This window comes from Lucilia sericata, unplaced genomic scaffold, assembly GCF_015586225.1.
Source record: "Lucilia sericata isolate MDLA Ls3-8-SP2 unplaced genomic scaffold, ASM1558622v1 Contig001171F_arrow, whole genome shotgun sequence".
Classification (NCBI taxonomy): domain Eukaryota; kingdom Metazoa; phylum Arthropoda; class Insecta; order Diptera; family Calliphoridae; genus Lucilia; species Lucilia sericata.
In genome coordinates this window covers 23,494-95,582 of record NW_023995140.1, presented here as the reverse complement: position 1 = coordinate 95,582, position 72,089 = coordinate 23,494, and the positions used below count along the sequence as shown (strand labels likewise).

The 72,089-nt window shown below is 30.9% G+C and overlaps 6 protein-coding genes across 6 annotated transcripts; 3 read left to right on the top strand and 3 right to left on the bottom strand.

Moving 5' to 3' along the window:
• Positions 1 to 19,145: 19,145 nt before the first annotated feature.
• LOC119610375 lies at positions 19,146 to 20,494 on the bottom strand. Its single transcript, XM_037965546.1, has one exon. It carries the CDS (start codon positions 20,423 to 20,425, stop codon positions 19,340 to 19,342), a length of 1,086 nt encoding a protein of 361 aa, XP_037821474.1. The 5' UTR covers positions 20,426 to 20,494; the 3' UTR covers positions 19,146 to 19,339.
• A 3,743-nt stretch (positions 20,495 to 24,237) lies between these two features.
• On the bottom strand, positions 24,238 to 66,621 carry LOC119610369. The gene is made up of 4 exons (XM_037965540.1): positions 66,312 to 66,621; positions 62,802 to 62,939; positions 25,793 to 25,974; positions 24,238 to 25,727 (listed from the first exon to the last, which is right to left on the bottom strand). The coding sequence occupies exons 1-4, from the start codon at positions 66,428 to 66,430 to the stop codon at positions 24,436 to 24,438; spliced, it is 1,731 nt and encodes a 576-aa protein (XP_037821468.1). The 5' UTR covers positions 66,431 to 66,621; the 3' UTR covers positions 24,238 to 24,435.
• LOC119610367 (extensin-3-like) lies at positions 40,498 to 54,760 on the top strand. The gene is made up of 6 exons (XM_037965538.1): positions 40,498 to 40,546; positions 40,643 to 41,149; positions 44,858 to 45,277; positions 49,692 to 50,135; positions 53,789 to 53,848; positions 53,946 to 54,760. The coding sequence occupies exons 1-6, from the start codon at positions 40,544 to 40,546 to the stop codon at positions 54,651 to 54,653; spliced, it is 2,142 nt and encodes a 713-aa protein (XP_037821466.1). The 5' UTR covers positions 40,498 to 40,543; the 3' UTR covers positions 54,654 to 54,760.
• Positions 44,473 to 45,406, top strand: LOC119610371 (extensin-like). The gene is made up of 2 exons (XM_037965542.1): positions 44,473 to 44,737; positions 44,858 to 45,406. Exons 1-2 carry the CDS (start codon positions 44,735 to 44,737, stop codon positions 45,308 to 45,310), a joined length of 456 nt encoding a protein of 151 aa, XP_037821470.1. The 5' UTR covers positions 44,473 to 44,734; the 3' UTR covers positions 45,311 to 45,406.
• Positions 47,906 to 48,616, bottom strand: LOC119610372 (extensin-like). The gene is made up of 2 exons (XM_037965543.1): positions 48,558 to 48,616; positions 47,906 to 48,446 (listed from the first exon to the last, which is right to left on the bottom strand). The coding sequence occupies exons 1-2, from the start codon at positions 48,558 to 48,560 to the stop codon at positions 48,003 to 48,005; spliced, it is 447 nt and encodes a 148-aa protein (XP_037821471.1). The 5' UTR covers positions 48,561 to 48,616; the 3' UTR covers positions 47,906 to 48,002.
• LOC119610370 (vegetative cell wall protein gp1-like) lies at positions 49,542 to 50,181 on the top strand. The gene is made up of 2 exons (XM_037965541.1): positions 49,542 to 49,592; positions 49,692 to 50,181. Exons 1-2 carry the CDS (start codon positions 49,590 to 49,592, stop codon positions 50,166 to 50,168), a joined length of 480 nt encoding a protein of 159 aa, XP_037821469.1. The 5' UTR covers positions 49,542 to 49,589; the 3' UTR covers positions 50,169 to 50,181.
• Positions 66,622 to 72,089: the final 5,468 nt, after the last annotated feature.

The following is a 72,089-nucleotide window of genomic DNA, read 5'->3' as shown; positions in this document are numbered from 1 at the left end:
ATAACATTTACATCATTCATTCCTTAAACTATTACATTCCTAACAGTTTCTATTACGCATTTTTATATTAAAGAATAAAAAACGATTATTTCAAAAATTGTTTTACTGAATAGAGAAATGATTTTGTACAGCAATATAAAATATAAAAAAAAAATAAATAGAAATAATTTCTACTTATTTAGACTTAAGCAACTAAAAAGTTTTCTTCATCGAACAGAAGTGATCTGAAAGTGAAAAAATCTTTAGATATCTTGTGTGTTTACTTCATTCTTTTTCTATATTATTGTTCAATAAGTTATTGACCTTTTCTTTATAATACAATTCTTTAATTTTATTTTCTTTTTTAATGTTTATTAGAATTGATTACAATTACATTTCCGGTTGCATGTTTGAATTATATATTTCTAACTTCTTTTCTTTATTGATTAGTTTTGAAAGAAAAAAATATAAAATGAAAAATATTCTCAAGAAGTTTCTTTCGTTTTTTGTTCTAATTCGATTTTAATAACGAGCAAAGGTGTTAAAATATCATGGGATTTGTTAGGAAATACATACATATTTGTGGTAAAATTACTTTTTTATATAAAGCAAAAGAAAGTTTTATTAAATAACAATGAAAGAAAAATATAATATTCTTGATTTGAAAAGGAAACGTTAGATGTTTATTGTAACAGTAAATGAATATATTGGTCAAAGGAAATATCAGAAATATTAACATTATGGGTTAAAAGTTGAGGGAAAATTTCACTTAAATTTATAAAGTGTATTTATTAATTTAATAATTTTTTAACAAATTTATTTTATTTTTATTTTCAGAATTCTTAATCATTAAAAATCTTGTGGACTTAAAGGTAAGTGATTTAAAGATTCCTCTTATTTATCTATTTAAATTATTTATAAAGTACATGACTAAGGATTTCTTAAAAGTGCAAGTTGCCAGCTTAGATGTTAAAGTGATTAATTTGATTTTTTCACAAAATTCTATATTCGTCGTTAAACATTTTTTAAAAGAAATAAATTTGCTAAATTATTAAATATATCTTTGTACATAAATTTTTCGTAAAAACATAGTTAACCTATTTTGCACATAAATCACTACTTATTAACCACTCACTTCAAGCATTAAAGTTTATTTATTTCGTCAGTAGAAGAATACTTATTTTTAGTAACTGCTAATTTAAACAACTCAATAAACTTTAAAACTAAAAAAAACTATATAGATCATTCAAGCTTGAATCAATCAGACATGACTTTACACTCCACACTTTACAGCAACTGTATAGTCAGTACTGTTTAGGGATGCCAAACGGGACTGGCTTTTACAAATCCCGGGATTCGGGATTTTGAAAATTGCAATCCCGGGATCCCGGGATATTTCGGGATCCCGGGATTTTTCGGGATCCCGGGATTTTTCGGGATTTCGGGATTTTACGGGATTTCGGGATTACATAAATTTAATTATTTTATACATGAAAATCTGAAATCTTCATGTTTGTGAAGAAAATTGTTTAATCTTGTGAAAATTAATCGACAGAAGATAAATTATTTATTTTTCATAAAAAATTTGTTGAATTTTACCTTAATTCCGATGTATTTAAGCAATTTATTGATGAAAAACTAAATTTCTAAAAGAGGCTTTATATGGGAGCTAGGGTCAAATATGGGCCGATCCTCAAACATTTGGGAAGAGGCATGTAATTTTATATAAATGTTAGTTATGCTGAATGTCATCGCGATACTAATGGTTATAAGTAAATTTTTGGACGTTTAAGATATTTTTTAATGGGGGCTAATGTCAAACGACGACTCAGAAAGCGATTCTGATTCGATCGGTATACTTTAAGGTGGGTGTAGGACCAATAGGTTATAATAAATATAACGTTCAATCCTTCGAATATCAGGTTAGATCATAAATGAACCTTTTCTTTGAAACATGTTATCTACATTCAGAACAATTTAATTTACCTTTACTGTTATCACTCAGATTTATAGAAAGCATTCCAGCAAAATTAAAACGAAGTACTTCCAAAAGAATACCATTTATCACCACTTTAAAAGTAGCACTAAGTGAATTTTTTAACCTTCTGAGGAAGTGATGTTTAAAGACTTCCGAAGATTGGAAAATAATTATATTTTTTCAAAGCTGAAGATATTTTTTTGTTCTTACATTCTTGGGAGATAAAACATTTTACTTTTCGGCTTCTGTTTTATTACATGTATCTATTACCCTTTATAGTTTTAAAATTATTTAAGGCAAATTAGTTGTATTCTATAATAATACAATTTCACTTTCGAATAACTTGCAAAAAAGGATCATAAAAATTACTTCTTGAGAATGACTTCAGAAGTAGTAAATTTGGAATCAAATAAAAAGGACATCCCTCCTATGACAAGCCTGTGTTAAAATCATCACTTCTTCAGTTATTTTTCAGTACTTCCATGGAGTAAATTCTACTTCTTTTTCGCTTCTTTGGAAGTTCTTTTTTTGCTGGGTTGTAAAGCAAAACATTCTAGATATCATTTAAAAATTTATTTTATATTTGACTGTGCCGAAATAAAATAAATAAATATTCCGGTATGTGATGGAATTCGAACAATTTGAAATCAATAGATTTGAAAAGGTATGATTAATTTCAATCGAGGAATGGTTTATTATTTAAAAATACTACGCAGACAACAAAATACTTTCCATTTAAGAAAATCAATTTAAAAAATATGATAATTTGTATGAAAAGCCGCAGAAATTGAATATTACACAATTTTTGTATTATTTTTGTAGATTCAAATCGATTCTATTTTAAAAATGAATCTCATTAAATTGCTGATTGGTCAATACATTAATATTAGCATCAAATTGGTTTTCAGAGGAGGTGCTTTTAGGATTTTTTGTGTTAATTTTGGTCCAAATTTATATCTACTATAGACAAAGAATGTGTATACTTTTTGGGTCTACGACGAAATGAAAAAATAAATTTGTATGTACTATATTTGGTATCATACCACTTTAAAAAATAAAAGGTTCAAAATGTACAAGAATAGCTGTGCTGAATAAGTCAAAAATAAACAAAGATCGTAATTTTGAAGCGAATTGAATGAAATTATGGCTCAAAAAAGAATTAAAAAAAAATGTTTAGTAATAAATCCCGGGATTCATTTTGAAAAATCCCGGGATTCGGGATATCCTAATCCCGAAAAAATCCCGGGATTTATTTTGCAAATCCCGGGATTCGGGATTTTCTAATCCCGAAAAATCCCGGGATTTTCGGGATCGGGATTTCGGGATTGGCATCCCTAGTACTGTTTGATAATGTTGATTCCTTTGTTCAAAAAACACATTTAATTTTAGTCACAGCACAATGAAACCTGAGCAAGTAAAAGTTTAAACTCTTAATCAAACTATTTTTAGCTTAAACAGAAAATTAAACACAATTTTACATACCTACGAGGGTTGCTTAATAAATTAATATATCTCTATAAGATTAAGGACAAAATTGAAATAATTCATTCCCAACATATTGTTAGAGTTTTTTCAGGATTTCAATATCAATTGGTAGTAAAAGTCTTAAAAATTGCAAAGTTCTACGATCAAAGAAAAAACTAACCTCGTATTTCTTTGTTTTCTGCTTAAATACAAATCTGTTCTTAACATTCCTTTTTGACTTGTGTGTTCATTGGAGTATAACTTTGGATAAATCTGAATGGCGGTACTGCCATAAATGTAGGTCAATTAGTTCCATAATTAGTTTAAGCCACTTGCTAAAAACAATTTGTTCATAGAATCCAGTGTAGATTAGACTATAGACTAGACTATAGAATAGGCTATGGACTAGAATATAGACTAGAATATAGACTAGACTATAGATTAGACTATAGATTAGACTATAGACTAGACTATAGACTGGACTAAGACTATAGACTAGACTATAGACTAGACTATAGACTAGACTATAGACTAGACTATAGACTAGACTATAGACTAGACTATAGACTAGACTATAGACTAGACTATAGACTAGACTATAGACTAGACTATAGACTAGACTATAGACTAGACTATAGACTAGACTATAGACTAGACTATAGACTAGACTATAGACTAGACTATAGACTAGACTATAGACTAGACTATAGACTAGACTATAGACTAGACTATAGACTAGACTATAGACTAGACTATAGACTAGACTATAGACTAGACTATAGACTAGACTATAGACTAGACTATAGACTAGACTATAGACCAGACTATAGACTAGACTATAGACTAGACTATAGACTAGACTATAGACTAGACTATAGACTAGACTATAGACTAGACTATAGACTAGACTATAGACTAGACTATAGACTAGACTATAGACTAGACTATAGACTAGACTATGGACTAGACTATAGACTAGGCTATAGACTAGACTATGGACTAGACTATAGACTAGACTATAGACTAGACTATAGACTAGACTATAGACTAGACTATAGACTAGACTATAGACTAGACTATAGACTAGACTATAGACTAGACTATAGACTAGACTATAGACTAGACTATAGACTAGACTATAGACTAGACTATAAGCTAGACTATAGACTAGACTATAGACTAGACTATAGACTAGACTATAGACTAGACTATAGACTAGACTATAGACTAGACTATAGACTAGACTATAGACTAGACTATAGACTAGACTATAGACTAGACTATAGACTAGACTATAGACTAGACTATAGACTAGACTATAGACTAGACTATAGACTAGACTATAGACTAGACTATAGACTAGACTATAGACTAGACTATAGACTAGACTATAGACTAGACTATAGACTAGACTATAGACTAGACTATAGACTAGACTATAGACTAGACTATAGACTAGACTATAGACTAGACTATAGACTAGACTATAGACTAGACTATAGACTAGACTATAGACTAGACTATAGACTAGACTATAGACTAGACTATAGACTAGACTATAGACTAGACTATAGACTAGACTATAGACTAGACTATAGACTAGACTATAGACTAGACTATAGACTAGACTATAGACTAGACTATAGACTAGACTATAGACTAGACTATAGACTAGACTATAGACTAGACTATAGACTAGACTATAGACTAGACTATAGACTAGACTATAGACTAGACTATAGACTAGACTATAGACTAGAGTATAGACCAGACTATAGACTAGAGTATAGACTAGACTATAGACTAGACTATAGACTAGACTATAGACTAGACTATAGACTAGACTATAGACTAGACTATAGACTAGACTATAGACTAGACTATAGACTAGACTATAGACTAGACTATAGACTAGACTATAGACTAGACTATAGACTAGACTATAGACTAGACTATAGACTAGACTATAGACTAGACTATAGACTGGACTATAGACTAGACTATAGACTGTATATTCTCCTTTCAAACTAAATTACTAGGGATTGTTTGTGAATTTATTAAGAAGTAAAGTGTTAGTGATTCATTGTAATGTCCCGTTTAAAGAAGTCTTACAGTTTTAAAATAAACTGAAACATTCTTGTAAAGAATTTAATTGTTCTGTTCGATTCACTAACATAAAACACCTTTGAGCTCTGTTGTCGTAGTATCTTGTACATTGTTTCAGTACAATATAAATTTACTTACCGATTAATAATAAAGAAGATTCTCTCTCTGGTTTAGTTGTTGTTTTTTCGATACGTTTTTAATTCATTATCAAGAGACATGCATCGTTTATAAAAATGTTTGGATTTTTCAATACTCATACTCATGAAGGTCATGTTTATGGCCTGTGTTGTGTTGTTTTTAGACTTTGGGTGATTTTTTTTTAGTTAAATGTGTCCAGTGATATCCATACAAACAAACACCTCGTATGGACAGTCGAGTAGAGGTGCAGTAAGTTGTTTCAGTTATTTAACTGCTATTTTTATTTATTGGTAACACATACAACAATAAACACTTTAGTTCACCTATAAAACTAAAATATATTTATGCTAAAGTCAACCAATAGGCTTTGTGCAGGCAAGGTTTTAGTTGTACAAAACTGTTGAATACCCCCTGAATTTTGTGGAATGATTAAGTATTTTCAATTTGTCTAAATGTGTGTTTTAGGAATATATGTATCAGTGAATAACCGTTTTGTGTGTTTCCGTCTTTTTTACTATTTTTAGTTTTTCAATATTTGTTGATTTTGTTGGCGAGTTTGTTCTGTGTGTGTTCTTTTTTTTAGTGATTTTTGTATGCCTCGGGAATACATAACTAAAACCCTTGTACAACAATTTTATGGTGGATTACATTTAAATATAAAGTTTTTAAAGATTTTTTTCAATTGAATTTATATTTTTTTGTATGTTGTTTGCTTTATTTTTGAAATATTTAGGTTTTGGTGTTAAATTTGTTATCAATTGCAGGTTTGTTTCTTAACTCTTTTGTTTTATTGCTGGCTTTAAACTTGTTAACATCCAGGGTTTATTGTTTACTTTGTTAGAATATTGCTTTGGGGGCTAATGACCTACTTAGACCATTTTATAGATTGAGATTTTTATTATATTTCAAACTAAATATAAATGTCTGATTTTTTAACACAGAGATGTCAAAAGTTGTTTGTATCAATGATTTTTTTTCAAACTTAAATTTATGTGTTAGTTGTTTATTTGGAATATTTATATAAATGTTTAAGAATTCAAAGATTTTTTTGAAATATGAAAACTGAGTAGAATAAACTATTTATCACAAAATTTAAAACTTTTCCATTAAATCAGGAACTAAATCATGGAATTTAATTAAAATTTTAATTGATTTAATTAAACTATAGTTACAATAGTCATATAAATACATTAGTTGGTCTGACAATTAGGGTTTATATCTAGAGGTTTTCCATAAAAATATTTCTTAAACTTGTTTAATTTTAGCAAATTTTAGACTATAGACTAGACAATAAACTAGACTATAGATTAGACTATAGGCTATACAATAGACTAGGCTATAGAGAAGACCATGCACTAGACTATAGTCTAGACTATACACTAGAATATAGACTAGACTATACACTAGACTATAGACTAGACTACAGTCTAGACTTTAGACTAGACTATAGACTAGACTATAGACTATAGACTAGACTATAGACTGGACTATAGACTAGACTATAGACTAGACTATAGACTAGACTATAGACTAGACTATAGACTATACTATAGACTAGACTATAGACTAGACTATAGACTGGACTATAGACTAGACTATAGACTAGACTATAGACTAGACTATAGACTAGACTATAGACTAGACTATAGACTAGACTATAGACTAGACTATAGACTAGACTATAGACTAGACTATAGACTAGACTATAGACTAGACTATAGACTAGACTATAGACTAGACTATAGACTAGACTAGACTATAGACTAGACTATAGACTAGACTATAGACTAGACTATAGACTAGACTATAGACTAGACTATAGACTAGACTATAGACTAGACTATAGACTAGACTATAGACTAGACTATAGACTAGACTAGACTAGACTATAGACTAGACTATAGACTAGACTAGACTAGACTATAGACTAGACTATAGACTAGACTATAGACTAGACTATAGACTAGACTATAGACTAGACTATAGACTAGACTATAGACTAGACTATAGACTAGACTATAGACTAGACTATAGACTAGACTATAGACTAGACTATAGACTAGACTATAGACTAGACTATAGACTAGACTATAGACTAGACTAGACTAGACTATAGACTAGACTATAGATTATAGACTAGACTATAGATTATAGACTAGACTATAGACTAGACTAGACTAGACTATAGACTAGACTATAGACTAGACTATAGACTAGACTATAGACTAGACTAGACTAGACTATAGACTAGACTATAGACTATAGACTAGACTATAGACTAGACTATAGACTAGACTATAGACTAGACTATAGACTAGACTATAGACTAGACTATAGACTAGACTATAGACTAGACTATAGACTAGACTATAGACTAGACTATAGACTAGACTATAGACTAGACTATAGACTAGACTATAGACTAGACTATAGACTAGACTATAGACTAGACTATAGACTACTAGACTACTAGACCATAGACTAGACTATAGACTAGACTATAGACTAGACTATAGACTAGACTATAGACTAGACTATAGACTAGACTATAGACTAGACTATAGACTAGACTATAGACTAGACTATAGACTAGACTATAGACTAGACTATAGACTAGACTATAGACTAGACTATAGACTAGACTATAGACTAGACTATAGACTAGACTATAGACTAGACTATAGACTAGACTATAGACTAGACTATAGACTAGACTATAGACTAGACTATAGACTAGACTATAGACTAGACTATAGACTAGACTATAGACTAGACTATAGACTAGACTATATAGGACTAGACTATAGACTAGACTATAGACTAGACTATAGACTAGACTATAGACTAGACTATAGACTAGACTATAGACTAGACTATAGACTTAGACTATAGACGTAGACTATAGACTGACTATAGACTAGACATAAGACTAGACTATATGACTAGACTATAGGACTAGGACTATAGACTAGACTATAGACTAGACTTATAGACTAGACTATAGACTAGGAACTATAGACCTAGACTATAGACTAGGAAGACTAGGACTATAGACTAGACTATAGACTAGACTATGACTACTAGACTAGGACTATAGACTAGACTATAGACTAGACTATAGACTAGACTATAGACTAGACATAGGACTAGACTAGACTATAGACTAGACTATAGACTAGACTATAGACTAGACTATAGACTAGACTATAAGGACTAGACTATAGACTAGACTATAGACTAGACTATAGACAGACTATAGACTAGACTATAGACTAAACTATAGACTAAACTATAGACTAGACTATAGACTAGGACTATAGACTAGACTATAGACTAGACTATGACTAGACTATAGACTAGACTATAGACTAGACTATAGACAGACTATAGACTAGACTATAGACTAGACTATAGACTAGACTATAGACTAGACTATAGACTAGACTATAGACTAGACTATAGACTAGACTATAGACTAGACTATAGACTAGACTATAGACTAGACTATAGACTAGACTATAGACTAGACTATAGACTAGACTATAGACTAGACTATAGACTAGACTATAGACTAGATTAGACTATAGACTAGATTAGACTATAGACTAGATTAGACTATAGACTAGATTAGACTATAGACTAGATTAGACTATAGACTAGATTAGACTATAGACTAGATTAGACTATAGACTAGATTAGACTATAGACTAGACTAGGCTATAGAGTTGTCGATATATTATATTTTTACAAAATTGTGGATAAATTCCCAAAGGCACGAAAAATTGCGCTGAATTCAAAACCCCTACTGGCAATGAACTTGCTCTATGTTAAATTGATAGGCTGACCATAAGCACATTTCACTTGTTTTACATAAATAAAACAGGCACAAACATGCTCCACAACCCAAAAAAAAATTTAATTAATTTAGTCTCACTTTTAACCGAAGACTGGCACAAGTGTTGATCTTCATATGGCCATCGAAATGTAAACCAAAAAACCTTTACGTGTCCGAAATTTTAAAAAACACAAAACATTCACTACAAACAAAACTAGAAAAAATTAAAAAAAAAAACGTTAAAAAACAATTTTCTATCTTGAAACTAGATGCATACAAAAAGTTAATTTTATTTTTTTTTTTTTTTTTTTTGGCAAATTGTAAGAATTTTAAATTATTGTCTTGAGATAAAAAGAAAGTCAGAAGAGACTTGTTTAAAATGAAAAGAAAATTAAAAAGTCTTGTAATGAATGATGTTTTCTTTTGTACTTAACAATTATTATTATTGTAAATTACAAGGATGACCTTTAAATGTGAACTAAATTATAATTAAAAGTGAAAATACTTAAATTTGTTTTTGTTAAATTTATTAAAAATTCTCATGAGTTTAAAGTATGCACAACTTTTTCCTAATGTTTTGCAATTCATTATAAAGTATTGTCGACAATTTCTCTATTAATGGAGAATTTTTGATCATTTATCAATTACTAGAGATTTATATATTTATGATTATTACTCGCTTTCTGAAGAACTAGAATAACCTGGGTGCTTCGCTACCCTAACCAAAATTAAATAAATACAAAACTTTTGTAGAAAACTATTAATCAATTAATTAGTTTTAATGTTTCATTCGTTTAGCTTCCACATTATAGAAAATTTTGAAAGTACTATTTGAAGAAGGAAAAAGTACTATAAAATATATACCTCTTAGAGATTCTCATTCAATCAAATGTTTCTCTTTTCAATATTATAGAAAATTCAAAATTATAATTTGATAAAGGTAAAAGTACCAAAATCCCTTTCATTTGATTCTCATTCACTCAGGTCCCTACATATTAAATTTTATATATCTATGTTCAATATCGTAAAACAATCAAAAAGTACCATCAGAAAAACGAAAAATTACAAAAATTTCTCTCAACAAATCCTCATTTAATAAGGACCGTGTGTCATGTGTTCCGGTTTCCCATTATAGAGAATCCAAAAAGTACCATTTGATAAATGGAAAAGTACCAAAAAGTCCCCACTTACAGATTATTATTCAGTTAGGACCATGCATGTTAATATTTATGTTTCTTGGTAGAATACTTTAGAAAATTCAAAAAGTATCATTTGAGAGATAAAAAAAGTACTAAAAAGTTTTATCCTAAAGAATCTTAATCAATTAGGATGTGTTTTGGTTTCATATCATAAATACAAAGAGTATCATTTGAAGAAAGAAAAAGTACTAAAAGTAGAATAAATTATACCTTTGTGGAAAGTACTAATAAAAAGAGTACCATTTTCCCCTTTTCATCTAGTAATAGACTTTAGTTTACAAAATATTTCGTGTTTAAATCTATATACAGTGGACGTCCAATAGTACGTATACTCTTTATTACGAATATCCAATAATACGAATGGCAAAATTGTTGCATTGTCTACTCTATAGTACGAATAAAGTCACAATTTTTCTGTTCGATAGTACGAATAACACATTTTTTATGGGAATTTTGGTTTTATTTACGTATGAATGAAGTTTTTATTATGTTTTTATTTTATTATTTCGGTATCATTCACCTTAAGCTCAGTAATTTTGAAGTTTTTTTGTATTTATTACAAGTATTTTGTATTTTTAAAAATCCTATACACACAATTTACTGCATGTATATTTACAAATCAACAATTATTTAGTGTTATTAATTTATTTTATTGGAATTTTGATGACCCAAGAGAAGAAATTAAATTGGATGATAACGCCAATGAGGAAAGTATTTTATTAGTTCCCGACAATAACTCTGCTGAGAACAATATTGAAGCCTCAAAAGCGCTGTTATGGAAAAAGCCGTAAGAATCATTTTACAATGTAATAAACATCGATGTTAAATGATGGATTTTTTAATAAGTAAAATGATATTTATATACATATGTATGTATGAACTGTTAATTTTGAAAGTAGTGTGACTCCACATTCCAAACAATGGGTTTAAGGATAACTATTCTAATTTTTAAGAGAAAATTATAAATTAGAGAATTGTGGTATATTCCATTCAAGTTTCTAATAAAAGTTTTATGTAATCTGAACATTTTAATACATTTTAGAACACATATGTAAATTGCAAATTGTCTTTGGCACACATCTTTTTAAAAACATTAAAATTTAAAACCTTCTACATATATCTCATTTCAACCATTGGACTCACGATACTTTCAAAATTAACAATTCATATACGTAAATATGTCCCTTTTATGCCTGTTTATGTACAAGAAATTTATTTAAAATAATAAACATTTCTTATATTTTGTTCCGTTATGTAATTTTTCATGAAAAATAAAACAAAAATAAATAAAATCCAATATTTTATGTGTATTATTTGAATTTAAACATACAAAATGTGTTGTTCAATAATACGAATTTTTCGGTAATACGAAAGGGCCTGACACTATATAATTCGTACTAGTGGACGTCCACTGTATTACAGATAAAACTCAAACGAAACAAATCTACATTCATTTGTGTCAGACAAATTGTGCTTTCAAAAAGTATCAAACAAATATAGGCCTTAGTACCCAATTTCCAAAATAATGAACTAATAGCTTGTTTTGTGTGAGTAAATTAACAACTTTTTTTCAAATTTTATAAAAATTAGCTCAATTAGTTTGAGTAAATAAAAATTTCCCGTTTTTCCCCTTTTTGGTACTTTTTTTCCGCAGTGAAATAGCAAGTATTTTGTTTCAATAAATATTACAAATTTAGTACGTAATTCAATAGGTAAACGTCAATAAGTCGAAAAAGTTTTCTTAATGTGCTAAAAAAAGTACCAAAATTACAGTTTTCTGCCTATTACACCCCAAAATGGAATGAATTTTATAAAAGTACGAAAGAGGTGTCTCATGATGTTGGAAAATATATTCAAAATATTTATAAAATTTTTATTATTTTTATTAGTTAAAAAGTTATAAAGGGCCAAAAAAGGTACCAAAATCACCTTTGTTACACATTTTTACCACTTAAAAGTACGAATTTCAAAAAAGTACCAGACACCCATCTGCTCGTTTTAGGAGTAGATACAGGTGCATTTAAAATTTTTCTTGTATCACTAATATTATGTAAGATAATTAAGAAAACCTGTTTTACCCGTTTTTTTTCCCCTTTTTACCCGTAAATGTACAAATTTTCAAAAATCCCCCCTTAGTGGATCTACATAACCAAAAACACATCTACTGTCAAAATTTCATGATTCTAGGTTCAGCCGTTTGGGCTGTGCGATGATGAATCAGTCAGTCAGTAACGCTACTCTTTTATATATATAGATATAGATTGTCGATCATTTCTCTATTTATGGAGAACTGCCGATCATTTATTTATAAAGAATTGTTGATAATTTTTCTATTAATATAAAACTTTCGATAATTTTTTCTTTTTAAAAAGAGTTTTTGATCATTTCTGAATTTGTTTTGATAGTTTCTTTATTTATAGAGAATTGTCGATCATTACGGAGAATTGTCGATCATTTCTCTATTAATATCAAATAGATCCATATTTTTTTTCTGCTTATGGAAAATTTTGTATCATTTCCCTATTTGTAGCGAATTTTTAGTTTTCTCTCTTTTTTTGAAGAATTGTCGATCATTTCTCTATTTAAAAAAGATTGTCGATTATTTCATTATTTAAAGAGAACTTATGGTGATTTCTCTTTTTATTCTCCATAATTGATAATTTCTCTATTTATGGAAAACTGTCGATCATTTCCTTATTTATAAGGAATTGTCGATCATTTCTCTATTAATATAGAATTTTCGTTCATTTATCAATTATTAGGTATTTATTTATGGTCATTTCTCGTTTTATGGAAAATTGTCGATCATTTCTCTATTCATGGATAACTGTCGATCATTTCGAAAAATTTAATAGAAAATGTTCGATAATTTTTTGTATTTATATAGAGTTTTTGATCATTTCTGAATTTGTATCGATCGTTTCTTTATTTAAAGGGAATTGTCCAATATTTTTCTATTTATAGAAAATTGTCGATCATTTCTCTATTAATATAAAATAGATCCATAATTTTTTTTTTCTGTTTATGGAAAATTTTCTATCATTTCCCTATTTATGGCGAATTTTAGCACTTTCTCTATTTTTAAAGAATTGTCGACCATTTCCCTATTCATCAAGAATTCTCGATAATTTTGCTATTTATGTCGAACTTTTGATCAGTTCTCTATTTTAAAAGGATTGTAGATCATTTCTCTATTTAAAAAAAGATTGTCGATCATTTCATTATTTAAAGAGAATTTATGGTAATTTATCTTTTTATTCTCCATAATTGTCGATCATTTCTCTATTTATGGAAAACTGTCGATCATTTCCTTATTTATAAGGAATTGTTGATCATTTCTCTATTAAGAATTTTCGAAATATTTTCCTTTTATTTAGAATTTTTAATAATTTCCGAATTTGTAGCGATCGTTTCTTTATTAAATCGATCATTTCCCTATTTAAAAGTCAAAAATTTCTCTATTTAAAAAGGACTTTGAATTATTTCTCTATAAATAGAGAATTTTCGATCACTTCTTAGGTTAGGTTAGGTTACGTGGGTTACTCGCTAGTAGGCGAGTTCACTTGGAGGCCTTGTGGCTCACTGTGATACCCTTAGAATTGTCATTCCCTAATATTGAGAGAATGGATTCCCTCCCTAATTTCGTTGACTACTTGGTTCGTTCGGTCTCCGTGAAAACCAGCCGTTGCTTCTAATAAAACCGATCATGTTTACTAGTAACGCATCTCTGAGACAGTCCAGATCATGGAAAAGAGCTCTACTAAGATAGAGTAGTCTGTGCTCTTGTAAGGCTGGGCAGTCTCATAGAAGGTGTTGTACCGATTCCACTTCTTCTTCGTCCAAGCAGCTTCTATAGTAGCTATAACGTGGGTAGCCCATACGTTCCGACATATGTCTAATCATACAGTGCCCAGTAATTATACCAGTTAGAAGCCTAATCGAGTTCTTACTAAGAGACAAGAGAGTCCTAGTCCTATCTGTTGTCAGAGTGGACCAGAGCAGTTTCGATCACTTCTTCATTTAAGGAAAATTTTTTGGTACTTATAGAGAGTTTTTGATGATTTCTCTATTTCTAGAGAATTGTCGATCGTTTCTCTATTCGTAGAGAATTGTAAAGCATTACTTTATTTAAAGAGAAATGCAGATCATTTTCCTATTTATAGACAATTTTTGATAATTTCTCTATTTCTAGAGAATTGTCGATCTCTTAATGAAAATTTTTTTATAAAATTTTTATAATCATGCCCTAAGTACAAATTGTGTTTGAATTAGAATTCTATGACATTTATTTAGTAAACATTTTTTGTATGTTTTCAATAAATTAAACTGGACACTAGTAGTTCATTGACTTCAATTTGTCTAAAATCTATAAAAAGGGCCATTAATCAAATAATTTAATGACTTTAAAGATAAATTGTGAAACATTTAAGTCCATTTAAAAAACGTGTAAAAATTTCAAATATCTTTACAATTTTAACGAAAATAACTAAAGGGTGGTGGTGATCTAGCTTGGTTACCTTCCTAGTTAAATAAATAGTTTAAATAATTCGCAAAATACTGCCAGCCAAGGCTTCTATTATATTAAAATTCATATAAAAGCAACAAAAAAAAAAAAATGATGATTTTGCAAACTATTGCATTATATTACTTTGGTTAACATTGATCGTACTTTTAGTGATATTTCTTTAAAATCAAAAAATGACCAAACCTCAGTCGATATAACCAAACATGTTTAAACGATCTCAATATTACATTAAACCTTAAGTAAATATAAAATATATTTACAGTGTATAAAAAAAATAAGTCCCCCAAAATAATAAATTAACTTAAATGTTTAACAGCAGAGCATAATGTATTGAATATTAAACATTTAAAAATAACTTAACTTAAATCCAGTTGTTTTTACTTCAGTAACCCTTTAGTAATATTGTTAATTATTTTTCTTAAACTCTTATCAATTGTTGTTAATCGCGGGTTACTTTTTAAATAATTTTATTAAACGTAAACATTGTGTTTTTTTTTGTAAATTTTATGTTTCGGAAATCACGTTACAACAATAAAATCAAAACAACAAAATTGAAATTTATAGTTGTTTTTTTTTTTTTTAACAACTTTAATATGACAGTTTTTATTTGTTTTTTAAGTTAGCACTTCTTTTGCTACAATTAGATTTTTGGGGACATTAATTTAAGCTAAAATAGAGCAAATATCAGGGTAATAAATTTTGTGAAACATACTTATTCTGCATTATGATGTATTTTAGGTACAGTGTAGAGCAAAAGTAAACTTTTATAAGTTTATACTTCAAAATTTGAAGTGGGCGACGTGCCACTTCCAAATATAAAATAAGTTTTAAAAGTTGCATATTTCAGAAACTGCAAGAGTCCTCAAATATTGTATGTACAACTTTAACATCTAAAAATAAAATGGGCAGCCTAACTATAGTGGGCGGGGCACCTTCCATAAAAAGAAAATCTTAAATTATTAAACCTGAGAAAATATAACAGCTAGAGTCCTCATTTTATCGGGGACACTTTAGTATCAACATGTATGTTTAGGACAAAAAATGGGCGGACTAGATATGGGGGGAGGCGTGGCACCTTACATATGAATTAAATACTAAAATTCATTTATCTGGGAAAACTATTGTAGATAAAATCTTGAAATTTTGCACAAAGGCCTTTAGAATCCATGAGAATATTTAGGAGGAAAATGGATAAACTCTCAGAAGAGGGTCTTGGAACCTCCCATACGGATTGAATACAAACATTCGTATATCTGAGAAACTACTAGAGCTAAAATGTTAAAATTTTGTACGAACTACTGTGACATTCATGTTAACATTTGGGTAATAAATTGGCGGACTAGAATTAAGGGGCGTGGTACCTCCCATATAAGATAAATTCAAAAATTCGTTTATCTAGGAAACTATTAGAGCAAGAATCTTTAAGTTTTTTACGAAGAATTTTAACATCCATTTGAACATTTAGGAGAAAAATGGGCGGGCTTTTATCTGGAAAACTATTAGAGCTAGAATCTTAAATTCTGCACGAAGAACTCTGACACTCATATTAACATTTGAGTAATAATTTGGCGGACTTTCAATAGGGCTTTGACACTTTCCATATGTAAGTATTATAAATATAGAAATTCCTATATCTGGGAAACTGTTAGGGCTAGAATCATCAAAATTAATTTTCTATTTATATTGACTTGAGGGTAGCAAAGCACACGGGGTATAGCAAGTTATTTATATGCATATGTGAAAATTAGTTTCAGTTCTCTATAAGAAACAAAACTGTCTACAATTCTCTATAAATAGAGAAATAATCTATAATTCTCTTTAAATAAAGAAATGATCGAAACTTTTCTGAATAGAGAAATTTTCGACAGTTCTTTATAAGTAGATCGACAATTGTCTATAAAAAGAGAAGTAATCTCCAATTTTTTAGATATAGAAAAATTATCTTTTATTGTCTTTAAATAAATAATAATGTAATAAGTGAATTCTTTATAAAAAGAGAAAAGATCGTTAATTCTCTGGAAATAGAGAAGTGATCTGCAGTTTTTTATTAATAGAGAATTGACGAATATTCTTAATAAATATCAAAATCTGTTAATAAGGAAATGATCGACAATTCTCTATAACTGATCGATAATTATATGCAAATAGAAAAGTGATCGACAATTCTAAAATGATCGAAAATTCTGTATAAATAGAAAAATGTTCTACATTAACTAAAAAACAAGTAAGAGTTCTATATATTATATACCCTTCACCATGATGTGTTAAAAAACAGTCAGTACGAATTTTATTACAAAAAATCAAAAAATACCAATTGTAAAACGGTAAGGTACCAAAAAGACCCCTTTTATGGATTTTTACTTGATCCGGGCTCTACATTCATAATTTAATATTTCTAGGTTCAATATTATAGAAAATTCAAAAAGTGCCTTTTGAAGAACGACAAAGTACCAAAAAGTGCCCTTTTATAGGTTTTCACATAATCCGGGCTCTTCATACTTAATTACATGTTTCTAGATTCATTATTAGAGAAATTTCAAAAAGTACCTTTGTAAGAACGAAAAAGTACCAAAGAGTACTATTTTATGGGTTCCCACTTAACCCAGGCTCTACATAATTAATTTCATGTTTTTATGTTCAATATTATAGAAAATTCAAAAAGTACGTTTTGTAGAACGGAAAAGTACCAAAAAGTCTCCTTTTATAAGTTCAAGGCCCTACATGCTAAATTTCATGTTTCTAGGTTCAATATTATAGAAAATTCAAAAAGTACCTTTGTAGAGCGAAAAAGTACCAAAAAGTCCCCTTTTATAAGTTCTTACCTAGTCAAGGCCCTACATGCAAAATTTCATGTTCCTAGGTTCAATATTATAGAAAATTCAAAAAGTACCTTTTGTAGGACGAAAAAGTACAAAAAAAGTCCCCTGTTATAGGTTCTCAGCTAATCCGGGCTCTACATGCTAAATTTCGTGTTTCTAGATTCAATATTGTAGAAAATTCAAAAAGTACCTTTTGTAGAGCGAAAAAGTACCAAAAAGTCTCCTTTTATAAGTTCTTACCTAGTCAAGGCCCTACATGCTAAATTTCATGTTTCTAGGTTCAATATTATAGAAAATTCAAAAAGTACCTTTTGTAGAGCGAAAAAGTCCCCTTTTATAAGTTCTTACCTAGTCAAGGCGCTACATGCTAAATTTCATGTTTCTAGGTTCAATATTATAGAAAATTCAAAAAGTACCTTTTGTAGAACGAAAAAGTGGTCTCGGATTTTAACTCATATCTTCGTTATTTATGGGCAGATTTGGCTGATTTTAAATAGCGTTCTATTTGATCGTATTTCCCATAGAATTATTGAAAATTCGGATTTCGCAGATATCAGGGGTCTTCTGAAAACTGATTTCAACATACACACAGCCAGACAGACGGATATGGCTAAATCTACTGCGCTATCTATAAGGATCCAGAATATATATACTTTATAGGGTCGGAAAATTATATTATAGAAATTACAAACGGAATAACAAACTTATATATACCCTTCTCACGAAGGTGAACGGTATAAAAAGAGTAATGATCGATAATTGTCTACAAATAGAGATGTGATCGACTATTCTCTTAAAATAGAGAAATAATTGAAAATAATCTTCAAATAGCGAAAAAATTCTTCTTCCATAAATAAAGAAATTATCGAAAATTCTCTAAAAATAGAGAAATGATCGATAATTCTCTACAAATAGAGAAGTGGTCGACAATTCTCTATAATCATTGTATAAATGATTTAAAGTATTTTGCGTTTTTATTGAATTACCTTCTTTTGTCAACACTACTTAGTACTGTATAATTTAATTTAACCATAAACTGAATGAAAAACTGTTGCCTACCTTAAGGCTTTGTTAAAAAAAACACGATCATTATTCATTTTTTGAATCACGGCATCTTTTCATAATGATTCTTTTGCTTTACTTAAAAAAAAGTTAAATAATACTTAGTTAAATAAAAATTCTATTTAATTCATAACATTTTCACATTAAAATAAAAAACATAGTTTTTTCTTTTCATAACAGTCCATAGAGCGAGAAAGAGAGGGGATAAACCAAAAATTAAAACAAATTCCAAATTTACCACTTAGCATAACGTCTAAATTTACGCAAAGAACGTTTACCCGTATCACGATCATCTACAGCATTGCGCAGCGAACGTTTACCCAAATTACGTTCATCTAAGGCATTAGAACTTAAGCGTGGATCTGCAGTGATTCTATAGTTATTGAAATTAAAATTACTATTACGAAACAGTTGTCTACGTTGAGGCTGATGATGTGATGGGGCGGGCAATTGATTATGAGCCAAATTACCACCCAAGACTACAAAACCGGTATCATCATTGGCTTTATAGGAGATATCATGATAGCCAGCCTCATCGTAATAGGAATAACTGCCCACAACATTGCCAGCAGGATCAGAGGTTTCGGAACGTGCCGACTGATCGGCATTATAGTTAAAACTATAGGGATGTTTTGCCTCCGATATAGAGGAAGAGGGTAGCAAAGCCAAATTGTTGATATCCTGAACATCATTGCGTGTAACTGGCTGTAGAATGGTGGAGGTTGTTACTGGTCTAGAGGAGGTAGTGGTGTGTACAGCAGGATGTTGTATTTGTCCCAATTCAGAGGTAAAAGACATATGCATCGGTTGAGTTTGCATGGTTTTCAAAGCACTTTGTACAAAATTCAAAGTTGAGTCCGAACCAATATTAAACGAAGACACTTTGGGAGTTTGTAGAGAGTTTGTTGATGTCAACCTATATCCATTGGCATTGGCTTCCTGATGTGAAGGTGTTCTCAAATCACGAGTTATTAAAGAATTATCAGGAGCACTATAACTTTTAAAATTGCCATTCATTAATTTTTCAGCTGGTATTATTTCCGGTTGATAACCATTACGGCCAGCTCTATATTTAACCATAAATGGTACTCCTTTCTCATAGTACATATAGTGTCCTGTCACTTCGTTGGCTTGATCTGCTGTCTGAGCACTTTGTAAACCGGTATCCGTATTGAAGGCATATTCATAGCCACCATTTTGTTTAAGATAAAAATATGAATTGGCCTGTGATTTGCCCAATTCCTGGCCATATCCTTGTTGTTGTCGTTGTTGCAAAACAACAATTAAGCACCAAAATATTTTCATGTAAGAAATTTTCATTTTTTCTCCAACTAAATAAAACTTGTCTACAGCAAAACTGAACACCTGTAACACTTGTTAGCTTCTCTAGACTATTCTTATAAATCTTGGAAGGCATTGTTTTTATATGATTTGTTTTAATATTCATATCGGTTCGATGTCAACCGCAATATTGGTTTAATTGTTTCTGCCACATTGTTTTACTACTAGACTCCATCTCCCTTTGTATGGAGTTGCCTCTATCAATTTAGTAATGATCATGATCACTTTTGTGTGTTTGTGTATGTATAGGTACATACATACATATTTGAATACAATCTGCGTGTGAGATTTTTTTTTCAATATATCGTTTTTTTGTTTTTCATATGGATTCATATGACACCTTTGGTAAAGTGTTGCTCCAGTTTTTTCCAGAAAATAAGGTTACCAACAAGTGTTTGCAATACTGGTTTTGTTAGCTAAGTATATTGTTCTATTTTGCAATACGAAGTTGGTTAAATTTACAACATTAAAACCCTAAACATTGAGAAATTCTTGGCGGAGTATTTTGTAATTTTTTGGAAAAGATTTTTATAATTGAAAACAAATCTATAAAAGCAAGAGGTTCTATAATGTTATATAGATTTTTATTCAAAATTTAAAATAGGAATTGTTATTTTACCAGTAAATAAACATAAAATTCAATTATACTCGTTTTGTAAGGAAGGCATTTTCAAAAAACTGCGCTCATTCTTAGTGAAAGTGTTTTCATAGAAAGTATTAATGGGAAATTTCTTTTCTTTTAGAATTCCTTTGACAGATCGTCTTATATCAATCTTTCGATCATAACTATAAAACTGATCTTTTAATACTTTCGCTTAGAAAATTAATCATTAAAAAATTTTCTCTATAAAATGATCTTTTAACAAATTTGCCTAGAAGTTGACTCTAAACTGTTAGCTATAGGCATTTGATATTATATAAAGAAATCTTTACAACGTCGATAATTTCAGATTAAAAATAACAACATTTTATCCTTTTTTAAAAACACACATCTACAAACATTACGTTTTGAAATTGCTTTTTGGAAAATTTAGTAAAAGTTCTTAAAATAAAAAATTAGAATCCGATTTTGGACAAACTATAGCTAGGACTATAAATTAGACTTTAGACTAGACTGTAGACTAGACTATAGACTAGACTATAGACTAGACTATAGACTAGACTATAGACTAGACTATAGACTAGACTATAGACTAGACTAGACTATAGACTAGACTATAGACTAGACTATAGACTAGACTATAGACTAGACTATAGACTAGACTATAGACTAGACTATAGACTAGACTATAGACTAGACTATAGACTAGACTATAGACTAGACTATAGACTAGACTATTAGACTAGACTATAGACTAGACTATAGACTAGACTATAGGACTAGACTATAGACTAGACATATAGACTAGACTATAGACAGACTATAGACTAGACTATAGACTAGACTATAGACTAGACTATAGACTAGACTATAGACTAGACTATAGACTAGACTATAGACTAGACCGCTAGACTAGACTAGACACTATAGACTAGACTATAGACTAGACTATAGACTAGACTATAGACTAGACTATAGACTAGACTATAGACTAGACTATAGACTAGACTATAGACTAGACTATAGACTAGACTATAGACTAGACTATAGACTAGACTATAGACTAGACTATAGACTAGACTATAGACTAGACTATAGACTAGACTATAGACTAGACTATAGACTAGACTATAGACTAGACTATAGACTAGACTATAGACTAGACTATAGACTAGACTATAGACTAGACTATAGACTAGACTATAGACTAGACTATAGACTAGACTATAGACTATAGAATAGACTAGACTATAGACTAGACTATAGACTATAGAATAGACTATAGACTAGACTATAGACTAGACTATAGACTAGACTATAGACTAGACTATAGACTAGACTATAGACTAGACTATAGACTAGACTATAGACTAGACTATAGACTAGACTATAGACTAGACTATAGACTAGACTATAGACTAGACTATAGACTAGACTATAGACTAGACTATAGACTAGACTATAGACTAGACTATAGACTAGACTATAGACTAGACTATAGACTAGACTATAGACTAGACTATAGACTAGACTATAGACTAGACTATAGACTAGACTATAGACTAGACTATAGACTAGACTATAGACTAGACTATAGACTAGACTATAGACTAGACTATAGACTAGACTATAGACTAGACTATAGCCTAGACTATAGACTAGACTATAGACTAGACTATAGACTAGACTATAGACTAGACTATAGACTAGACTATAGACTAGACTATAGACTAGACTATAGACTATACTATAGAATAGACTATAGGCTAGACTATAGACTAGACTATAGACTAGACTATAGACTAGACTATAGACTAGACTATAGAATAGACTATAGACTAGACTATAGACTAGACTATAGACTAGACTATAGACTAGACTATAGACTAGACTATAGACTAGACTATAGACTAGACTATAGACTAGACTATAGACTAGACTATAGACTAGACTATAGACTAGACTATAGACTAGACTATAGACTAGACTATAGACTAGACTATAGACTAGACTATAGACTAGACTATAGACTAGACTATAGACTAGACTATAGACTAGACTATTGACTAGACTATAGACGAGACTATAGACGAGACTATAGACTAGACTATAGACTAGACTGTAGACTAGACTATAGACTAGACTATAGACTAGACTATAGACTACACTATAGACTAGACTATAGACTAGACTATAGACTAGACTATAGACTAGACTCTAGACTAGACTATAGACTAGACTATAGACTAGGTTATAGACTAGGCTATAGACTATACTTTAGACTAGACTATAGACTAGGCTATAGACTAGACTATAGGCCACACTTTAGACTAGACTATAGACTGGACTCTACACTAGACTATAGACTAGACTATAGACTATACTATAGACTAGACTATAGACTAGACTATAGACTATACTATAGACTAGACTATAGACTAGACTATAGACTAGACTATAGACTAGACTATAGACTAGACTATAGACTAGACTATAGACTAGGCTATAGACTAGACTATAGACTAGACTATAGACTAGGCTATAGACTAGACTTTAGACTAGACTAGACTAGGCCACACTTTAGACTAGACTATAGACTGGACTCTACACTAGACTACACTATAGAGTTAGGCTATAGACTGGACCATAGTCGTTACTACAGACTTGTCTAAACTTCAGTCACTGGTTGACTTTCTCTAAGTGATTCATTTTTGTTCGTGGTTCATTAAAAATAATTTTTGAATTTTTATCTAGAAGTTTATTTCAGGGCGTGTTTAACTTTTGAAGAGCTTTAGCAAATATCTAATAAAATTCGTCATAACCAAATAAAGCAATCATATTTGCTTATTTATGTCTTTATAATTAAGATTTGTATTAATTGATTTTAAATTTGCATCAATAAGAAATTAAAATAGTTTTTATTTGATATTAATACTTTAGCATAAAAGTAAAAACACTATGTGGTAAAAATTTTAATGCTATAAATTGCTAGTTTTATAACCAACAAGTTTCTGTGTTTTTTGCACACATGTTTCAAAAATTGTTAGCAAAAGAAGATCTAATCATATTGAAATTAAAATTCCTTAACAATTTTTAAAAGCATTTCTTATGTTATTTAAAATGTTGGTGGTTAAATAAAATAAGAAAACAATAAGGAATTTTTAAAATCGCATTTTAATATAAATTTATTATAATTATTGAACTATTTAGCCAGTATAAATTATATCAAATCTTAGGAAACTAAGGATATATTTTGGGAATTATAACGTTTTACAAAATGCACTTATTATTTTTTTAACTTTAAAAACGACCCATTTTTAAAACTTTCAAAAATTTTTTTTTAATCCAACTTAAACTAATGTTATAGATCTTATAAAGATAAAATAAACTAACTTCTATACGGATCACTTTCACTCTCTAGCGAAGCCGTCATATCCGCCAGTTCATCGCGGCGCAAAGCTTCCGATGGTGATGGCACCCTACGACCACCCAATGGTAAAATATCAATATTTTGCACATGCGCTCGTACACTTTGACCCGGTGGCAGACCCAAATACCATTTGCCTACATTTTTAATGATTGTCGAATCACGATGACGTTCTACCCAATCACGTTCACGATCGATTTCGAGTATCTTGTGATTGGCTGTTACGAGAGGTGGCAAAGCACTAGCATAATCATCATCATTAACATCGTAATTATTACTATTGGAACCGGGTGGATCATAGTTATAGTTACCACCGTCTGAACTAACCGGACTGCCGGGTCTGTTGCGACTGGAGGTGGTTGGTTGGCCGCGACTGGGCTTACGTTTGTTGTTGTTTAATGGTTTGCCACTATTGGCAGGATTTCGTCCTTTGCCGTCATTTCTTGTGTAACCTCTTTCATGCATAAAGTCCCGATCTTTAGTAGAGCCTCCTCTATTGGTAGAACCACCATTACCTCCTCCCCGTCCCCCATTTTTTGGTATACCTATGCGATTTTCTTTAGCTTTAGTTTTTCCACCAGAACCTGAGTTTCTGCCTGAAGTTCCACTATCACTTTCAGCATCATCTTCGTTTCCTATTTGATTGGCGTCTGCATCCACCCTTCCCGCAGAGGATTGAGCATAATCTCTAGTGCCACTTGCTCCTCCTCCAATGCGGCCTTTGTTACCTCTTCTACCACCAGCTCCTCCACTACCAGCACCACCAACACTCCCTCCGCCACTGCCTCCTAATTCAGCCCCTGGTCCAGCTCCTGTGCCAAAATCATTGGCCAGTTTAAATGTAGCATCATTTAGGCGAAAATCTAAAACCTGATTATTAACATGGGTGCCTGGACCAACTTTATTTTTTACCACCCTATAACCTATGCCCGCCCCAGCTATATACTCCACAGTGCGCTGTACTCCCTTATCATCTAAGAAGGAATAAGTACCACGTACTAAACCATCAGGTGAACGACTCTCAGCTCTTCTATGATCTGGACCGGCCGCCAAAAGTTTATAAGTACCATCAGGGCCCCGCTGCACTGTCATTTTACCACGAGTCTCAGGAGGAGCTTTATATAAAGGCCCTGTATAGCCCACATCTATGGGATTATCGGGCACCGAATTGGTAACCTCAAAACCAGTACCAGCTCCTGCTGCATAACGCACACTATGGCGAACACCTTCATCATCCAAAAATGAGTAAAGACCTGGAAAAAATGGAAAATTTTTGATATTGAAATGTCTTCTCTTTTCTCTTATCTATAACAATTACCTCTCACTCTCCCTGTAGCATCATTTTCCTCCGAACGCGATTGATCCGCTGTTCTATAGCTAAAACTATACGAAGGATCATCATAGGGATCGGCTAATGGGTCATCAGGGCTACCTATGGCTCTCGGTGGATATTGATCTAAATTCGTTTTGCGATGTACTTTGGGACCCGTTACGCGAAAACTGTAAACAAAAAAAGAAGTTAAATTTAAATCAAATAAATTTTAATTAAACAATTTATTTATTTTTTGTTTGTTTTAATACCGCAACAAGTTTTCGCCAAAAAATGCAAAACGTGCATTTTAGCTGCGAAAACTTATATATTGTTTATGTAGTTGACAAAACATATGATTAATTTCATTAATAAGTTGTTGAATTTATTAAGTTTTTTTCTTTCTTTCTTTAATTATAATTAATTCAATATAAATTTGTATTGAAATGATTATAATCATAATCAGGTGTATGAATACAATTAAAACTCATAGCGGAAAAAATAATACAATTAAAGTATTTCTTTATAACTTTAAGCTTTTAAATTTCTTATTTGTGATTTTTTGATGAGACCTCAACAAGGTGTTGCTGACAAATTGAACTAAATATTTTCATAACTCGTGCATAGACCAAATTCTTTTAATATCTCTTATCGCAATCAAAAAAATATTCTACAGAAAATCATTTGAAACTTTTCCTTAGAAAACTTATCGAATGTTGACGTAAAAACTCGTCGAATTTCAAAAAAACATTACTATAATCTGAAACATTTTCAAAATGAAAACTATTTATACATTTTTATAGAAAACTCGTCGAAATAGTTTACTAGCAAAACTCGTCGAAAACCGTTGGCATGTTCATTAATTTTTTAATTGAATTATTCGGATCTATTTTCGCTGAAAACGTTATAGAAAGCATTTCGACAAGTTATCTACAATCGTCTTAATGCAGAGAAAAGTATTTTAGCTAAAACGTTTTAGGGAAAATTTATCGAAATCTAATTTTAATAAAATATTTCCATTGGAAATTGGCGAAAAAAAAAATTTTATGAAAAACTTGTCGAAAACTTTTTTTAAGGAAAACTGTTTATACAGAACTCGTCGAAATGTTCTCTGTAGTAACTGGTTAAAGATTTTTCGCAGAATGTATTTGGAAGTGGAACACTTTCGACCAGATCGTCAAGAAAGAAAAATTTAATTTTTCGATTTTTTTTTTTTTTGACTTTTTGAAAATTAGTTTTTGGCGATTTTTGTGAAATTAGCTTTCTATATAAAAACATTTTTTGACAAAATGTAAAATTTTAAACCATTTTTTTCCATTAAACTCATAAATAATGGAAACTTGTCGAAAATTCTCCTATAGAGAACTCTTTGAAATGCATTTTATAAAAACTATTTCTATTGAAAATGTTTTGAAAATATATCAAAATGTTTTCTAGAAAACTACTCTATAGTAATCTGTTTAACAGAAAACTGGTCGAAAAATAGTTTTCCAACAGAAATCTGTTTAAAAGAAAAATAGTTTAATACAGAAATGTTCAAAAACGTCATAGGGAAAGTTTAACAAAATTTTATAAAAATCTTATGCAAAAGTATATTATGGAAACTGTTTAATAGAAAATTTGTCAAATAGAAAATTGTTTAAAAGAAAAACTTTTCGACGAGTTGTAATGGGGAACGTTAAATTAGATTTTATGAAGATCTTATACAAAAGTCTATAATAGAAACTGTCGAAAATCAGTTTACAAAGAAAATTTCTATTGGAAAAGGATCGTTAATTTTATATAGAAATATAGAAAACTTTTTAATAGAGAACTGGCATAAAGATAATATTCCAACAGAATCTTATTTAAAGGAAATCTTAATCACACAAAACTGGTTCAAAACTTTTCAACGGGTTATCATTAAAACCATGAAACTAGATTTTATAAAAATCTTATGCAAAAGTCTATTAGGGAAACTCGTCGAAAATCAATTTACAGAAGATATTTCTATTGAGAAGGGTTTATAATCTGTTATAGAACTGTTATAAAGCAAGTTTTTCAACAGAACTGATTTGAAACTTTTCGACGAGATATCTCCATGATGACGTTAAACTAGATTTTATATAAAAAGCTTATCTATGGAACGCTGTTAACATAGAACTGGTCGAAAATAGTTAGAAAACTAATTATACCTAATGCTCGACGAAAAATATTCTACAGAAATATCTTATTCATTTCCATTGTAAATGTGTTTGGTTTGTTTTAAAATATCTTTTTTCACAGAAACATTTTCGACGAGTTTTCGGTATAACGATTTTTAAAACCATGTAGACAAGACTTCTTTACATAACATCATGAAAAATATCAATATGATTACTGTAAGAACTTTACTGTTAACAATTAAACGAAAATATTTCTATAGAAAATTTTTCGAAAAATTATTTTACAGAAAAGAGTATTGTAAAAAGATCTTTTAAAACTAACCAAAGACATTTACAATGGAAATGAATAAGATATTTTTCGACAAGTATTCTGTATAATTACTTTTATTATTTTCGACCAGTTGTATGTTAACAGCATTCCATAGATAAGCTTTTTATATAAAAATTAACGAATCTTTCTCAATAAAAATATCTTCAGAAAACCTTTTTATAAAATCTAGTTTAACGTTCTCCATGATATCTCGTTTCAAATCAGTTTTGTTTTAAGAAGTTTTCCTTTTAAACAATATTCTGTTGAAAAACTGGCTTTATAACAGTTCTCTAACAGATTATGAACCCTTCTCAATAGAAATATCTTCTGTAAATTGATTTTCGACGAGTTTCCCTAATAGACTTTCGCATAAGATTTTATAAAATGGTTTTAATGATAACTCGTTGAACAGTTTTGAATCAATTTTGTGTTATTAAGATTTCTTTTAAACAAGATTCTGTTGGAAAACTATCTTTATACCAGTTCTCTATTAAAAAGTTTTCTATATGAAAATTAACGATCCTTTTCCAATAGAAATATATTTTGTAAACTGATTTTCGACGAGTTTCCATTATAGACTTTTGTATAAGCTTTCTATAGAATAATTAACGAATATTTCTCATTAAAAATATCTTCTGAAAACCTCTTTATAAAGTCTAGTTCTCCATAATAACTCGTCGAAAAGTTTTAAACCAGTTTTGGTTTAAAAAGTTTTTCTTTTAAACAATATTCTTTTTTAATAAAAACTCGTCGAAAACTCTTCTGTATTAAAATTTTGGTCAAAGAATAGCAAATTGTTCAGGTTAATCTTAATATCTGTTTATATGTTAAAATTTCGATAGAATCCGAATTAGTGTAACGATTTTTATAAAATCTTGTATAAAATTGGGAAAAACTCATCAAAAACTTTTCTGTTGGTGACTCGTCAAAAACTTTTCTGCTGAAAATTCGTCTAAAATGTTTCTGTTAGACATTTGTTGAGAAATTTTATGCTAGAAAACATAATCAAATACTCGTCGAACATTTTTCTGCTTTAAAATATTGATCGATTTCAATGTAGACTAAATCTGGAGGTGATAAAGATATTTCCTCTTAAAAAAAATCGTCGAAAATTTTTCTATATCGAAATATTGAATAAGAAATGCATATTGCTGCAGTTATTCTAGATATCCATTGAAAGTTCGGTAGAACCTAGAGACGAGTAACGATTTATATAAAAACATCTATAATATGGGAAAGAACTCATCATAAACGTTTCTCTTGATGACTCGTCAAGAACTTTTCTGCTGAAAATTCATCTAAAATATTTCTGTTAGACATTCGTTGAAAAATTTTATACTTTTTTTTTTTTGAAAACTCAACGAACATTTTTCTACTGAAGAACCTTACTATATGTTTTCTTGTTAAAATCGGTAAAATCTAGAGGAGATGTTCATATTTTATGTGAAACTTCAATAACTTTTATATAAAAAACTCGTCGAATTATTCAAAATATCGATAGATACAGAAATATTCAAATTTTCCCAAATATTCGTTATTTGGAGAAATTAAACAAAAATCGAAAAAAATCACCTTCAAAACTCTGCCAAACGCCGATCGCTTCCATTGTGTCTACCATATAACAATTTATTAACAATTAAAACGCAACTATTTAAAGGTAACGCGATAACGTTGTTAAGGAGAATCGTATAAACCACAAAAATAAAATAATAAACGTGTTTCTTTCAAACATTATATGTTGTATTTTTATTTAAATATTAATACCATTAACTTATTTTATTACTAAGTATTTTATTTAAATTTTAATAGTTTGACATGATCGATAACATTGGTACAGAGGTTAAATGAAATATTATTGAGAAAATCTATGCAAACTGAAAAATACACTGTTTCCCGTTTAAAGGAATATTCAAAACTAAACTCCCACACGCGAAATTAAATGAAAAATTAAAAAACTACTATCGTTTTATAAAACCATTTTAAGAACCTTATTAATGGACTGGATTTATCCAGTTAAGCGAATCAATTGCTAATTGTGAGCCACAGCTTCCGACAGTTTATAGTTGGCTTAAACATTTTTGAGAACACGGTGATAATACTGTTTATTCTTTGAAGATTTAAATGCATTTAAATTTATTTAATTTAAATTTATTGTCTTTTGGTTTATTAGTTTGCAAATTAATATTCAAATTTATACGCATGTGTTTTTGGTTTTTAGAAAAAAAAAAAAAAAGATTTTAGTGTTTTTAAAGCGCGTTAAATGAAGAATTTTTTTATTTATGTTTTGAAATATTTAATTTTGTGAAAAACAGCTGCTAAAAGTGAATGCTAGACTTTTAAACCAGATTTGTTTTTTGGGATGAAACTGGATTTTAGTTTTTTTATTCTTTTGCAAAACGTGGTGTTTCTGACTAAATGAAACTAAGTGTAAAAATATCCATTCATGAGGTTTGATGAAAATAGCTTAAAATCAAATTCAATTTAGTGTGATTTTAATTGAATGCAATTTCTACTGTTTTAGCTTTATGTACCTTATATAAGGTAGTAAATATGTATTTTTTAAAGACCCCCATAAAATTTATTAACATAGCGCTACTTTTTATGGAACTCAAGTTTTTTTTAGCACAAAATGTATTTGATGTTAACTACTAATTAACACATTTTTGATTTTATGTGGTGACAATGAACAAATTCTGGGTTGAATTTTTGCAATAAATTAAACATTGCTAATAAATAATCTTACAATTCCAAATCTAGTGTATAGTCTAGTCTATAGTTTAGTATATAGTCTAGCCTATAGTCTAGTCTATAGTCTAGTCTATAGTCTAGTCTATAGTCTAGTCTATAGTCTAGTCTATAGTCTAGTCTATAGTCTAGTCTATAGTCTAGTCTATAGTCTAGTCTATAGTCTAGTCTATAGTCTAGTCTATAGTCTAGTCTATAGTCTAGTCTATAGGCTAGTCTATAGGCTAGTCTATAGTCTAGTCTATAGTCTAGTCTATAGTCTAGTCTATAGTCTAGTCTATAGTCTAGTCTATAGTCTAGTCTATAGTCTAGTCTATAGTCTAGTCTATAGTCTAGTCTATAGTCTAGTCTATAGTCTAGTCTATAGTCTAGTCTATAGTCTAGTCTATAGTCTAGTCTATAGTCTAGTCTATAGGCTAGTCTATAGTCTAGTCTATAGGCTAGTCTATAGTGCTAGTCTATAGTGTAGTCTATAGTCTAGTCTATAGTCTAGTCTAGTCTAGTCTAGTCTAGTCTAGTCTATAGTCTAGTCTAGTCTATAGTCTAGTCTAGTCTAGTCTATAGTCTAGTCTATAGTCTAGTCTATAGTCTAGTCTATAGTCTATTCTATAGTCTAGTCTATAGTCTAGTCTATAGTCTAGTCTATAGTCTAGTCTATAGTCTAGTCTATAGCCTAGTCTATAGCCTAGTTTATAGTCTAGTATATAGTCTAGTCTATAGCCTAGTCTATATTCTAGTTTATAGTCTAGTATATAGTCTATTCTATAGTCTAGTCTAGTCTATAGTCTAGTTTATAGTCTAGTCTTTTTTAAACACACTATGGTGAAGGATGTATAAGACTCGGCAAAGGCTTGTTTTTATTTGTTTTAATTTAATAGATAAAACCTTTTTTTATTTGTTACTAAAAACAATTTATTGTGTTAAAAAGAATATTGAAATGTATGAAAAATGCTTTTTATTTAAAAAATTTAAGACAATTTGAATTATCATTGCAAGCCTTAAAGCTGCATCTATTCTATTTTTTTTTGTTTTAACAAAAACTTTTATAGTTTAGTTTATATTTTTGTCAAAAGGTTAAAATTAATAAAAATGAGAAACACACTTTTTATACTAAAATTTGTTTTAATAATGACTTGTAAAACAAACAAGAAGAGCCAAATTTGATATAAAAGTGCTAAAAATACAATTTAAGTATATTTTATTTATATAAATAATATTAGTTTTTTTTTGTGATTTAAATTTAAATGTTTTTAAAACTTCAACAAACTTCGTTAATGTTCCAATTCTTTTCAAAAGCCTCTCAGCTCGTTTTTACTTTGTTTTTATATTTATGTTATGCGTTCATGGATTCTTTCAATTGTTATGGTAATTTGTATTTGAGTTTTTTTTTAATAAAAATATACTTGTTTTTTTTAATCTATGTTATTTATACTAGTTTGACATTAATTCACATATTTAACGTCGATCTATCAATCAATTAATAAAAACTAATTGATTTTGTCTCTCACGTTAAATAAAATCAACGGAAGTTGCAAATTTCTGTCGATTTTTGCTAATGAATTGTTTGTTAATTGTGGGTTTTATTTAATAATCTAGAATTGTCGAAAATTTGTAGATTAATTTAATTATAAGTAAATTTTATTTTAATTAAAATTGTTCTAATTTATATCAAATATAGTACGTTTCTAAACTATAGATTAGATTAAGAACTAAACTAGACTATAGACTAGACTGTAAACTAAAATATAGACTAGACTATAGACTAGACGATAGACTAGACTATAGAATAGACTATAGACTAGACTATAGACTAGACTAGACTATAGACTAGACTATAGACTAGACTATAGACTAGACTATAGACTAGACTATAGACTAGACTATAGACTAGACTAGACTATAGACTAGACTATAGACTAGACTATAGACTAGACTAGACTAGACTATAGACTAGACTATAGACTAGACTATAGACTAGACTATAGACTAGACTATAGACTAGACTATAGACTAGACTATAGACTAGACTATAGACTCTATAGACTAGACTATAGACTAGACTATAGACTAGACTATAGACTAGACTATAGACTAGACTATAGACTAGACTATAGACTAGACTATAGACTAGACTATAGACTAGACTATAGACTAGACTATAGACTAGACTATAGACTAGACTATAGACTAGACTATAGACTAGACTATAGACTAGACTATAGACTAGACTATAGACTAGACTATAGACTAGACTATAGACTAGACTATAGACTAGACTATAGACTAGACTATAGACTAGACTATAGACTAGACTATAGACTAGATTATAGACTAGACTATAGACTAGACTATAGACTAGACTATAGACTAGACTATAGACTAGACTATAGACTAGACTATAGACTAGACTATAGACTATAGACTAGACTATAGACTAGACTATAGACTATAGACTAGACTATAGACTAGACTATAGACTAGACTAGACTAGACTATAGACTAGACTATAGACTAGACTATAGACTAGACTATAGACTAGACTATAGACTATAGACTAGACTATAGACTAGACTATAGACTAGACTATAGACTAGACTATAGACTAGACTATAGACTAGACTATAGACTATAGACTAGACTATAGACTAGACTATAGACTAAACTATAGACTAGACTATAGACTAGACTATAGACTAGACTATAGACTAGACTATAGACTAGACTATAGACTAGACTATAGACTAGACTATAGACTAGACTATAGACTAGACTATAGACTAGACTATAGACTAGACTATAGACTAGACTATAGACTAGACTATAGACTAGACTATAGACTAGACTATAGACTAGACTATAGACTAGACTATAGACTAGACTATAGACTAGACTATAGACTAGACTATAGACTAGACTATAGACTAGACTATAGACTAGACTATAGACTAGACTATAGACTAGACTATAGACTAGACTATAGACTAGACTATAGACTAGACTATAGACTAGACTATAGACTAGACTATAGACTAGACTATAGACTAGACTATAGACTAGACTATAGACTAGACTATAGACTAGACTATAGACTAGACTATAGACTAGACTATAGACTAGACTATAGACTAGACTATAGACTAGACTATAGACTAAACTACTTATAGTCTATAGACTTTTCAAACTTTTGACACTGCTCCATGTTGATTGTTGATTATTTTTCCGAAGAAAACCAAATTTCTAAAATATTTTATAGAATTTAAGTTAAAACAGAAGAGGGTTAAAATTCTTAAAGGGATGTCACAAATTTTGGTCTGCATTTTATGAAGAAAAATTATGGACAAACTTTTTTTTAATAGAATTTCAAAGACACCAATATATTGTTTTAGAAGCATTATTTCTAAATAATTCTATAACTTGTAAATAACTTAATGAGATTATTTAAATAAAATCTCTCACGGTCAGAGCTAAAATGTTTCTAAGTTCAGTTTCTCCCAAAGGTGATGAACTCGAGTATGACAAAAATTAGAAATACAGATAGTTTATGCAGCAGCAAATTTGAAATACAAATAGTTTATGCAGCTGCAACGAATCTTTTATACCCTATCAATAGAATGTTTCAAAGTTTTATGTTATTTGCAATCTAATGACTTAAAGTTAAGCTTTTGTTTCCAACAAAGCTGACGATTTTCTAACACTACTGCATATAAGATGCATAACAAGATATTTTAAAAATTTGTATACGCGAGTTACGATATAACTACTGAAATACTCATTTCTAGTTTAAGCTTTCTCTCTTGAGAACTATTTATATAATAATAAACTTAATAACCATTAGCTTTAAGTTTTTAGCTTAAGTTGAGTTCTTGTACAACCTTTGACAAATAAAGATCAATAAATAATTTACCTTAATTATCAATCTTGTAACTGGCGCAGTCGTTTATCGAACCGTTTTTTAAAACTAAAGTTTTATAAAAAAAAAAAATAAATAATACAAAAATTGTGTTTCCAGTCGAAAATAATTAATATATTATTTTTTTTAAATATTTGATAATTAAAAATTTATAAAATATTTGATAATTAATAACACTTGTAATTAAAAAAAAAAAATGCAATAAATTTTGAACAAATACTGAAACGTTGTTTCATCAAGTGAAATTTTTAATAAAACTTAAAAATAATTTGTAATACTTATGTAATTTATTAATAAAACTAAAAAGAAAAGTTATATATTAACTAATATTGGAAATAAACTGAAGGAAAAGTACAGTCTCACATAAAATTCAAAAACAGACTTCTAATACTTCTAAAGAAAGAAAAACTGATTTACAAAATCTTAATATAATAAGACAAAACAAGCAAGTGACCTTGGCATAACTTCACTACAACAATAACATTAGTGACAAATATATTATTTTAAAAACATTTTAACAAACCCAATCCATTCATTACAACAACGAACAACAACACTTGGAGTAATTGGACAAAGAGGAGCAGCGAATAAAAGCAAAATCATAGGCAACCTTGAAATAAATGCATACAACAACAACATTAGTAAAAAAATATATATTTTTTTTACTTCATATATATGACAAAGAACATTTGAAAAACATATTACAACAACAGTTGTAGAAAGTCAAGTGCAGAGGAGTGGGTACATAAGCACCCAATAACTGGAGCAATAAATACAGAAAAAAAGAACACAGTGAGCAGCAAGGAGAAATTAATTCAAAATGCAGTCGGCATTCTCGTTATCGATGAATGATATTCTCAAAGATGCTCAGAGAATAAACATATTTAGAGGTGATGAAACCTTTGCTCTTACTTCTTTTTTAAGAGAAGTTGATACCTTTTTTATGCTAGTGGAGCACTGTCCTGAGGCTAAAGCTTATATTTACCAAAGAATTATATTAAACAAACTGCAAGGAGAGGCACTTCATGTCGTCCGAACACTTGGGCCAAATCCAACTTGGGAGCAAACTAAAGAAGCTTTGATAAATAATTTTGGTATAAAAGAGACATACCATCAACTTTACCAGGAAGCTTTTGCTGCTACAAATCACGGTATTGTAAATTATTATAAAAAATTAATAGCTATACTATGTAAAATTAACGAAAAATTCGAATACGATATGGAGAAACCTTTAGAATTTAGTCCAGCATATGTTGAAAAAATTATTTTGAAAACTTTTTTAAATAATATAGATGTAAATCTAGCATCTGTTGTTATTAATAGAAATATTGATAAATTAAGAGAAGCGTATAATTTGTTAGAAAAAGAAGGTTTAATAAGAGAGAAAACCCATGTTAATAATAATAATTATAAAGGCAACCATCGTATAAAATCGAATCAACCGAATCAGAACAATAATGTACAAAATTCGAGTGGGGATAATTTAATTAATAATAGAAGTACAGAAATGCCTACGACAAGTTTCCAAGCTAGAAGATATAATAACAACTCTCGAAGATCATACCAGTCGCGAAATAGCAATCAAACTAATGATGGTTTGGAAATGCAGGTTGACTATATGCAGGAAAATGAAGTTGAGGAACAGGTAAATTTTCTCACAACAGCCTTTGTAAGGCACTTCCATTAGTTAGTCTCTCTATTGGTAATGATCAAATTTTGGCTCTAATTGATACGGGATCGACAACTTCCTTATTGGATCAGAATAAGTTACTGGGTTATAAGAGGAATTTACTGCATAATCCTCTAACATTTTCTTCCTTAAATGGAATAACTAATGTACAATTCGAAATAATTACAAAGATTCCTAACGAATTCGGTGAAGATGCCACAATGTCGTGGAAACTTACAGAATTTAAGGGAAAACAATTTGATGCGATTTTGGGGCAGAATATTTTAAGACCTTTAGGTGCTAAAATAGATATGGATAGTGAAACGTTAACCATTAATGAAAATGTTATAGAATTTTTTAAAACATGTCCGTACACCGATAAGGAAATATATCAATTAGAGGATGTGAAAATTGACGGGAAAATTTTAGTAAACTTGTACAAAGATTTGAATATTAGGGAAAAAGAAGACTTAGAATACATTTTACACACCTACCAGGATCTATTTTTTTTAGAAGGACAAACATTGGGCAATACAAATATTATACAACATAAGATTATAACTATAAATGATAGACCGACTTACACCAAGATGTATCGTTATCCACATGTTCATGAAGATGAAATTTGCAGGCAAATCAACGATATGTTGAGACAGGGTATTATTTGCCATAGTAATTCTCCTTATAATAGTCCATTGTGGATAGTACCGAAAAAAGTAGATTGTTCGGGGGAGAAAAAATGGAGAATTGTAATAGACTACAGGAAATTAAATGATATGACTGTTGACGACAAGTTTCCCATTCCGAATATAGACAGCATTTTGGATAAGCTTGGACGTGCCCAGTATTTTTCTACTATTGATTTGGCTAAGGGTTTCCACCAGATTTTGGTAAGGGAGGAAGATCGTCCCAAAACGGCATTTTCTACCCCATATGGCCACTATGAATTTGTTCGGATGCCTTTTGGCTTGAAAAATGCTCCGGCCACATTTCAAAGGCTTATAAACCACGTTCTTCGGGAATTGATAAACAAAATATGTGTCGTATATTTGGATGATATCCTTATATTTTCCACTAGCTATGAAGAACACCTTTCTAATATAAATAAAGTTTTTGAAAAACTGAGAGAAGCGAACCTAAAGATTCAGATAAATAAGTGTAATTTTTTTGCTAGGGAAACTCTTTATTTAGGGCATATTTTAACCACGGAAGGGGTTAGACCAAACCCTGAGAAGATTGAGACAATTCTAAAATTAAAATTGCCCAATTCAATTAAGGCTATAAAATCATTTTTAAGTATGACAGGATATTATCGTAAATTTATCAAGGATTACTCCAAAGTAGCTTATCCAATGATAAAATACCTGAAGAAAGGTGAGAAACTGAATATGAATGACCCCAACTTTATAAACGCTTTTGAGAAACTTAAATGCATCATAACTCAGAATCCGGTACTTAAGTACCCAGATTTCAAAGGGAAATTTCAACTGATAACAGATGCTAGCCTTAATTCACTTGGTGCTGTTTTACAACAAAATGGACACCCAATATGTTTTGCGAGTAGGACCCTTAATGATCATGAGAAAAATTATTCCACTACGGAAAAAGAGCTTCTTGCCATAGTATGGGCCACCAATTACTTTCGTCCTTATCTGTATGGTGTAAAATTTGACATATTGTCGGATCATCAACCATTAAGATGGTTATTTGTTAAATCTCAAAGCAGGGAATTGAATCCAAGACTTTATAGATGGATGATAAAGCTTAGTGAGTTCAATTTGACTGTAAACTATATTAAGGGCAAAGATAATCAGGTCGCAGATTTTTTAAGCAGGATAAATAACGATTCTGGTGAGATAAACGTTTTGGAAAATTCTGGTGATTCTATGTATAACAATGATGATAGTGACGAAATGGATACTGTCCATTCGCAAGCAGAAGATACTCACAATCATATTGGCATTTTGGATACGGTCGTTAATAGATTTAAAACCCAGATAATTCTAACTAATGACAAGACAAGGGAGTTTCATATGGTACATGGGAACAAGAAAATTTATATAAATTCATATGATTTGAATAATAATTTGGAGGATATTCTTAGAGGACATATAGTTAAGGGGAAAATAGGAATATTTACAGAATTAGACGATCATGAATATAACATACTTCAAATGAAGATTATTGAATTATATGAGGGAAACAAAAGTGTTAAATTCGTTAGATGCTCCCATAACGCCATGGATATGTCTTCTGAGGATGAGACTTACTTACAAATTCATCAGTATCATAAGAATGAGACAGGACATACAGGAATTAATGAAAATTATGAAGGATTAAAGAGAAGAATATATTTTCCAAATTTGAAGATGTTGGTCCAGAAATATATAAATAATTGTGATATATGCAATAGAGCTAAGTTTGATCGTAACCCAGTAAAACCAAAATTCCAATTGTCAGAAACCCCAAAGGATATTAGGAAGATAATACATATGGATATTTATACTAATTCAAAATCGAATTTCATAACATTTATTGACAAATTTTCGAAATTTGCAACAGTTTATTATCTTGAAGACAGGACTAATCAAACTATTATAGAGAAAATTAGACTATTTAAATCACAGAAGGGACATTTTGAAAAATTAGTTACAGACAATGAATTTAAAAGTGTAAATATTAAGGACTATTTAAGAAATGAGAATATAGAATTGCATCTTGTTAAACCCAACAACCACACTGGTAATGCTGATATTGAAAGACTCCATAATACTCTTAGTGAAAAGATTAGAACTTTGACAATTGAACAAAAATCATTAAGTATTAAAGATAAGGTTAGCAAATCCATAGAATATTACAATAACAGCTTCCATTCTGTCATTAGGGAAAAACCAATGAATGTTGAGTGTGGTAATTGTGATAAGACTAGAATATATAATAATATTCTATCTAGCAAACAAAATTATATATATAAAATGAATAAGAATAGGGAAAATTATGTTGATGAAAGGGAGAAAGGTTATATAAAAAATTATCAGGCTTTAAGGCATAAGGAACAGCCAAAATTTCGAATTTGTGATTTGGAAAATGTACATAGTTCTAACATCAAACGAAAAACAAAATATGATGGTGCCTTAAATGTAGATCGATATAATAATTAGCATTAAGGAAAACTGAATAAACAAATCAAACTGAAATTATAATTTTAATGTAAATATATATAAATATAATGAAATATATATAATTTAATTTAGTTTCTAATTCATATAAATGTACAATTAATGTATTTAAACTGTAATAATACTTTGAAGAACTTTTTGTAATGGACAATATTAAAAAATAATTAAAATTCGGATTTAAAATTAAAAATGCATTTATATGTTTATGTATATTCTAATGAATTTTAACATAAAAATATATTTAAACATTTAAAAATATTATTGTTAAATTAATATGAATTTCATGTACATACATATATTTTATTACAAAAAATTGTTAAATAATATTTGTTATAATTAAGTAAGTACTCTGGGGTGTACTTAAATTAATGGGGGGATAGTTACGATATAACTACTGAAATACTCATTTCTAGTTTAAGCTTTCTCTCTTGAGAACTATTTATATAATAATAAACTTAATAACCATTAGCTTTAAGTTTTTAGCTTAAGTTGAGTTCTTGTACAACCTTTGACAAATAAAGATCAATAAATAATTTACCTTAATTATCAATCTTGTAACTCGCGCTCCAGTATAATTAATATTAATTCATTCAGAAATAGTTAAAAACACACTAAAATGATAAGCATATTTAGTTTAAGTAATTAAGCACTTAAAAAGATGCAATATGTTAATTAAGTTTTTTTTTTTTTTTTTTTTTTTTTTGTTTCAAATGTTTGAAGAATTTTAGTATAAATAACAATATGAAAAACATAAAACGATATCACATTTTGTTTAGCTGGCAAACAATAAACATCTTATCAAAATGGTAAGTTGATATTTGGATATTCTTTAACACCAATTGAAAAAAATTGGTCTCGGATTTTTTAAAAATAATTAAACGTTTTTTCGTGTTTCTTTATAGAAATTCGTCATTGTTGCTTTGGCTTTGGTAGCCTGTGTTATGGCTGATGTTTCGGAGTTGGGTTATGATTATCATGCTCCTGCCCCTGCACCAGCACCAGAATACCACCCTGCCCCAGCTCCCCAAAACACTTACATTCCCCCTGCTGCCCCAGCTCCCGCTCCTGAATACCACCCAGCTCCTGCCCCTGCTCCAGTACCAGAATACCACCCAGCTCCTGCTCCTCAAAACACCTACATTCCCCCTGCTGCCCCCGCTCCAGCTCCTGAATATCACCCTGCCCCAGCCCCTGCTCCAGTTCCCGAATACCACCCTGCCCCAGCTCCCCAAAACACTTACATTCCCCCTGCTGCCCCCGCTCCAGCTCCTGAATACCACCCTGCCCCAGCTCCTGCTCCAGTTGCTCCCCAAAACACTTACATTCCTCCCTCTGCTCCATCTGCTGAACTCGCTGATGATGGTTACCGTTACAAGACCGTCCGTCGTGTCGTCTACCGTCACCGTTTCTAAACTGTTGTTTAAAACAGATCTGTTAAATTTTATTTGTTATTAATTTTTTAAATTAATGATAAAAATCAAAAAAACAAAATAAAATATAATTACCTAGTATTTAATACAAAAACACGAAATTTAATTTGGTTTTATTTAAATTTAGTGAAATTTTCATAATTTAGTTTTAAATAATATCGTTAATAATATATCGCCACAACACAACTAAATCTCGAACATATTTCAAAGCAAAAAGTACTACAGATCCCCAATTTCTTAATGTTGTTATTCTTCATCATAATTTTCATTATTAAAATATTGATTTACATAAATTTTACGCTAATTTTTATAATTTAAAGCTATTTTATTTTATATATTTATTAAAACAAAACAAATTATTTAAAAAAAAGTGTCTGCTAATTTTTTATTATATCTTGATAACAAACACCCTCATCTACCAAATTTAATGTTGCTTTTTAAAAACATACTTATTTTAATTTATGCAAACAAATGGAACTAGTTTTTTAATTAAATCTTTTGTATGACCTTGGAGAGAGTAAGAATTATTATATTCTTGCTAATTATTATAGTTTTTAATGACTGTACAAAAAATATCTTTAAATAGTTGTTAATACTTTGAAATTTCTTTTGGACCCGTATATAGTAGAATGAGGAATAATATTTTGAGTATAATTTGGTAACTTAAAACCGACTCATTGTATTCGAATAAAATTTGTCGAGTATGGTAACTATGATCATATGCCCGGTGAAGTAGTGTAGGCCAGAGTCTCTAGTGGCAATTGAACCAACGACCCTCATATTGATCGACTAACACACTACCAACTAGCCTCCGGGAACACTCTGAAATTTAATATTCTATTATGGAATTCTGTAATAAATAAATTATTTGAAATTGAATGCCTCTTCCTCAGGAAATCACATTAAATATCAAACATTAATTAAATCCGTATATCATCAAATACACATTTATATATTCTGGGTACTTATTACATTCTTAGACGATCGAACCATATCCGTCCGTCTGTTCATAAATATGTTAATTAAACAGCAATTTTCATAACATTTTGTGGATTTATGTATTTAGGAAATATGTATAGCGTTAAGTATGATGAAAATTAGCCCATAGAACCCCATATAAGATCCATTGGAAAATAACTTTTACGTTCATAACTGGCTTAAAAATATCATCAAACAAGCTGTATAAGAACATCTCTATACTAAATATCATAGAATAAGTTTAATAAGTTTAATCCTCTATGAAATTTCATGTGGATCGGGGAATAATATACTCCTCCATATTTCAGTTCTAGTTCAGGTTTAGTTCAGTTCTAGTTTAGTTCTAGTTCAGGTTTAGTTCAGTTCTAGTTTAGTTCTAGTTCAGTTCTAGTTTAGTTCTAGTTCAGTTCTAGTTCAGTTCTAGTTCAGTTCTAGTTCAGTTCTAGTTCAGTTCTAGTTCAGTTCTAGTTCAGTTCTAGTTCAGTTCTAGTTCAGTTCTAGTTCAGTTCTAGTTCAATTCTAGTTTAGTTCTAGTTTAGTTCTAATTCAGTTCTAGTTCAGTTCTAGTTGAGTTCTAGTTCAGTTCTAATTCAATTCTAGTTCAGTTCTAGTTTAGTTCTAGTTCAGTTCTAGTTCAGTTTTAGTTCAGTTTTAGTTCTAGTTTAGTTCTAGTTCAGTTTGAGTTCAGTTTGAGTTCAGTTCTAGTTCAGTTCTAGTTTAGTTCTAGTTCAGTTCTAGTTCAATTCTAGTTCAGTTCTAGTTCAGTTCTAGTTCAGTTCTAGTTCAGTTCTAGTTCAGTTCTAGTTCAGTTCTAGTTCAGTTCTAGTTCAGTTCTAGTTCAGTTCTAGTTCAGTTCTAGTTCAGTTCTAGTTCAGTTCTAGTTCAGTTCTAGTTCAGTTCTAGTTCAGTTCTAGTTCAGTTCTAGTTCAGTTCTAGTTCACTTCTAGTTCAGTTCTAGTTCAGTTCTAGTTCAGTTCTAGTTCAGTTCTAGTTCAGTTCTAGTTCATTTCTAGTTCATTTCTAGTTCAGTTCTAGTTCAGTTCTAGTTTCAGTTCTAGTTCAGTTCTAATTCAGTTCTAGTTCAGTTCTAGTTCAGTTCTAGTTCAGTTCTAGTTCAGTTCTAGTTCAGTTCTAGTTCAGTTCTAGTTCAGTTCTAGTTCAGTTCTAGTTCAGTTCTAGTTCAGTTCTAGTTCAGTCTAGTTCAGTTCTAGTTCAGTTCTAGTTCAGTTCTAGTTCAGTTCTAATTCAATTCTAGTTCAGTTCTAGTTTAGTTCTAGTTCAGTTTTAGTTCTAGTTTAGTTCTAGTTCAGTTTGAGTTCAGTTTGAGTTCAGTTTGAGTTCAGTTCTAGTTTAGTTCTAGTTCAGTTCTAGTTCAATTCTAGTTCAATTCTAGTTCAGTTCTAGTTCAGTTCTAGTTCAGTTCTAGTTCAGTTCTAGTTCAGTTCTAGTTCAGTTCTAGTTCACTTCTAGTTCACTTCTGGTTCACTTCTAGTTCAGTTCTAGTTCAGTTCTAGTTCAGTTCTAGTTCAGTTCTAGTTCAGTTCTAGTTCAGTTCTAGTTCAGTTCTAGTTCAGTTCTAGTTCAGTTCTAGTTCAGTTCTAGTTCAGTTCTAGTTCAGTTCTAGTTCAGTTCTAGTTCAGTTCTAATTCAGTTCTAGTTCAGTTCTAGTTCAGTTCTAGTTCAGTTCTAGTTCAGTTCTAGTTCAGTTCAGTTCTAGTTCAGTTCTAGTTCTAGTTCAGTTCTAGTTCAGTTCTAGTTCAGTTCTAGTTTAGTTCTAGTTCAGTTCTAGTTCAGTTCTAGTTCAGTTCTAGTTCAGTTCAGTTCTAGTTCAGTTCTAGTTCAGTTCTAGTTCAGTTCTAGTTCAGTTCTAGTTCAGTTCTAGTTCAGTTCTAGTTCAGTTCTAGTTCAGTTCTAGTTCAGTTCTAGTTCAGTTCTAGTTCAGTTCTAGTTCAGTTCTAGTTCAGTTCTAGTTCAGTTCTAGTTCAGTTCTAGTTCAGTTCTAGTTCAGTTCTAGTTCAGTTCTAGTTCAGTTCTAGTTCAGTTCTAGTTCAGTTCTAGTTCAGTTCTAGTTCAGTTATAGTTCAGTTATAGTTCAGTTCTAGTTCAGTTCTAGTTCAGTTCTAGTTCAGTTCTAGTTCAGTTCTAGTTCAGTTCTAGTTCAGTTCTAGTTCAGTTCTAGTTCAGTTCTAGTTCAGTTCTAGTTCAGTTCTTGTCCAGTTCTCCCTTTTAATAATACAAGTATATCGATGAAATTTGACTCAAACAAGTAGTTCCAAATTTGCTATTATGGACCGATCATGAAATTTAAATTTTTTCAAAAAGAGTTTGTTGCTGCAAGTACTAATCTTACTGTCTGTAAAGTGCATGACTAAATAGAAGTTTTTAAAAAACAATTTTTTCCTAGTTCAAAATTATTTATGAGCAAACTTTATGTATTTTTTTAAGCATAAAAATTGTGCATTTTTTTGCATAATGTTAATTTAAACTCTAAAATTGTGCGCAAAATTTTAGTATAAAAAACAATTCGAAAAACACTAAACGTTATCACATTTTGTTAAACAATCTAACAATCAACAACTAATTAAAATGGTAAGTTTTGTTTTTGACAAATTTCAGCATATTCACAAAATACACCAACAGATATAAAAGTTGGTCATGAATATTGTTAATGTTAACAATATAAATTAATTGTTTCGTTTCCCTTTATAGAAATTCATCGTAGTTGCTTTGGCTTTGGTAGCCTGTGTTATGGGTGATGTTTCGGAGTTGGGTTATGATTATCATGCACCCGCCCCTGTTGAACATCATCATGAACATGTTATGAGTTTTGTTCCTGAAGTGCCACATAACACTTATATTCCTCCAGCTGTTCATGCTCCAGCCCCCGCTCCTGAATATCATCCAGCTCCTGCCCCTGTACCAGAATACCACCCAGCCCCAGCTCCCCAAAACACTTACATTCCCCCCGCTGCCCCAGCTCCTGTACCAGAATACCATCCTGCCCCAGCCCCTGCTCCAGTTCCAGAATACCATTCTGGTCCTGTAGCTCCCCACAACGATTATCTTCCCCCCTCTGGTCCAGTTGGTGCCTCAGCTGATTTCGGCAATGATGGCTACCGTTACAAGTCCGTACGTCGTGTTGTCTATCGTCGTCGTTTCTAATTTGTTATTTAAAACAAAACTGTTAAAATTAATTTGTTATAAAAATCAAAAAAAAAAACCAAATGAAATAAAAAAACTTAGTATTTAATTAAAACATTATGCATGTTTCGCTTCAATTTATTTAGAAATTTTCAAAACCAAATGAATTATAAAAAAAAACTCAAGAATATTTAAATTTTTGGCGATATTCGTTATGGATCGAATTTCTTAGTAATCACGCCATTATATTCAATTATTTCACAGATGTGACCGTAGCTTTATATGAATTTTTATATAAATATTTTTGTATTTCCCCTTTAACTTAATGTTGTTGTTTATTTTCGAAAAAAAAAAAACATATTTTAAATTCTTTAGATTTACATAAATTTGTAAGACAATATTTTATTGAAAGCTTAAATCGTGTCATAAATATGTTTATTTTTAAATTTCATATGTCTTAAAACAAAACAAATTATTAAATTTTATTAATAATTTATTTATGCAAACAAATAGAACAAGTTTTTTTCTGGAATTTTTAAATCTTGTTAGTTTTTAAAGTTTTCTATAAATAATTTGAAATTAAATTTTTTTAAAAAAAAGGTATGATTTCAAAAGTGACTTCCGGTTGTCTGTCCAGATGGACAGATTTATGAAGACATTTTCATAGGTTACATTAATTAATTCATTTACAGATATTCTTATTCCTAGTCTCGCGAAGCTTAAATAGCTTGTCTGCAATTAGCTACGTCTAGGTTCTGACGTAATCGTTTAATAATCGGTTGATTTCCCAGTTTTAGGCTGGGTTTTACAGTTTACACTTAAGTTTTGAATTGTGTATGAAATTTTCAAACTTAAGTAAAATTCAAATCCTTTACCGGCCCTTAGGTTAGGTTAGGGTCTCCATGTAAACCAGCTTTTAATAAAACCGATCATGTTTATCAGTGACTCATCTCTGAGACAGTCTAGATCATGGAAAAGAGCTCTACCCAGAAAGAGTAGTCTGTGCTCTTGTAAGGCTCCACTTCCTCTTCGTCTAAGCAGCTTCTACAGTAGCTATAATTTGGGTAGCCCATACGTTCTGACATATGTCCAATCATACAGTGCCCAGTAATTATACCAGTTAGAAGCCAAATCGAGATCTTATTAAGAGATAAGAGAGTCCTAGTCCTATCTGTTGTCAGAGTGGGCCAGAGTCTCGATATTCTACAAGTGGTGATATTTGACCACCTGAGTTCCGTCTCACTCAGAGCCCATTCATCTATCAGTTTTGATAGGGTCGTCAGGGGAGCGTGAATATCCTTTTGCACAAGGGTTAAGTCCAGGGACGACCCTTTGGTTTCGCATTCATCAGATATTTCATTTCCCCGGACGCCCTCCTATCCTGGAACCCATATCAACTCAACGTGATGTTGTGTCAGTTGTGCCAACGATTGAATGCAATTGAGAAGACATTCCGACTTAATGACATTGGAGTTAAGAGCCTTGATTGATGCAAGGCTGTCCAAGTATATATGTATAGTCGAATTTTCGAGATTTAGTTCCCGGATTCTTCTCGCGGCAGTATAGATGGCCCTTACTTTCTCAAGAAATCACTTTATAGTGAAATTTGAATGAGTCCAAAAAACTATATATTTTAAGAAAAGGAGTTCGGGAAATCAATTATCACTAAAATAGCTAAACAATTATTATTTGTATGAATATGAAAACCATTTACTTTACAACGATGTATTAACAATCTTGTACGTACCCGTTCTTTTGTTCTGAGTTATTTCCTAAAGCCGGTCAGGTTAGTGGTAGTTCACTGTGTGCGAACAGTCAAGTAGAGTCAAAGAGACTCCGTTTTATCCGGACCTGTCCACAGATGTAATATTGTGTGGTATTAGATCCAGCCTGTAGCCGTAAAAAAACTCAAGATATCATTAAGATATCACAGAGCAGATGGAAGCAGTTGTTTAACTTTCAACAGTTAAGTGTCTAATGTTCACTAACGTAATGTATTACTTTCGATAACTGTTCCAAGTTATGCATTGTTTGCATTAACTGCATTCTCAAACTGAGGTTATATTTTGTCTAGGGGAGATCATAAAATACTTAGACTATATTCTGGTGGAGACCATTAAAACTCTAACTTTAAACCATTTAAAACACAACTTCCTATATAAAGATTTAGGTCGACTACAGAATTTTCTTCTAACTAACCAACAAATCTCGATAGAGATGAGATAATTCGATCTTGATACTTGGTTTAGCGAATCCTGTAATTCGGAGTTGAATTACAACTCAGAACGTTTATTACAAAGAATTGTGTCGTGCGAACATAGTTAAAACACTTTTCAGGGTTAAATTTTATTACATTTAACTTTAATCGCTTAAATTTTGGAGTCGAATTACTGTACCTATATATGATTGAGTAAAAGAATGATTGTAATTTAGCTCCTTTAGATTAAAGTATTCGCTATTAATGGAGGAATTTAGAATATTTTAGCTTAATTACGATACGGAACCATATTCGAGAGGTATGCGGTTTTCGATTTGAAAGCTTATACGAGTATATACACGGTACGTAGGCCCTTGGTTTAAAACTTTTCTAACAGTTTAAATAAAATTTGATAACAATTCGATAATAATTTTTTATATTTTCTCTTCTTTTAAAATTATTATTTATAAATTAATAACAAAATAAAAATTTAACAATTCTGTTTAAAACAACAGTTTAGAAACGACGACGGTAGACAACACGACGTACAGACTTGTAGCGGTAGCCATCATTACCGAAATCAGCTGAAGCTTCAACTGGACCAGAAGGGGGAAGGTAATCGTTGTGGGGAGCTACAGGAGCAGGATTGTATTCTGGGACTGGAGCTGGGGCAGGATGGTATTCTGGCGCTGCAGGGGGAATGTAAGTATTTTGGGGAACTGGGGCTGGGTGATATTCAGGAGCAGGGGCAGGATGGAATTCTGGTACAGGGACTGGAGCAGCAGGGGGAATGTAAGTGTTATGTGGTACTTCAGGAACAAAACTCATAACATGTTCATGATGTTCCTGATTATGATGATGGTGATGTTCTACGGGAGCGGGAGCATGATAATCATAACCCAACTCAGAGACATCAGCCATAACACAGGCTACCAAAGCCAAAGCAACAACGATGAATTTCTATAGAGAAAAATAAGAAATAATTAATTAGATGATTGCAGATTTTATCGCCAAAATTTAGACCATAATAGTATTTCTTTGAATTGTGAGAATGCTTGAAACAAAACTTACCATTTTTGATTAGTTGTTTGAACGGTTTGATCGTTAAACAAAATGTGATAAAGTTTTGTGATTTTCATATTGTTTTTTATATTAAAATTCGACGAATATTTAAAAAAGTTTTAATTAATAATATGCAATAAATGCATGATAATTATGTTTTAAAATATAGTTTGTTTAAAAAATTTTAATATTTTTGAATTATATATAAAGTGTTAATTTCTCTAAACTTTGTCAACGATATATTAAAGAAGGAGCTCATAAATAATGAGCTTATCAATAATGAGTTAGAAATAGAACCACTTCTTTAGAGATTCTTAGAGGCAGAAGAGTAATTAAATGATCTATTATAAGCTGGAGAACAAAAGTACAAATGAACTAGAACCGCTTCTTAAGTGCTTATGCAATGCATTATGAGTAATTAAGTGATATCTTATAAGCGAAAGAATAATAGTCCAAAAACACTTAAAAGAGTTTGATAATGAAGAGAGAATCCTGCCAAATTCTCACATGTTTACATTACCCCATTCAAAATGCAGTTAAAGCAGTGAAATCATTGCCTTGGTATTCGATCATTGATCGACATAACACACCATTATCTCTTATCAAAGTTGTAATATTTTGTATGGAAAGTTCCCACTTTTGATTTTATCTTTTGAAACTATAATTTGTCTTAATTCACTTCGAAGTGTTAAATTTTAAATTTAAATTTAAAGTTAAATTTTTCTACTTAAGAACTTCAAAAGAATCAGATGTTCATACTAAGTTTCATTTGATATTATGCTAATGCTGAAGGTAGTGCATATCAAAATATTATCGAAATTTCATGCTTAAACTATTTTTAAAATCTATTTTAGAATTCAAAAATATTAAAATTATTTTGCAAAGTATTTTTTTAAAACATAAAAATTATGCATTTATTGCATTATGTTAATTTAAATTCCAAAAATTATGCGCAGAATTTTAGTATAAAAAACAATATGAAAACCACAAAACGATATCACATTTAGTTTAACGATCAAACCGTTCAAACAACTAATCAAAATGGTAAGTTTTGCATTAAACACTCACAATTCAAACAAATCTTGATTTTGGCGATAAAATATTCAAAAATCTAATCAAATACTTCTCCGTTTTTCTTTATAGAAATTCATTGTTGTTGCTTTGGCTTTGGTAGCCTGTGTTGTGGCTGATGTTTCGGAGTTGGGTTATGATTATCATGCTCCCGCTCCTGTTGAACATCACCAACATCATCATGAACACCATGAACATGTTATGAGTTTTGTTCCTGAAGTACCACATAACACTTACATTCCACCAGCTGCTCATGCCCCAGCCCCTGCTCCTGAATATCACCCAGCTCCTGCCCCTGCTCCCGTCCCAGAATACCATCCCGCTCCTGCTCCCCAAAACACTTACATTCCCCCTGCTGCCCCAGCTCCAGTACCAGAATACCATCCTGCCCCAGCTCCTGCTCCAGTTCCAGAATACCATCCTGCTCCTGTAGCTCCCCACAACGATTACCTTCCCCCTTCTGGTCCAGTTGAATCCTCAGCTGATTTCGGTAATGATGGCTACCGTTACAAGTCTGTACGTCGTGTTGTCTACCGTCGTCGTTTCTAAACTGTTGTTTAAAGCAGAATTGTTAAATTTTACTTTGTTGTTAATTTTTAATTAATTATAAAAACCAAAAAAAAAGCGAAATAAAATATAAGTAATTAATATTTAATTACAAAATTTAAATAACGGTTTTTTTATAATAACGGTCTATCGTTTGAAAACTTAAGTCTTAAAGTAGTAAAATAATTAATTACAACTATGACCTTGCCCAAAAAGGTTTGTATTATGAAACTCATCTCTTAATTAACATTTTTTGTTAATTCTGTTAAGATTTTTAATGTTTTACTTCTAACAAGTTTTTTTTTTCAACAAAAATTTTAAAATATAAAATTAATTAAAGCGTAACTCCTTTTGATGGCAAATATAACTTCATTAGAAATTCAGTTGTAAAATGCTCTACTTCTAAATGTTATCATTTTTAGCATAAAATATTATTTTTTTGTTTTAATTTTTCTAGATTTACATATTTTTAACGCCATTACTTTCAAATTAATTTCTTTTTTTTTTTTTTAAAAAAAGAAAACAAATAAACAAAAAATTGTTGTCGAAGTTTGTCTACTTTTTATGGGTTCATAACACCCTCAGCTAAAGAATTAATGGGGGTTTTTTTTAAATATATTTTGTTTAAAATATTAAATAGTTTGAAATTTATATTCAAACATATAAAACTAGTTTTTTGGTGGAATCTTTTGTGTGCCCTTCAACTTTTTGTTATTGCTATAATAGTTTTGTCTAGTAGTTTGCAACCTCTTGAGAATATATGTAATTTCTAGAATCGCGATTCGCGATCTTGATGATAAACGATTCTAGTATTCTCATCAGAAGATAAACTGAACTAATTATAGAAGGAACTAAATTCCGATCTTATATCGAGACTTCTATAGTAAATACTAGCCTATAGTCAAGACTATAAGCTAATCTATGGTCAAGACTATAAACTATTATCTAGTCAAAACTTAAGACTGATCTTTAGTAAAGACTATGGACTGATTAATAGTCAAGACTATAGACTGATCTGTAGCCAAGACTATAGACTGATCTGTATCCAAGACTATAGACTGATTTGTAGTCAAAAATATAGACTGGTCTATAGTAAAGACCATAAATTGATCTAAAGTCAAGACTATAGAATAATCAACAGTAAAGATTTTAGACTTAAATACGATCAAGACTATAGACTCATATAAATATAGTCAAGATTATAGACTAATCAATAGTCAAGACTGTAAGCTGATCTATAGTTAAGAACTGTAGACCATTATATAGTTCAAGATCAATAGTCAAGAATATAGACTAATCTATAGTCAAGATTATAAACTGTGCTATAGTCAAGAATATAGACTGATCTATAGTTAAGACTATAGACTAACAATAGTCAAGACTGTTAGCTGATCTATAGCCAAGTACTGTAGACCACTATATAGTTAGTACTGTAGACTGTTCTGTAGTCAAGTATACTATTCTGTGGATTATTATCTAGTACAAACAAGACTTTAGACTGATCTATAGTCAAGAACATAGACCGATCTATAGATGAGACTATAGAATGATCTATAGATAAGACAATAGACTGATCTATAGTCAAACCTATAGACTGCTCTATTGTCAAGACTATAGACTGTCAAGACTATAGAGTGTTCTATAGTCAAGACTAAAAACTGTTCTATAGTCAAGACTATAGACTGTTCTATAGTCAAGACTATAGACTGTTCTCTAATCAAGACTATAGACTGTTCTGTAGTCAAGGCTAAAGACTCTTCTATAGTTATGACTATAGACTATTCTACAGTAAAGACTATAGACTATTTTATAGTCAAGACTATAGACTGATCTATAGTCAAGACTATAGAATATTTTATAGTCAAAGCTATAAACTGTTCTATAGCCAAGACTATAGACTGTTCTATAGCCAAGACTATAGACTGTTCTATAGTCAAGACTATAAACTGTTCTATAGTCAAGACTATAAACTGTTCTATAGTCAAGACTATAGACTATTCTATAGTCAAGACTATAGACTATTCTATAGTCAAGACTATAGACTATTCTATAGTCAAGACTATAGACTATTCTATAGTCAAGACTATAGACTATTCTATAGTCAAGACTATAGACTATTCTATAGTCAAGACTATAGACTATTCTATAGTCAAGACTATAAACTATTCTATAGTGAATACTATAGAATATTCTACAGTCAAGAATATTGATTATTCTATTGTCAATACTATAAACTATTCTATAGAATAGTCTATAGTGTTCACTATAGAATAGTCTATAGTGTTCACTATAGAATAGTCTATAGTCTTGACTGACCTATAGTCAAGATTATATACTGATCTATAGTCAAGACTGTAGTCCGATCTATATTCAAGCTATAGATTTGTCTATAGTCCAGAATATAGACCAATCTATTGTCAAAACTAGATTTTAACCCAAAATCAAGACTGAGACTATTGATTCCCAGTAAAAACTTTCATTACCATGTAAGGGGTTAAGCGCTTAAATTTACTTACACAATAGCATTTTAAGTCATTATTTTAACACGTTGATGTCATTGGAGGCAAGTACTTACCACAAACGATTACAAGTAATTAGAAAAAGTAGTTATTGTAAATCGCATGAAAAGACGTATACAGCCTCCATATACTGACAAGATGACTAATGAATTAGAATGTATTTATATAACACATTATTAGTAAGACCTTATTAGACTACTTCTATGTAATCCAGACGATATGTAGTAGTCATTGAAAGGTATGTTGTTAGGTAAGTAATTACAATTGAAAGCCATTACCTAGTTTTTGCTGGGTTGATCTTTAGTCAAGACTAACTGATATTTATGATCATGTTCATATAAAGATCTTAGCTAGAAAACTTAAATAAAAACTCCGCAAGGGAACGGTGGTAATCCCTAAAGTGAACAAGAAATACGCTCACTAGATTTTCAAAGTAGAAGAGTATTCAAAATTCGCCTCAATCTGAAATCATAAAAATCTTAAATCTTCAGCAATTCTAGTAGCATCTTTTACATAACCTGTTAAAAATACAAAACTATTGATAAAACTATTAATTAGTGGCATAAATTATGCAAAAAGTTCTGAAATTTAATTAAATACCTTAATAGGTATAGTTTGGGAAAAAAAACTCGATTTTTAACAATATTATGGAAATGGTGTATGCATTATGTAGGCATAACTTTTTAAAAACAATTCTAAAATATTAAAATCAGAAAACTAAACGCATTAACTAAATTAATGATTACAGATAATTAATGATAGATAAAATATACAAATTAAAATTAAACAGAATAACATAAACTATGTTTAAAAAACTAAAAAAAACAACAAGAAGATTATGTAAAAACTTTATTGTTTTTTGTTATTTAGTTGCTTCGTTTATTTATTGTATTTTATTTTGATGTTATAATGTTTCCATATATTGAATAAAACCGGATAATCATAAACATATGTTTTTGAGAAGACGTCTTTAAAGATCTTCAAAGTATTAAAGAGAGTATGTGAGAAATGAAGAGTGGTTACTGTTAAAGAACTTCCATTAATTTATGCCAAAAATTTAAATCTTAAAGACTGGCACAATTTTGGTATAAATAACAATATTGAAAACTCAAATCGATATCATATTTTGTTGAACAATCAAACAATCAACAACTTAGCAAAATGGTAAGACTTTTTTGAATTCTTTGGAATACTTTACAATTTTGATCATCCCTAAATCCCTAAATGTAAATTAACAAATTCTTCATATTTTCTTTAATAGAAATTCGTCGTTCTTGGTTTGGCTTTGGTAGCCTGTGTTATGGCTGATGTCTCTGAATTGGGTTATGACTATCATGCCCCTGCTCCCGTAGAACACCACCATCATGAACATCATGAGGTTGTTGCTTCCGTCCCTGAAGCTCCCAAGAACACTTACATCCCACCTGCCGTTCATGCTCCAGCTCCCGCTCCAGTTCACCATGCTCCCGCCCCTGTACACCACGCTCCTGCCCCTGTACACCATGCCCCCGCTCCCGTTCACCACGCTCCTGCCCCAGCTCCAGTTGCTCCCCAAAACACTTACATTCCCCCAGCTGTACATGCTCCAGCTCCCGTTCACCACGCCCCCGCCCCAGTTCACCACGCTCCTGCTCCTGTTCACCACGCTCCCGCTCCAGTTCACCATGCCCCAGCTCCCGTCCACCACGCCCCAGCTCCCGTCCACCACGCTCCTGCCCCAGCTCCAGTAGCTCCCCAAAACACCTACATTCCTCCCGCTGTACATGCCCCTGCTCCTGCTCCAGCTCCAGTTCAACACCATGAACCCGCCCCAGCTCCAGTTCATGTACCAGCCCCCGCCCCAGTTGCTCCCCAAAATACTTACATTCCCCCCGCTGCCCCAGCTCCAGTTGAACCCTCTGCTGAACTCGCTGAAGATGGTTACCGTTACAAGACTGCCCGTCGTGTCGTCTACCGTCAACGTTTCTAAACTGACCATTTGAGAAGATGTATTACAAAAGACTTGTTATGAATTTCAAAAAAACTATTATAGTATTTAAATAATAATAAACAAAAAAAAAAACTTTTTAAAACGAATATTTTTATGTTTTATTTAAATCATTTGCATAACAGCGGTCATACCTCATTCTACACATATATATTTTATGGAAAAATTGGATCAAAATCTGCAAGTTTTCAATATTGAAGAAATTAACAACTTTTCATACTGTAAGAATTTTACTCAATTGAATCAAAAAAACTAGTCTAGTAAATGGACTAGTGTAAAGCATAGTCTATATTCTAGTATATCGAGCCCTTTTCGCACAAAAGACGTAACCGACAAAAACTAAATTTTACAGGAGAGCATTTTTTTAATTATCTTCGAAGTAGGACATAGCATTACTCCAAAACTTCGTTAATAAATATTATTACATCTAAAATATAGGATGCAGTTTGTTTCGATTTTATATTTACGCTATATCCGATTTTTTTGTCGCTTACGTCTTTTTTGCCGAGACAAATTTTTATAATATAAACAAAGTTAAGGCGGTTACGTCTAAATTCTCTGTCTAAAAAATTAATTTTTTGTGTATATCTTTATATAATTTGTATATATCTGAAATTTAATAGTGTAATAAATATTTTTTATAATATTTTAAGATCATCTAGCGATATCCGTATGTCACTCTGTGGTGAAATTCTCCAATTGGTGTTAAAAATGGGCAATATTTGTTCATGCTCCCCGGAGCACTTGTATGGGGGCTATAAAACGGTTATATACACTGGTGGCCAAAACTAAAGCAACTGACATTACACTTTGATGTTTTAGAAAATATATTCTGCTAAAAAGGTTAAAACGGGATGTTTTTTGGTTTTTATATTTAGACTTTATTCATATTAAACGTAAATGCAAAAAAAAATTAAAATCACGGCAGCACATCTACGGGGCATTGAATCAATTAGCCTCTCAATTTGATCTTTAGAAATGCTGTTCCATGCGTTCTGGATACGATTAAAAATGGTGTGTTTATTTGTCCCTGAATCTCTTTTTATTTTACGGTCAACGATGCTCCAAAGGTTTTCAATGGGGTTAAGGTCTGGCGATTGAGCTGGCCACCCGAGAATATTTACCTTTGATTGACTCAACCATTCCTTGACAAATTTCGAATCATGTTTTGGGTCATTGTCATGTTGGAAAACCCAAATCAGTGGCATGTTTTCTTCTGCATATGGCAGCATTGCGTTTTCCAACAAATTTTTATAAACAAATCGATCCATTTTCTCAGTAATTTGTTAAATTGGCCCAACTCCATCGTATGAAAAACAGCCCCACATCATTATTGAGCCTCCACCATGTTTAACCGTTCCTTTACAATATTGCGGTTTAAGACGTTCATTTTTTGATCTCCTTACGGTAAAGTTCTTCATGTCTGAGCCTTTTATGTTGAATTTGGATTCATCTGAGAACAATATGTTTCTCCACTGAGCAGGACTCCAACCAATATGGGCCTTTGCAAAAGCTAACCTGGCTCTGCGATTTTTTTGAGAAATAAATGGCTTCTTTGATAGTTTCCGAGCTCTTAAACCTGCTTCTACAGATCTACTTCTTACAGTTCTTGAGCTCACTTCCAAAGATAATTCTCTCACTAACTCAGTTGATGTGACAAAACGCTTCTTTTTTATTTCACGGATTATTTTTTTATCTGTACGATGTGCAGTTTTCCTCGGTCTACCTCCAGAATGTACTGTCACTACTGATCCGGTTGATCGAAATCGACATATTATTCGAGAAATCACTGATTTACATATTGAAAACTTTTCGGAAATTTCTTTTTGGGACAAACCATTTTGAAAGTCACTTATAATTTGCTCTTTAAGAAAAGTAGAGTACTTGTTCCTAGCCATTTTCCATAATTTATAATAAAATTACTCTAAATCGAAAATTTTTCAAGTGGTGTTGTAAATAAACTTTAAAAAAATGTTTTTTGAAATGTAAAATAAGACCATAAAACAAAACATGAAAAATATAACGGTAAAAACAATAATTGTTTTTGTAAACATTATAATAAAGTTATAATAAAGTTGCTTTAGTTTTGACCATATAAAATATGCTTTAATTTGAGAAAAGTGAAAAAAATTCCACGAAGTTAATTGAAGATCAATATTTTTTTTTTTTTGGAATATGTAGATTGTTATAAATCACACTATGAAGAAAAAAATACTGATTTACCCAAAAAATCAAATGTTTTATTGCAATAACTGATTGATTGATTTCGGTTGCTTTAGTTTTGGCCACCAGTGTATAACTGTAAATTATGTTGGGAAGTAAGACAATGATTTTATGACCATAGCTGTCTTAAAAATATCAGTATAGCAACGAAATTTGATGTATGATGATGTTTTAGGATGGGTTCCTATGCTCCTCATACAGAAAATACGTTTACAGTTAATAAATCTTTCAAAAATTAAGAAAGCAAGATGAAATTCTACAAAAAACTTTTTTTTTTCAAAACTAATTACGCGATTAAATTCTATAGACCTCGGTCCACAATTGACAAAATCCCTCATTAAAGGCCGTATTCTGAAAATCACCCTGATGTCCACATTAATATCCATACATGGTAGTACAATTCGCCTTATATCGAATAAATAAGTAAATTCTGGGACTATTGATTCATTAAGAGTCCATATACAGGTCCGCCATCCGAAATCCACAAATTTACAACCAAATATAAGAGTTGGTTAAATGGTAATAACCCAATAAACCAAAGAACGATATGATAGCGAAAACGGTATTGCTTTTAAAGGGCGATTATGATATCATATTTCATTATTTAAAACGATATTATTATAATATCGTTTTATATTATTTTGTTTCCAATAAAAAAATTAATAAAATACAAACATTTGAAAAAAACTTCAAACATAAAAATAATTTCAATAAACATTTTTGAACATAAGAAAACTAAAAAGGATATTAAAATAAAATCAACTAAATTATTGTTAAATAATCCAAATAAATACGCGAATTTCGTTCGATACTTCAGTTTAGTGGTAAGTTGACATGTATGCAATTTTGAAAAGTTTCAGGTATTTGCAAGACAATACATAATGTGATGAAAAATATGATTACTTTAAAATATGTATTAATGTATGTATGTAAATATGTACAAATGAATGCAATCCTTCCCTTTTCAGGCTTTTTTATATGTATAATAGCGAAATATTAAGTTAAATAGCGTTTTAAATGAAATTTTAAGAATAAAAGAGCATACAGAAAAAAAACTGAAAAAGGCGATTTAACTATCATTATTTTTGGAAATTATTATAGCGAAAACGATATCATAATTTTATGGAAAAACGATATCATAAGGAAAGGTACCATTTAGTACGTAAATACTATCGTTCTCGATACGAGAACGACTATCACTTATGATATTTTTTATCACCTAAGTGATATCGTTTCGATATCGTTATAATATCGTTTGGTTTATTGGGAATATAGAAAATTATAAATTTTAGCACATAAATTGCAATATCATAGTGATAATTACATGAATTTATTACAATTATACTCAGATATGTGGCATTTCATTCACAAACAAATTTAATACGTTTATTTGTTGAAAAATTTTCTATAAATTTAATATATTTTAAAAGAAAATTTAGACGTAACCAACACCTTGCTGTTACAAAATTCATAAACAGAAAATAAATGTGTACTTACGTCTTTTTTCTTTTTCTTGTAAAGTTGAAACCATTGGATCTATAGCTACGAAATTTTCAGAGATGATGCTAATAGACCTATATTATCGATTTCTATAAAAACACGAAAATCAAGTCGCTTACGTCTATTTTGCAAAAAGGGCTCGATATAGTCTACTCTATAGCTTAGTCTATGGTCTTTGCCTCCCTGTTTAGAGTTATGCATGTAACAAAAGCGGTTTGAGAGGGTTTTCTCCAATATTCTGCTTATTCCTATCTGATTTTTGTCTAGCCTATAGTCGACTCTATAGTGTAATATATAGTCCAGTCTATAGTCTGGGGTATAGTCTAGCATATAGTCTAATCTATAGTGTAGTATAAAGTCTAGTCTGTTCTATATCTATGGTCTAGTCTTGTAATCTTTTAATTTTTATACCCTACACCACTTTAGTGGGGAGGGTATATTGGATTTGTGCTGATGTTTGTAACATACAAAAATATTCGTCCTAGACCCACCTTAAAGTATACCAATCGGCTTAGAATCGTTTTCTGAGTCGATTAAGCTATGTCCGTCCGTCTGGCTGGCTGGCTGGCTGTCCATGTAAACCTTGTGCGCAAGGTACAGGTCGCAATTTTCAAGATAATTGGATGAAATTTGGCACGCAGGTTTTATTTGACCTAAAGACGAAGCCTATTGAAAATGTTTAAAATCGGTCCATTATTTCACCTAGCCCCCATACAACAGAACCCCCCGAAAAGGGCTTCTGAGCTCATAATTATGTTAAATATACAGATATATCGATAAAATACGGCACAACTAAGTTTTATAGAAGTCTTGATGACCCTGCCAAATTTCATAAAGATCGGGCCCCATTTGACCCTAGCTCCCATACAAAGTCCCCTTCAGAAAATTACTTGAATGTCCCAAATTAACTTATAAACACAAATATCGCGATGAAATTCAGCACAATATAAATATATTCACAAAATTTTATCGGGCTTGGTCGATATTTGCCCCTAGCCCCCATATAAAGCCTCTTTCAGAAAATTTTTTTTTTCATCCATAAATTGCTTAAATGTATCGGAACAAGGGAATATTGAAGATAAATGCGTTATTATGAAAAATAAATCACATTTAATATTCATAACTGGTGTAGGGTATCATATGGTCGTCCACGCCCGACTATAATTTCTTACTTGTTCAATATTAAATCCTAATTTAAATATAAAAATTTATAAATCAAAACTGACAAATTGGTTGTAAATTTTACGACTAAGCTTTTGAAAAATTTATTTCAAAATTGTTGTAATCAATGTGTAAAAAATCTTTAAAAACTTCATTAGAAAAAGTGTATAAATAAAATTAATAAATTTTTAACTAACAGACAGATTAAAATACAATGGAATATGAAATAAAGATTATCTCAAAAATTACAATAACAAACGGATATACAGAACATTGAATTAATTCGGTATGTGTTTTAAACGAAACAAATCAAATGTGGCGCTTTTTTCGACTATTGAAATTCAAAACACATTGATCATCTTAAACGTAGTCGTTATTTATCATTCTTAAATTTAAAATTACAACTTTTAACAAGAATTTTCACTGTTTAATTGTTACGCTAACAGTGGCCGTTTATAAACCATTTATAAGCTGATTTATTTTTAAGTTTTTCTTCAAAAAAAGAGAGAATGAAAATTAGTTTTTGATTTAAACCGAATGGTATTTTTTAAAGTCCGGCGATTGCACAAGGAAACAAGAAAATTAACAAGCAATTATTGTTTTTGATAAGTGGTACATTGCGAACTTGAATGACGGGTTTAGTTTTTTAATAATTTTTCGACAATATTTTTCTTTATTTTTGATTGTCTATAGTCTCGTCTATAGTTTAGTCTTTAGTCTTGACTAAAGCCTAGTCTAAAGTGTAGACTATAGTCTGGTCTATAGCCTAGACTATAGTTTAGTCTATAGCCTAGTCTATAGTCTAGTCTATAGTCAAGTCAATAGTCTTGACTATAGTCTAGTCTATAGTATTAAGTCTAGTCTATAATCTAGTCAATAGTCTAGTTTACAGTCCAGTCTTAAGTCCAGTCAATAGTCCAGTCTTCAGTCTAGTCAATAGTCTAGTCTATAGTCCAGTCTTCAGTCTAGTCTATAGTCCAGTCTTCAGTCTAGTCTATAGTCCAGTCTTCAGTCTAGTCAATAGTCTAGTCTATAGTCTAGTCTATAGTCTAGCTTATAGTCTAGTCTATTAGTCTAGTCTATAGTCCAGTCTATAGTCTAGTCTATAGTCTAGTTATAGCTAGTCTATAGTCTAGTCTATAGTCTAGTCTATAGTCTAGTCTATAGTCTAGTCTATAGTCTAGTCTATAGTCTAGTTATAGTCTCGTCTATAGTCTAGTCTATAGTCTAGTCTATAGTCTAGTCTATAGTCTAGTCTATAGTCTAGTCTATAGTCTAGTCTATAGTCTAGTCTATAGTCTAGTCTATAGTCTAGTCTATAGTCTAGTCTATAGCTAGTCTATAGTTCTAGTCTATAGCCTAGTCTATAGTCTAGTCTATAGTCTAGTCTATAGTCTAGTCTATAGTCTAGTCTATAGTCTAGTCTATAGTCTAGTCTATAGTCTAGTCTATAGTCTAGTCTATAGTCTAGTCTATAGTCTAGTCTATAGTTCTAGTCTATAGTCTAGTCTATAGTCTAGTCTATAGTCTAGTCTATAGTCTGTCTATAGTCTAGTCTATAGTCTAGTCTATAGTCTAGTCTATAGTCTAGTCTATAGTCTAGTCTATAGTCTAGTCTATAGTCTAGTCTATAGTCTAGTCTATAGTCTAGTCTATAGTCTAGTCTATAGTCTAGTCTATAGTCTAGTCTATAGTCTAGTCTATAGTCTAGTCTATAGTCTAGTCTATAGTCTAGTCTATAGTCTAGTCTATAGTCTAGTCTATAGTCTAGTCTATAGTCTAGTCTATAGTCTAGTCTATAGTCTAGTCTATAGTCTAGTCTATAGTCTAGTCTATAGTCTAGTCTATAGTCTAGTCTATAGTCTAGTCTATAGTCTAGTCTATAGTCTAGTCTATAGTCTAGTCTATAGTCTAGTCTATAGTCTAGTCTATAGTCTAGTCTATAGTCTAGTCTATAGTCTAGTCTATAGTCTAGTCTATAGTCTAGTCTATAGTCTAGTCTATAGTCTAGTCTATAGTCTAGTCTATAGTCTAGTCTATAGTCTAGTCTATAGTCTAGTCTAGTCTAGTCTATAGTCTAGTCTATAGTCTAGTCTATAGTCTAGTCTATAGTCTAGTCTATAGTCTAGTCTATAGTCTAGTCTATAGTCTAGTCTATAGTCTAGTCTATAGTCTAGTCTATAGTCTAGTCTATAGTCTAGTCTATAGTCTAGTCTATAGTCTAGTCTATAGTCTAGTCTATAGTCTAGTCTATAGTCTAGTCTATAGTCTAGTCTATAGTCTAGTCTATAGTCTAGTCTATAGTCTAGTCTATAGTCTAGTCTATAGTCTAGTCTATAGTCTAGTCTATAGTCTAGTCTATAGTCTAGTCTATAGTCTAGTCTATAGTCTAGTCTATAGTCTAGTCTATAGTCTAGTCTATAGTCTAGTCTATAGTCTAGTCTATAGTCTAGTCTATAGTCTAGTCTATAGTCTAGTCTATAGTCTAGTCTATAGTCTAGTCTATAGTCTAGTCTATAGTCTAGTCTATAGTCTAGTCTATAGTCTAGTCTATTCTGTTCTATTTTATTCTATTCTAGATTAGTCTGGACTGCTATAATCTAGTTTGGCCTTGTCTAGTTTGGTGAGTTGTGTTCTAGTCTAGTCTATAGTCTACAGTCCAATCTACAGTCTAGTCTTTTATATATTATATTTTTTCGGCGTTAGTTGAGTCTAAGGTGTTTAGGCAATTTGTTATAGAGCATTTAGCTTGAAATTGAACTTTATTAAAGACTAAATGAAACAAGCCTTTTAGCGCACAATAACAAAAACTAAAAACAACAACAACCACAGAAAATCGTTTAAACTAGACAACAATTGAATCTCAAACAAAAGCAAAGAAAAACATTAACAATAATAAAAAAATATAAATAGAATAATAAAACAAAAAATAACAACAGTAGCTGTATCTTGATAAAGTGTTAGAATTGTTTAATTTATGCTTCAGTAAATTCTGTAGGCTACATAAATATAACAACTTCATCTTCTCCATCCAATTACTTCTTTTGGTGGCTACTGTTTTTTGGTTGGAATTTAATCAAACAAAATGATTTGTTACTTTTTGTATAACGTCTTTTAACTATTTGTTCTTGTTAAATGTTTAAAAATTTATTTCGTTTGAATCATTATAATTCTTAAGATGCGTAAGTTGCTGCTGTATCATTGTCTGTTTAATTTGTGTGTTTGTGTGCATTTTTATTGACTCACCCTCTTGGGCCCGCTGTATAGACAGTTTCCTCAACATTACCCGTGGCTGGATTACGCGAACCATAACGACCTCGCACTATGTTGTCGGGTGTACCGCTGGCACTATGATAATAGCCACCAAAGTCATCATTTCGATGTCTGTATAAAATTTATAATGAAAAAGTTAAATATTATAGAATAATAAAATAAATTTATTAAAATTAATAAAATGGCACAAACAATAAAATTCTATTTAAATTTATTTAATAAGGCTCTTGTCAAGATTCTAATCTACGCTATAGTATATACTATAATCTAAACTCTAGTCTGCAATCTAGTCTATAGTCTTATCTCAAGTCTAGTCTCTAGACAATCGACAAGTCATGTATAGATTCCTGTCTAGATTCTTGACTGCACTTTTGTCTATACTCTTAGTGTAGACTTCTCTAATAGGCTCTAGCCTATAGGCTCTTGTCTAGATTCTAAACTACGCTATAGTATAGACTATAATCTAAACTCTGGTCTAGTCTGCTATCTAGTCTATAGTGTGATCTCAAGTCAAGTCTCTAGACAATCGACAAGTCATGTATAGAATCCTGTCTAGATGCTTGTCTACACTTTTGTCTATACTCTTAGTGTAGACGTTATTCTAATCTATAGTCTGGATTTCAGGCTAATCTCTAGTATGGGATCTAGTCTTGACTCTAGTTTAGGCTCTAGTTTAGACATAAGTCTACTCTCTAGTCTAGGCTTTAGCCTACTGCCCAGTTTAGACATAAGTGTAGTCTCTAGATTTGGCTCTAGTATAGACTCTAGACATAAGTCTAGTCTCTAAACCAGGTTCCAGTCTACAACCTAGTCTAGGTTCTAGTCTAGATTCTGTTCTAGACTAGGATCTAATATAGAATATAGCCTAGGGTCTAATCTAGACTCTGGTCTAGGCTTTTGTATACACCCTAGTTTAGACTTAAGTCTAGTCTTTAGACTATGGGCTCTAGTATAGACTCTAGTCTAGACTATAGACTCTAGTCTAGACTGCAGACTTTAGCCTAGACAGTAGGCTGTAATCTAGAGTCTTATATAGGTTCTGAGTGGCCTCCGGTAGGTTAGTGGTTAGTGTTCTAGTCTGGTAGACCGGAGGTGGTGGATTCGATTCCCACCTGAGGCACTGGTTAAAGAGCGAACAACAGGCCCGATAGAGTCCTAGATGTATTTCTTTGGGAGTGGAGGGAGATAGGTACATCCTCCAAACAAACAAACAAACGAACGAACGAACGAACGAACGAACGAACGAACGAACGAACTAACGAACGAACGAACGAACGAACGAACGAACGAACGAACGAAACGAACGAACTAACGAACGAACGAACGAACGAACGAAACGAACGAACGAACGAACGAACGAACGAACGAAGACGAACGAACGAACGAACGAAACGAACGAACGAACGAACGAACGAACGAAACGAAGAACGAACGAACGAACGAACGAACGAACAACGAACGAACGAACGAACGAACGAACGAACGAACGAACGAACGAACGAACGAACGAACGAACGAACGAACGAACGAACGAACGAACGAACGAACGAACGAACGAACGAAACGAACGAACGAACGAAAGAACGAACGAACGACGAACGAACGAACGAACGAACGAACGAACGAACGAACGAACGAACGAACGAACGAACGAACGAACGAACCGAAACGAACGAACGAACGAACGAAACGAACGAACGAAACGAACGAACGCAACGAAGAACGAACTAACAACTAACTAACTAACTAACTAAAACTAACTAACTAACTAACTAACTAACTAACTAACTAACTAACTAACTAACTAACTAACTAACTAACTAACTAACTAACTAACTAACTAACTAACTAACTAACTAACTAACTAATTAACTAACTAACTAACTAACTGTATAGGTTCTGTTGTAGACTCTAGTATAGGCTCTAGTCTTATATAGGCTCCAGTTTAGTCTCTGTTTAGTGTAAAGTGTTTAGAATCCAGACTCTAGTAATGTCTTTAGTTTAGCATTTAGTGTAGTTTTTAGTCTAGGTTTTAGTCTAGACTTTACATTAGTGTGGAATATACTTGAATCTATGTTCTTATCTCTACTCTAACCCTAGTTTGGACACTAGTTCCTAATATAATCTTTTGTCAAGATTGTAGTCAAATCTCGAGGTCTAGTTTAATCTAAAGTTTATGCTCCAGTCATGTATAGTCTCCAGTCGAGTCTCCTGTTTTTACCCTAGTCTTGCCAGTTGACTAAGATCTAGTTTAGTCTCTAGTCTCTATTATAGATTATACTCTAGTCTATGATCTCTTCTCTAGTTTCTAGTCTAATCTCTAGTTTTTATACCCTACAACACTATAGATGAGAGAGAATTATGGATTTCAGCATGTATTTGTTATGGTCCAAAATATTAGTCATACAATAGAACATATAGCACTTTGTGAGTAGGAATATATCTGTCCACATGTCTATCAGTTCTTCGGTCCATGTAAACCGTGAAATTAAACTATTGGATGCATGTTGCATGTGCACGTGAAATTGTGTACATTTGATCTTATATCAAATCTTCAGTTTAAAATCGGTTCATTGTTTGACGTATATAGTTAGTCACCATACAATCTGGTCCCCAATGGGGGTTTGGAGCTTATAATTGTGTTAAATATTCAATTGTCTCTAGAAAAGTCAGAATTTACTTTATTACTTCTTATTTAGTCAACGATCTTGTCTAGTCTGTTTTCCAGTCTATAGTCTAGTTAAAGCTGTAGTCAAGTTTTCAGTCGAATCTCTATTCCAGACTAGATTTAATCCAGCTCACAAAGAGTTAACTTAAAATCCATTTTAACATGTTTAAAATTTATTTGATAAAATTGATCACTGAATCTAGTCTAAACATATCTAGGTCTAATATAATCTCTAGGTTGGCCTGTTATCGAAAATATAATCTTATCTAGTCTGTAATCCAGTCATTCAGCTGGCTTCATTTTAGTTTGTAAAAAATATTAAGCCCGAATTCAATTTCTCGGTCATAAATTGTATATTAAAAGTTAGTATAAAGATCATTTTGTTAAAATATTTATTTATATATTTCTTAGTATACTTTTAGGGATCGTTCAAAAATTATGAGAAAAATTTAAGAGTTTCGTAAAAAATTTATAATAATTTCTATAATATTTAACCGATTTGTAAAAATTATATATTGTTGTATTTGCAACAAAAATAGCTTTTATTTTTATATATTTATGCATCTAATTTTTATAGAAAAATTTATAAAAATATAAAATAAAAGTCGAAAAACTTTAATTTTTTTAAGGTCTCAACTTCGAATTTTCAGGATTATTTTGAATTTTAAACAAAATATTTTTCATTATTTTTTTTTTTTTTTTGATAATTTTGATGTAATTTTTTTCAATTAAATTATGACACTTTTTTACACTTCTTTTTGAAATTATTAAAAGTCCTTTTTAAAATTTTTATTTACAGAAAATAATTTCTTTACCCAAATCGATATGAACCATCCTCATTTATTGTATTGTATTCAATATCACCATGGACCATAAAACACAAATTGAAAAATATCACAGCACTGCTAGAGAATATATAAAAAGTTTTCGACATTTTTTTTTTTCAAAAATTTTCTTTATTTTTCTAAGTTTAAATCCTTATTTTTATGAAAACTTTTTTAAAATCCTTAAATAACACATTTAATCCATTTTTGCTTTAATCAAACACTTTTTCGTTTAACATTTATTTAACGTTTTGATTGTAAAGAAAATTAAAAAGAAGAAGAAGAACCGTAAAGATTAAGAACAATGAACAGACTGACTGCTTTCTAACAGATGCTTAACGTATTTAAATAAAAAATTCTCAAAACGTTTTTAGCAGGAAAAATTGTTAAAATGAAGTTTTCTCATATTGTTGTTGCTGTTGTATGTTTATTGTGTATGTTGTTGTTGTTTGGTTTTTGTCCGTGCCACTTGTTTTGTGGTTGCTACTGCTGCTGTGGCCGATGTTGTTGTTGTTATATTGTTTCACCTGACCACCCACCATAGCAAAAGTGAGGAAAAAACAACAACAACAACATCGAAACGTTTACAATAACAATAAGAAAATCGTTAAAAAAAAAGAAAATTTACAATTCACAACTTTTAATGTACGTTGAAAAATCTAAACATTTCAAGTCAAATGTTTTTTTTTGTTTTTCTTTATTGTTGTTGTATTTTTCACCATTTAGTGGCATCTTAAAGTTTAAGTTTGCAAATTTTCTACCAGTTTTTCAACTGTTAAGGTGACCAATGTAAACAACGTGCAACGAAGCGTTGCAATTTGAAGATTTTTTTTTTGCTTAAGAAGAATTTGTGAGAGAATTTGTTCTTAGAAGCTGCAAGACGCTGCTTGAAATTGCCTGCAACTATTGGCAGTTAACAAAAAGTGTTAGAATTTGTTTCAAATGGGGGGGAGATTGTTGTTTCTTCTCGTTGTTCTTTTTTTCATCAAATAAAATTTCTTTAACAACATTTGCCATTGCTTATTGGCTAGTAATGTAAGTATTTACATACTTATACTATGTTTCTTGTTGTTTTTGGTGGTTTGTTGTCAGGAATTTTCGTGGTTTTCCTTTTTGTCTTGAACAACAACAAGATAAAACGACTACAAGATTCTAAATCTGAACAACAGTAGCTATTGAGAAAAAGAATTGTTAAGTGTTTGTCTATCTCGGACATTTTGCGTTGTGGTAAAGTGTTGTTGTTATAGCCTAGTTGTTTATTTAAAATGTTGCCAGCAGGATATTTATTCTTAGCCACTACCATTCGATAACCACCGCATATTCTAACCCATTCTAAACAAACCCGTCAATTAGTGTTGTATGGTTCTTGGTATTTCTTCTTTGTCTTTTTGATTTTTTATTCAAGTTAATGTCAATATTGATTTTGAGTTGGAGTGGAGTGAAGGAAAAAAAAAATCATCTGGAAAATGACAATTTCCTTATAAGCTCAACACAAGTATGTGTCTTAAGTCTTTTGTTTTTCTTGGGCATATGTTATGTTTGTATGTTTTGAGCTGACTTTTTTCCCAACAATAAACAATTTCCTTTTATTTCAGCTGTTGTCGCTTGCAATAAAAGAAACATCGTATAAATCAAACTTCGAGAACTGAATTCATTTTCGAGATAAGTTCTTTTGTGGCAAAAAATAAACTGAAATTCCTCTTAAGGGGAAATATGTACTATTGTTGATATTGTACATAAACCGAACATAATAATAAATATCTATTTTGCTTCATTTCTTTTTTAATTTTAGATCCACAATACTTCTTCCTGTTCTTTAAAAAATAAATACCAACAGATTTATAGTCTACAACGCTATAGTGGAGCAAGTATTATATGTTTGTGCTGATGTTTGTAATGTATAGATATATTGGTCCTATTTCCGCCTTAAAATAGGTATACCAATCGGGTCAGAATTATTTTTCGAGTTGATTTAGTTGTGTCCGTCCATGTAAAACGTTGTAATCTATTTTAATAATAATTTGATGCATTGGACTCATAGCACACATTTCATCCATGAACCTAATGATTTTGGCTAAAATAGGTCTATTATTAATTTTATGATCTTTAATGATTCGGGCCCCATCTCTACCGTAGTTCCCATACGCAGACCCATTAGAAAATGTTTTATACATGTTTTCATTCTTTTGAAATCGACTGAACGTTGTAGAATATATACAACGTCCTAAAACTATACTACATATTAAGTAAATCTCAAAATAAATGTCAATGATACGGGTTCAATATTATCTTAATAACTTTCAGAAGAACTGCTAGTTTAATAAAAACTAAGAAAGACAACAAAATTTGAGAAAATTACAAACACCAAGTCCAAGGTATATTTTCTGAAGTATTGAACAGCGGTGAAACCGAATCTGGCCTCAATGGACAACCTAATATGATGGATAATTTCTGAGGCCAGACTCGGATTTACCGCTGCTCAATCCTATCGAAATATATTTATGAACTACGAAACTGAACTAAAACTGACCTCAAACTGAACTAAACTGAACTAAACTGAACTACGAACTGAACTAGAACTGAACTAGAACTGAACTAGAACTGAACTAGAACTGACCTAGAACTGAACTAGAACTGACTAGAACTGAACTAGAACTGAACTAGAACTGAACTAGGACTGAACTAGAAACTGAACTAGAACTGAACTAGAACTGAACTAGAACTGAACTAGAACTGAACTAGACTGAACTAGAACTGAACTAGAACTGAACTAGAACCTGAACTAGAACTGAACTAGATGAACTAGAACTGAACTAGAACTGAACTAGAACTGAACTAGAACTGAACTAGAACTGAACTAGAACTGAACTAGAACTGAACTAGAACTGAACTAGAACTGAACTAGAACTGAACTAGAACTGAACTAGAACTGAACTAGAACTGAACTAACTGAACTAGAACTGAACTAGAACTGAACTAGAACTGAACTAGAACTGAACTAGAACTGAACTAGAACTGAACTAGAACTGAACTAGAACTGAACTAGAACTGAACTAGAACTGAACTAGAACTGAACTAGAAACTGAACTAGAACTGAACTAGAACTGAACTAGAACTGAACTAGAACTGAACTAGAACTGAACTAGAACTGAACTAGAAACTGAACTAGAACTGAACTAGAACTGAACTAGAACTGAACTAGAACTGAACTAGAACTGAACTAGAACTGAACTAGAACTGAACTAGAACTGAACTAGAACTGAACTAGAACTGAACTAGAACTGAACTAGAACTGAACTAGAACTGAACTAGAACTGAACTAGAACTGAACTAGAACTGAACTAGAACTGAACTAGAACTGAACTAGAACTGAACTAGAACTGAACTAGAACTGAACTAGAACTGAACTAGAACTGAACTAGAACTGAACTAGAACTGAACTAGAACTGAACTAGAACTGAACTAGAACTGAACTAGAACTGAACTAGAACTGAACTAGAACTGAACTAGAACTGAACTAGAACTGAACTAGAACTGAACTGGAACTGAACTAGAACTAGAACTGAACTAGAACTGAACTAGAACTGAACTAGAACTGAACTAGAACTGAACTAGAACTGAACTAGAACTGAACTAGAACTGAACTAGAACTGAACTAGAACTGAACTAGAACTGAACTAGAACTGAACTAGAACTGAACTAGAACTAAACTAGAACTGAACTAGAACTGAACTAGAACTGAACTAGAACTGAACTAGAACTGAACTAGAACTGAACTAGAACTGAACTAGAACTGAACTAGAACTGAACTAGAACTGAACTAGAACTGAACTAGAACTGAACTAGAACTGAACTAGAACTGAACTAGAACTGAACTAGAACTGAACTAGAACTGAACTAGAACTGAACTAGAACTGAACTAGAACTGAACTAGAACTGAACTAGAACTGAACTAGAACTGAACTAAACTGAACTAGAACTGAACTAGAACTGAACTAGAACTGAACTAAACTAGAACTGAACTAGAACTGAACTAGAACTGAACTAGAACTGAACTAGAACTGAACTAGAACTGAACTAGAACTGAACTAGAACTGAACTAGAACTGAACTAGAACTGAACTAGAACTGAACTAGAACTGAACTAGAACTGAACTAGAACTGAACTAGAACTGAACTAGAACTGAACTAGAACTGAACTAGAACTGAACTAGAACTGAACTAGAACTGAACTAGAACTGAACTAGAACTGAACTAGAACTGAACTAGAACTGAACTAGAACTGAACTAGAACTGAACTAGAACTGAACTAGAACTGAACTAGAACTGAACTAGAACTGAACTAGAACTGAACTAGAACTGAACTAGAACTGAACTAGAACTGAACTAGAACTGAACTAGAACTGAACTAGAACTGAACTAGAACTGAACTAGAACTGAACTAGAACTGAACTAGAACTGAACTAGAACTGAACTAGAACTGAACTAGAACTGAACTAGAACTGAACTAGAACTGAACTAGAACTGAACTAGAACTGAACTAGAACTGAACTAGAACTGAACTAGAACTGAACTAGAACTGAACTAGAACTGAACTAGAACTGAACTAGAACTGAACTAGAACTGAACTAGAACTGAACTAGAACTGAACTAGAACTGAACTAGAACTGAACTAGAACTGAACTAGAACTGAACTAGAACTGAACTAGAACTGAACTAGAACTGAACTAGAACTGAACTAGAACTGAACTAGAACTGAACTAGAACTGAACTAGAACTGAACTAGAACTGAACTAGAACTGAACTAGAACTGAACTAGAACTGAACTAGAACTGAACTAGAACTGAACTAGAACTGACTGAACTGAACTAGAACTGAACTAGAACTGAACTAGAACTGAACTAGAACTGAACTAGAACTGAACTAGAACTAGAACTGAACTAGAACTGAACTAGAACTGAACTAGAACTGAACTAGAACTGAACTAGATCTGAACTAGAACTGAACTTTTTGGCTGTATCTTTCTTATATCTCCGTTATTTATAGACCGATTTGTTGATTTCCAATAGCAAACTTCTTCTAGGCATATCTGTTGTCTCGCTTACAAGTAAGGAATTAGGTACATAGTTATTTGTAAGTCATTACTAGACTCATCCTAAGTAATGTAGACGATTTTTTAATAAGTACTTGTCATTAAAATGCTGAAGCTGTAGGATCGGAAAGTTATATTATGGAAATTGTATATAAATAGAATCTTTAATTAGCTACATCGAATATCTGCAATAACTTTTAAATCACTGTTGGGCATTTACCAAAGAAATTAATTAAATATTGACATTTTTTGGAATAATGCTAAAACGCTAATTAACTCATTCAATAGAAAACAAATTTACAATAAATTGCAACTTTGTTGCTTGTTTTCCACGACTCTTCTTTAAGAATGTCGAATTCTTGTTAGAAAATTTTCAACGGATATGTGATGAGTTGTTATCAAAATTGTACTTATAATTGATGTTATTGTTGTGGTAAAATTTTTACCTATGTAGATGTAATTGTAATTGTTATTGTTGTTATAATTGTAAATTATGCAAATAATATGGAAAAAGTTTTTTATTTTATAATTGCAATATAATTACACTTAAACTTCAAAAGCTAAAAATGAAAAACTATTTTTTGATTATACAGTTTATAACAGACAAACGTACATACATACATACATATGTATGTATGTACGTCTCAAACTCATATTCGTACTAATTACAGAACGTAT

Excerpts from the sequence above, each read along its gene's own strand:
- LOC119610367 (XM_037965538.1), top strand. Across the intron at positions 41,150-44,857 it reads TCGTCTACCGTCACCGTTTC|AAATTCATCGTAGTTGCTTT; the intron begins TAAACTGTTGTT and ends TTCCCTTTATAG. Across the intron at positions 50,136-53,788 it reads ATGGCTACCGTTACAAGTCT|AAACTCAAATCGATATCATA; the intron begins GTACGTCGTGTT and ends TAACAATATTGA.
- LOC119610369 (XM_037965540.1), bottom strand. The coding sequence starts at position 66,430 with ATGTCGAAAACTTTTTATATATTCTCTAGCAGTGCTGTGATATTTTTC. Across the intron at positions 62,940-66,311 it reads GATGGTTCATATCGATTTGG|ACATCGAAATGATGACTTTG; the intron begins GTAAAGAAATTA and ends AATTTTATACAG. Across the intron at positions 25,975-62,801 it reads TATACAGCGGGCCCAAGAGG|TTTTCGCGTAACGGGTCCCA; the intron begins GTGAGTCAATAA and ends TTTTGTTTACAG.
- LOC119610375 (XM_037965546.1), bottom strand. The coding sequence starts at position 20,425 with ATGAAAATTTCTTACATGAAAATATTTTGGTGCTTAATTGTTGTTTTG.